This window comes from Ictidomys tridecemlineatus, chromosome 13, assembly GCF_052094955.1.
Source record: "Ictidomys tridecemlineatus isolate mIctTri1 chromosome 13, mIctTri1.hap1, whole genome shotgun sequence".
Classification (NCBI taxonomy): domain Eukaryota; kingdom Metazoa; phylum Chordata; class Mammalia; order Rodentia; family Sciuridae; genus Ictidomys; species Ictidomys tridecemlineatus.
Genome location: NC_135489.1, coordinates 89,329,822 through 89,386,645, shown reverse-complemented (window position 1 = coordinate 89,386,645; position 56,824 = coordinate 89,329,822). Strand labels below are relative to the sequence as shown.

The following is a 56,824-nucleotide window of genomic DNA, read 5'->3' as shown; positions in this document are numbered from 1 at the left end:
CAAATTCCATCCTTTTGAAAAATGTTTCTATTTGTTTTTGGTTTCCATAGTGCTGCAGCATGAGCCTAGAAAACTTTCAGAATGTTTTAGTGATGTCCAATCTCCTTCCCCTTTTATTTCTTTAACTCTTTTTTTTTTTAAGAATCAAAGACAAACTTCAAACGCTTTGCATGTCAACTTCATCCAGTTCAACGCTTTTATATGTGTTGCCACAAAATTCCCAGAAGCAGTCATGTCAAAGCAGTCTTTGCAAAAGGAGGGGGAAAACTTTGTTTCAAATGTCATTCATCAGCTCTTGAAATATAATACTCACCTTTGGAAATCACGCTTCTCTAAATTAATCGCCTCCAGATCACAGTGGGGCTTTTCTTTCACAGAGCTTTCAAACAACCTCAAATGTCATGTCAACTGGCAATTTCCCCCCTAAGAATGAAACCAAATCTCCTTAGTAGTGAATTAGTGGGTTATGGGTGGGGCTGGGGATCAAACCCAGGCAAGTGCTTTGACACTGACCTCACCCTCTACCCTGAACTGGCTCTTATAGATGAATAAAAATGGACGACAGCTGAGGGCCTGGGCAGGACCGCAGGCACCCAGCCAAGCAGGCGTGTCTTCAGGAGTTTCAGCTCCTCCGGGGGCATCTGCCCGGCTGACTCTGCTCTCCTCACCCCCAGGGAAAACACACTGGCCGGCCTTGTGGGGGGACCTTCCAGGAGAGACTGAGGGGGACTGGGCTCATCCTAAAGTCAGCATGGAGAAGGTTTCATAAATACAAGTCCGGGTCTTTTAAAAACTGCACCACTGGATCTTCATTCCTGCTCCCAGTGTGGGGTGACAACCCACTGTGAGTCTCATCCAGAAAGGTTGGAGGGAGGCCTGGGGGAGCAGGGGCCCCACGTTTCCCACTCCCGGAAGCAGCATTTCTTGGTGAGTCCTGGAATAGTTTCAAAGCAATGGCTTAATAAATCAGGGGTTGGGGTGTATGTGTGTGTGTGTGTGTGTGTGTGTGTGTGTGTGTGTGTGTGTGTGTGTGTGTGTGTGGTGTTGGGGGTGAACCCGAAGCTTCGTGGATGCTAGACAAGTGCTCTATCACCAAGCTACATCCCCAGTCCCCATAGATCAGGTGTATTGGAGCAGGACAGCTCTTCTCAACTGATGGCTAAAAGAGGTCAGTGTTTTTACTTCGATTTTTAAAAAAAATAATGCAGCAATTACTTCTTTAAATTTTCAGCCTTAAACAGATTGTTTACAAGCCACTAAATGGTTATTCAAGGATCAGATCAGATGAATCAGCTCATGTGTTAGTCACTGGGGAATTTATCACTCAGCAGATGCAACTGGCTAGTTGGGTGGTATTAGCTTTCTGTTACTATTACATAATACTTGTAATAATCAACTTAGAAAGAGAGAAAGCTAAGGGGGAAAGTGAATTGAAATGTGTTTAACGTGCATTTCAAATCTAATCTCAACCCATACCAATCCTTCCTTAAATGAATTACCAGAATAATCTTACCAAAAATCAACCTAATCATTTCATTGAGAGAAAGAAAGAGGGAGAGAGAGCGAGGAAAGGCTTATTCTGACTCATGGTTCCGGAGGCCTCAGGCCATGATATCATAATATGTTGGCCCCTTGCTTTGGACCTCTGGTGAGGCAGCATGTCATGGTGGAGCATGGGGTGGGGCAGAGCCTCTCACCTCATGACCAGGAAGGAGAAGGAAGGGGCCAGGTTTCTCTGTCGCCTTCAAGGGCATGCCCCCCAGTGACCTGGACACCTCCTGCTAGGTTCCACCTTGTGAGAGCTCCGCCACCTCCCAATGACACTGTGGGCCTCTGACAAGTGGCTGTTGGGGACCAGTCCAGACCCACACTGTATGGCAGGGGGCTGGCATACTGAGCAGTTTTCGTTCTTTAACCCTCATACATTCAGTCTAATTTACTGCATATAAAACTACTGCTCAAGGTGGGGAAGCAGAGGGAATGGAATGAGAGAAAATATTTGCAAGTCAATTATCTGCTAAAAGTTGAGCCTCCAGAGTACATGAGAAGGCCTGCAGCCCTACCACATGCAAGAGCAAGCCCCCCAGTGAGGGAAGGGCACAGGGCTCACACAGGAGGTACTCCTCCAAAAAAGATTCAAAACAGCCTAGGGAGATGCTAAACATCGCTCATCACCAAGGAAGTGCAAATCAAAGCCACAATGAGGCACCATGTCACACTAATCAGGATGTTTATTACAGAATAACAAAATTATAAGCATTGATGAGGGTGGCAAATTGGAACACTGAAAAAACTAGACTTATCATTAAAAAAAAACATTAAAAAACATAGACTAATCATAATGAACCAGCAGTTCTACTTCTGGCCCTTTCCCCAAAAGTCAAAAGCAAGGACTCAAACAAATATTTAAATATATCTATACCAATGTTCACAGCAGTATTATTCACAGTAGTCAAAAGGTAGAAATATCCAAAATGTCCAAGGGCAAACACACACCTCAGCAAAGCATGGTGTAGACACACAAGGAATGGCAAACCCGTCTGTGGGCACAGGGCTGATCCCCAAGGCCTCACTGAGACACAAAAAGACTGGGACAGCACCCTTCCACCCCAGAGTGGGTGCAGGTCAGAGGCCCAGGGGCTCAAATGGCCTCTGGAGCCAGCCTCAGCAACTCAGGGAGACCCTGCCTCTAAATAAAACACACAACAGGGCTGGGGATGTGGCTCAGTGGTCCAGTGCTCCTGGGTTCAATCCCTGGTGACAAAAAAAAAAAAAAAGCAACCTTTTTTTCTTTTCTTTTTAAAGAAAGGGTGCATATTTTGCTATTCTGGGTGGAGTTTTCTACATATAGCCAATATTTCAAGTTTGTTTTGATTTCTTGTTATTTTTGCATTATTTTGGGGGTTCCCACTTTCAAATGTATGGCATGATTTTTAACTTGTATTTCCCTACCCTTTTACCATTGCCCTTTACCATAATGGAATATCCCTCATCATCTCTAGTAATGTTCCTACTCTAAATTTGGCTGTTATGTCTGTTTCCAACTTGTTTTGTTCTTCAGTGCTAGTGATGGAACCCAGGGCCTGACACATGCTAGGGAGTGCTCTACTACTGAGCCACACCCCAGCCCTCATTCCCTTAGGTAGGAGTCCAGGGGCACCAAGATGGCGGAGGCAGGGCCTGAGAAGCCTGCCTGCCAGGAAGGGGGCCCAGGCCTGTAGTCCCAGCAGCTCAGGAGGCTGAGTCAAGAGGATGGTGAGTTCAAAGCCAACCTCAGCAACTTAGTGAGGACCTGAGCAACTCGGTGACACCCTGTCTCTAAATAAAATGTAAAAAAAGGGGATGTAGCTTGGTGGTTAAGTGCCCCTGGGTTCAAGCCCTGGTACTGGTTCCTTGCCCCCACCCCAAAAAAGGGAAAATTCTAGGCTACATGTATTTTATTGAAGTTAAAAAAGGAAGACGACTAAGGAAGACGTGGTTCACTTAGGTAGTTACTTTGTAAGAGTTAACGAGGAGAATTTTTAAAAATCATGTTTTAAGTTCCTGTCAAGACATTTTCCTCTAGATCCATACCCTGTGATCACGATTCTCACACAGCACATCAAACTGTCATTGGTTCTCTAAAAACGAATAATTGAAGAGAAAACAGAATTTTAAACAATCAGTCTGGTTTTTCACCTCTACTCACAATGTGTGATTTCTGAACAAAGGCAATGAAGAGCGGTTGAAATCTTCCCCATCTCTTCATTTAGAAACAAAAGAGAAATTTTATAAAAATAAACTGGGTCTTTTGTAGCCCCAAATTGCAAGCATTGGAAACAGCTGCTTGGTCTATTTTTGATGGCATAATGCAAGATACGCCTCCATTTAATTTTTTTTTCTCATTTCAACTAATTTTTAGCACTATGATACATGTGACTTGCTTTTTAAACACTCTGAACTGAGCAGACTTGGGATGACGAAAGCCCACTTAGGCTGCCTCCCCCACCCCCAGGCCTGCTCCCTGAGGCCGGCCTTCTCCTGCACTTCACTCCTGCGGATCCTCCATGAATCCACAGACGCAGTTAGGTGGCACTACTTTCCTTTGTCCCCATTTTGGTTGGTGCCTTGTAGTTGTATATCATGGTGGGGTTTGTTGTTATGCAAACGCACATGCACACAATCTAACCACACCACTGGGCCAGTGCGCTCCCCAGCCTTCTCCCCCCACACCACTCCTTTCCTCTACTCATCTCCCTTGGATTTTTCATGAGATCACCCTTCTTTCCCTTTTTCCTTCTCTAGCTTCCACATTTGAGAGAAAACATACAACCCCTGACCTTCTGATTTTGGCTTATTTCACTTAAAATAATAATGTTCTCCAGTTCCTTCCCTTTTCCTACAAATGACCTAATTTCAATTGTCTTTATGGCGAAATACGTCTCCATTGTGTATCTCTACCACTTTTCTTTGTCCGTCCATCTGTGGAAGGAAGCCCAGGCTGGCTCCATAGTTTGGCTGTTGTGAATTGTGCCACTACTTTTAGACTAAATAAATACCATCTAACAACGACTTGCTCAAAAAGATGACAATGTAAACCACATGATTGCCCTTGATTTTTATAGCTAATTTAGTTTTACTTATTCTATTTGTTAGTCTTTGTAACTTGAAATAGTGCAACTTTGGTTCCTGTACTGAATGCTTTGTAGGTTGTAGGGAATCAAACCTGGGGCCTGGTGCATAAGGACTGATTCTAAAATTTATTTGAAATGAAAGCATCTAGAATATCCAAAAGTATCTCGAAAAAGAGCAAAACATAAGCGGTTATAATAATGACTTAAAGAGCACTATTATGTTGTCGTCATGATTAGGGCACTGGTAGAACAGTAGATGAATTGGTTCAACAGAACAGAGAGCCTAGAATCACACAGGCGTTTGGTCAGTTGGTTTTGATTTCTATATTTGTGGTGCTGAGGACAGATCCCAGGACCTCCTATGGGCCAGGCAAACCCTGCCACTGAGCTGTATCTCCAGCTCAGTCATTTAATTTTGGGAGGATTACTATGGACTGAACCCAAAGGTGCTTAACCACCGAACCACATCTCCATCTCTTTTTATTTTTTATTTTGAGACAGAGCCTCACTAAGTTGCTAAAGCTGGCTTTGAACTTATAGTCCTCCTACCTCAGCCTCCCAGGTTGCTGGGATTACAGGCCTTAGCCACCACGTCTGGCTGAGTCATTTAATTTTTGATCACAACTTTCCAATGAGACGTTGGGCTGTAGCTCAGTGGTAGAGTGCTTACGTAGCACATGTGAGGCACTGGGTTCCATCTTCAGCACCACATGAAAAAAGAATAGACTAATAAAATTATTGTGTCCACCTACAAACTAAAAAAAATTTTTTTTTAAAAAGCTCTCTAATGAGGAAAAGAAAAGCTTTCATAAATGGTACTAGAATGACTAGAATGTTTATAAAGGAAAAAAAAAAAACAACTTTGATCTGTACATCATCCTTACCTAAGAAATAATTTGAAATGTATCAGAGACCTAGACTGAAAAACCAAAACCATAATCTTTAGGGGAATATCTTCATAATGGGGTAGCACCCAAACCTATGACCACTATATGTTTTTTCTCTGTGCATACATACCTGTGATAAAAGTTTAACTTATAAGTTGGGCACAGTAAGAGATTAACAAATATAACTAACAATAAAATAGAATAAGTACTACAACACACAGTAATCAAAGTTATGTTCATGTAGCTTCTCTCTCCCTCTCTCTCACCTACCCCTTCCACCCTGCTCTCTTCATTTTCAAAATATTTTACTGTGATGCACTTGCCCTTCTTGTTGACTTCAGGTAACTAAAACCTCAGAGAGTAAAACCACAGAGAAGGAGGAAGTTCTGTAAAATCTTGGAGAAAGATACGTATACAAATCCCAATGAGGTTAGAGATATTTTACTGTGAACAGAGCTTGTTAATGAAGATAAGATTGGAAAAATATAACTCAAGGCCAAGTTTGAACAGTCTTTTCAGTAACCATAAATGAGCTATTAATCCAGAGATTTCTCTCAGAAAGGAGAGATTGAGAAAGGGGAGATAGGAATGAAAGATGATGGCAAGAGCCAGGTGCAGTGTGCACACCTCTCATCCCAGCTACCGGGGAGGCTCAGGCAGGAGGATTCCAAGTTCAAGGCCAACTTCAGGACCTTAGCCAGACCCTGTCTCAAAATAAAATTAGTGAACAAAACAGCTGGCAGCATAGCTCAGTGATGGAGCATATGCCTAGCATTTATGGGGTCCTGGGTTTGTTTCTAGCTTGGTATTAATGAAATATTTTAAAATGTGTCTATTTGCTACATAAAATCAATAAAAGGAAGATATCTTTTAAAATTATGATAGACAAGTGTACACGTTACTTTATGCATACAAATAATTCCCTAAATCCATCAAAATTCCAATAAGTCAAAAACGTGTTTTTAAATTGTGACTGTATTGCATATGACAATTCTGTGAGCTCAGAAATTCAACTTAGGACTCTGTTGCATTACATGTTTTTCATGTTGTATGTCTTTCTGAATTTATGACATGATTCTGGCAACTTCTAGAATGCTTTTAATATTGACACAGACTGTTACATTATTTCCCTGGAAACATATAAGTTACTTTGTATCACAGTTCTTGCCTTCGAAGCCCTGTTTTGGCTAAGGCCCTTTTTTTGCTTCAACTTCAGTGAGGAGATAGACTGACTCCCTGACACTTGAAAACTAGAAATTCATTTGTTAAAGGAGCGTGTCCCATGCATGGTGGAATCCAGCAGGACTGAAATCTCCAGTGCTGGCTACCAAGGGAAAGAGGTGGGGACAGACAGGAAGGAAAGAGACGCAGACAGGGCCGCAGCCCAAGGTCTGCCTCATGACATACAACGTTGACTGAGCAACACCACTCAGCGCTTCCGAAAGCCTGGGAGGTGAGGTGGGGGTTTTCAGGTGAGTCCCCGTGGTGTGTCAAGATGGACAGAATACCTTTATTTGATTTGTTTATTTTTATGTGATGCTAAGGACAGAACCCAGTGCCTCACACATGCTAGGCAAGTGCTTCACCAATGAGCTGCAGCCCTAGCCCTATAATTTATTCCATGACACAAATTTTAACTTTATTCCCCCAGAAATGACTGAACAAATCATTGTCTTCATGACTTTTGGTGGAAACTTAAAATAACTATGCTGAGCTGGATGAATGGAAGTAAGTTTTCCAAGGAATCTCCATACTTTTCCATATTGGTGGCACCAATTTGCAGTTCCTAAAGTGTAATCTCGCTTCATAGTTTACTTACTCTTGGAAAGTCTTTAGGACTTGGATGGAACCAGATAAGGTGGTGTTCACTTATTTTCTTTTTGTATTTTATTCTATTTTTTAATTAAATTATTTATTTATTATAATTAATTATACACGATGGAAGAATGCAATTCATTTCATATTACACACATAGAGCACAATTTTTCAAGTTACTGATTGTACACAAAGTATTTTCACGCCATTTGTGTCTTCATACATGTACTTTGTGTAATGATGCTAACTATTCCACCATCAATCCTACCCCCTTCTCCCCTTCCTTCCCCTCCCTCCCCTTTGCCCTATCTAAAGTTCCTCCATTCCTCCCATGCTCCCCACATTGCCATTATGAGTCAGCAACCTCATATCAAAGAAAACATTTGGCTTTTGGTTTTGGGGGATTGGCTTGCTTCATTCAACATTATGTTTTCCAACTCCATCGATTTACCTGCAAATTCCATGATTTTATTCCCTTTAATCCATTGTGTATATGTACCACAGTTTCTTTATCCACTCATCTACTGAAGGGCATCTGCATTGGTTCTACAGTTTAGCTCTTGTGAATTGTGCTATAAACATTGATGTGGCTGTGTCCCTGAAGTATGCTGTTTTTAAGTCCTTTGGGTATAGACCGAGGAGAGGGATAGCTGGGTCACATGGTGGTTCCATTCCCAGTTTTCCAAGGAATCACATACTTTCCATATTGGCTGCACCAATTTGCAGTCCCTCCATCAATGTATGAGTGTGCCTTTTCCCCCACATCCTCACTAACACTTACTGTTGTTTGTATTCTTCATAGCTGCCATTCTGACTAGAGTGATATAAAATCTTAGTTTTGATTTGCATTTCTCTAATTGCTAGAGATTTGAACATTTTTTCATATGTTTGTTGATTGATTGTAGATCCTCTTATGAGAAGTGTCTGTTCAGTTCTTTGGCCAATTTATTGATTGGATTATTTGTTTTTTTTAAGGTTTTTGAGTATTTTATATATCCTAGAGATTAGTGCTCTATCTGATGTGCTTGAGGTAAAGATTTGCTCCCATTCTGTAGGCTCTCTATTCACTTCACTGATTGTTTCTTTTACAGAGAAAAAGCCTTTTAGTTTGTATCCATCCCATTTATTGGTTCTTAGTTTTAATTCTTGTGCTATAGGAGTCTTATTAAGGAAGTTGGGGCCTAATCCCACATGATGGAGATTAGGGCCTACTTTTTCTTCCATTAGGCTCAGGGTCTCTGGTTTAATTCCTAGGTCCTTGATCCAACATTATGTTTGGGTTGAGGGTGTTCACTTATTTTCAACAATCAGCCAACATGATGGCCAGCCTGTGTTGTCTTCTCCATCTGGTCTATAATGAAGCAGAGGGGGAAAGTCTACAAATAGAACAAGCTCTGCTGTTTTCTTTTGAGGAGGAGGAATTAACAATCTATCAGAAACTCAGAAGGAAAGGAGGAATTTAAAAGTAATTTGATCTTGACCTCCGCAGGGAATGAGAAAGAGGAACTTAGCAGAGATGTACAGGTATAAAGTGAAGCGTTTCCATGACCCATTCCCCCGTGCCAGATTTCAAGTCACATCATTAGTGTACCTTCACTGTTAATCTCAAGGACTGCAGGGAACATTCAAACACAGTCATAGTCAAATACAAGAATAACTGTCTTCAGCTCAGCATGCTCAGGAGGCTCAGACAGGAAAATCTCGAGTTCTAAACCAGCCTCAGCAATGGCCAGGCACTAAGCAACTTAGTGAGACCCTGTCTCTAAATAAAAAAATACAAAATAGGACTGAGGATGTGGCTCAGTGGTCGAGTGCCCCTGAGTTTAATCCCCCACACCTAAAAAAAAAAAAAAAAGAATAACTTCCCTCTATAGTGTTAGCTAGAAAGCACTCAGTGTGATCTAGGACTTTCAGAGATGGAGGGTTAAACCCAGACAGACTGGCTCCCAAGTTCATGCTCTCAGTCACTGTGTTGTCACATGTGTTAACTTACATGTAGTTCTTGACCCAGTGGTTCTGTGCGTGGCAGATGTTGGCATCATAAACAGAGGAAGAAGACATTCATAGTACCTGAGAACACATGCTTTGGTGGGCAGTGTCACTTTGTGCCTAACACCAAAAAGGGGAAAGCCCGAGGAGGAGGGCAAGTCCTGACCAGGCGCAGAAGCCCTACACCCAGCTGTGGCTAGGACTAGGCTTCCTGGTTTCGTGTATCAGGAGACCCTCCTTCTTGGTTTTAGGTTGAATGTGATTTCTGTCACTTCCTACCAAGAGTTCTAGTGGCTGTGTTGCACAAAAATGGATTAATCACCTACTGCATGCCAGGTGCTCTACCAGTCATTAGAATCAGGCTGAGGAGTGGCCGAAAAGACAGCTGGTTCATCCGCAGCTTTCATTTGAAATGATGGGTAGAGCCTGGAGGGGCATAACACATTATTTCAGAAATCAAGGAGGTTCTTGCAAATAAATGGCTAAAAATTATTTTTGGGGCCTCTTATCTAGGGGCAGAGTCTGTTTTTCCATTCCTGGCATCTGGGACTTGGCATGTGACTTGCTTTGTGGAGGACATCTTCTCACAATGGGCCTCACACTATGATCTGGTGAGATCGAGACCCTGTGCAGAGCAAGGCAGAGAAAGACCTCCAGGGTCATGTCCCTGTAAGATTAGACTTGACCCTGAGAAGCTTCTCGAAAGCTCTTTAGGCAAACAAGAAGTAGAACAGACACCCCTTCAAGAAGCTTTGATGGGGGCCGGGACTGTAGCTCAGCGGTAGAGCACTTGTGAGGCCCTGGTTAGATCCTTAGCACCACATATAAATAAATAAAATAAAGTTATCGTGTCCAACTACAACTAATAAATAAATAAATAATGAAAAATTTTTAAAAAATTTAAAAAAGAAGAAGCTTTGAATCAACTGATGAGACAATTGCAAAGAAAAGACCCAAATGCTTTCTTTTAATTTCTATTGCTACTGGCTATTCCACGAGCATTAAACACCCCTTGGATTTCAGTACCATGAAAGAAAAGATCAAGAACAGAGATTTCAGTCCATGGAAGAACTAAAGGATAACTTCCAACTAATGTGCAACAATGCTGTGATTCATAACAAGCCAGAGACCATTTACTGTAAAGTTGCAAAGAAGCTTTTGCACTCAGGAATGAAAATTCTTAGCTAGGAAAGAATCCAGAGCTGAAGGAGAGCATAGACTTCACGGCAGACTTGCAGAAAACTCAAAAGCAGAAAGAACAGCTGCCTGGCAGAGTAGGGAGGACAGAGGCTACCAGCCATGGCAGGGGGGGGGCGGGCTCTGCAGACGCCAAAACCCAAGCCTTCAAAAGTCCCAATAAGGACCATACAAAGAAAGACTCAGATGTGCTTAAGATAGTGGAGAAGCAGCGCCTCCAAAAGGGAAGAGGAGCAGACTGACCGGTCTGTCCAAGACTCAGGTGGGAGCTGACCCAGCGGCCAGCCAACTGTTAGTGCCAATTTGAAAGAAGAAAACCAGGTGGAACAGGAGCCCTGGGACTTCTCCACCATGTGGCTCTCCTTGTAGGAGAACCAGGCGACTGCCCTGTGAGACTGGGAAGGCTAGCGGGAGGCTTCCCTCTGCAGTGAATGCCTTGCAGCTGTTCCAAGGGCATGAACGGAACAAAGTGACCCCAGTGTTATACTCAATTGTGGACCCCACGGTTCTCATGCCCCACATTACGACTCCACATTGGCAAACATCCCTCAGGATGAGCCTGATTTAATCTACTCAACCCCTGGGAAGACTCTGACCTTCCAAGTGATTTCAGCAGCCGTGAATCTTTGGCCACATGCCAAGATAATCCATCTGTGAAGGCAGATAGTTTACTGGATGTTTCAACAGAAGGAGGGCAGGAGTCGAGACATCACTGCCTCAAGAAGAAGGCCAGGTTAGGACCCTGGATTACATAAGTAGAGCCAGCAGGCATTTTGCGCTCATGACAGGCTTGCAGCACTGCAAGCAGGAACACCCTGGTGCTCCAGGTGAAGTGCGGTCCTGAAGAGGCCGAAGTGTTTCCGAGAAACACCAGGAGATTGCTGAGGGAGCTCCAGGAAGCTTAGAACAAGCGACCAAGTACCAGACCCCCTCCCAGTATAACCTGTCCCTTGGGTCTATGATACAGAGAAATGCACCTCGCCAAACAGGTGACTAATAATCTTGAAGAACTTGCCCAGCAAGTAACTCCAGGTGCCTTGTAAGCATGCATGGAGTTGAAAAAGCAATGGGGATTTCCATTCCTTCCCCATTGTAGAGAACAATTGCGCAGATCACACGGAAGGTTATGAAGGAGCAGGGACCTGAAGCCACTGGTATTTGATTATATATTATGTACATTTTTTTTTCATTCTGAACTTGGAAATGCTTTTGAAAATATCTTAACTATTTGTAGATTGTGCTTTTAATTAAACTTTGCAACAGTTAATTTTAATGCTCCAGATATTGAACTTCTATGAGGTAACAAAATTTGAACCTGGGAGAGGGCTGTGCATACTAGCAAAGTTAGCCCTTGGCCTTTCCCCAGGGTGTGTCGGAGGATGTGACAGAGAACCTTGGAACATGCCTTTTTCACGGTCATCCCTTAAAAAGAAAGTCCTCAAAATAACTGAAATCCTTAATGTTCCACATTTTCCACAATTCCCCACTAAAGAAATTAAAACCAAATTGTTCCTGAAAATAAGTTAAATAAATAAATGATATTGTAAATGGGGGAATAAACAATGCTTGTGTATAGGGAATGGGGGCAAATCTAGTGTGGAGAGACCATTGCAGAGAGACTGTTAGCCATGGTATTGCCCCAGCTAAACCCACTGCCAATTGTGAGTGACCACAAGCAAGACCAGAGTAGTTGTTTACAGCAGCAAGGAATGAGGGGAACCCTTACAAAAAGGAAAGGCAGAGTCCTGTGGTTCTGGTGTTGTTTTTCTAATGCGTTCCAAAGGTCTTATCTTTTAAACACAGCACACCAAAAAAAAAAAAAAAAAGGAAATTTCTGCCAGATTATATGCCTATAATCCCAGTGATGTGGGAGGTTGAGGCAGGAGGATTTCAAGTTCCAGGTGAGCCTGGGCTGCTTAGCAAGCCCCTGTCTCAAAATAAAAAGTAAAAAGTAAAAAGTAGGCCTGGTGTGGTGGTGCACACCTGCCTGTACTCCCAGTGGCTTGGGAGGCTGAAGCAGGAGGATCACAGGTTCAAAGCCAGCCTCAGCAACTTAGTGTGGCCCTGAGCAACTCAGCGAACCCCTGTCTGTAAATAAAAAAATATAAAAAGGGGTGGAGATATGACTTAGTGATTAAGCTCTCCTGAGTTCAATTCCTGGTACCAATAATAATAATAATAATAATAATAATAATAATAATTTAAAAAATAAATAAATAAAAAGAGCTGGGATGTATCAAAAAAGAAGTCCTATAACTTCATTTAAAAAATAAAAAATAGCATTTCTGAGACGTAATTCAAGTGTCAGAAAATTGACCCTGTTAGAATGTATGATTCATGGAGGTTATTGGTCTGCATTTCTGTTTTGTGCTGATGTCCATGGCTATTACCAAGGTCATACAGGCCTCATAAAATGAGCTGGGAAATGTTCCTTATTCCTCTATTTTCTAAAAGAGCTTTAATAGATTATGTAATTTTTTTCTTAACTATCTTACAGAATACACTAGTGAAGATAACTGGACCCGAGTTTTTCTTTGTGGAAAGAATTGTATTTTTTAATTTAATTTTTCAAAACTCAAAATGTGTCTGTTAAGTTTTTCTAAGTGGAATGCAGGGTGCACGCCTGTCATCCCAGAGACTCAGGAGTCTGAGGCAGGAGGATCGAAAGCTCAAGGCCAGTCTGGGCAACTTTTAGTAAGACCCTGTCTCAAAATGAAAAATAAAAAGGGCTGGGATGTGGGCTTGGTGGTAGAGTACTTGCCCAGCTTGTACAAAGCCATCCCCAGAACCACCAGGTGGGAAAAAAGGATTTTCTGAAGTCAGCTTTAGTCATTCCTTCTCCCTAAGAATTCCTCCATTTTCATCTAAATTTTTTTTTAATTATTGTAATTTTGATTTTCATATTTCTTTCTAATGCTCATCATTTCCGTTAAGTCTGTAGTGTTCTCCCTCTTTTTATACATATTTTTTGTAATTAAATATTTTATTTGAAAATAAAATAAAAGCCAAGGGGTGGAAAGCCGCATTCCATCTACTGATTCCTGGTGCATATTTTTGCTCCACACTGATTTCCTATTATTAAGAGTAATTAGACTACCACCACTGTGTTACACAACAACATTTGCTTTGGTCTTTCAGAATCACTATGCAAGGCAAACTATGCATATCATAAAGCAAATTTTCACAAATGTCAGAAATACATGAATGGATTCAAGGCTTACAGAGGAAACATGTGCCCCAAATCATAACTTCAGGGACCTGCTGGCTGAATGTATGCAAACTCGTGAAATCAGAGCTACTTTTGCTAGATATCTCAATGCTGCCAGTGCAACCCCAGCCACCCTTGCTACTCTCAAGATTGCAAATTCAGACAATCCCTCTCTTTTCATTTCTATTTTGGTAATTTATGTCTTCTTTCTTTTCCTTAGCCCAGCTAAAAGTTTATCAATTCATTCTCTTTTTTTTTTCTTTTTATACTGGGAATAGAACTGAGGGGCACTTAACCACTGAGCCACATTCCTAGCCCCCTCCTCCCTTTTAAATAATATTTTATCTCTTAGTTGTAGTTGGACATAATACATTTATTTTTATGTGGTGCTCACACGTGCTAGGCAAGCACTCTACCACTGAGCCACAACCCCAACCCCTTCCCAGCCCTCTTTTATATTTTATTTAGAGGCAGGGTCTTTCTAAATTGCTTAGGGCTGACTCTGAACTTGCAATCCTCCTTCCTCAGCCTCCCAAGTCTCTGGGATTACACGTGTGCACCACTGCACCTAGCCTAATTTGTTTTTTTCAAAGAACAAGTTTTTGGGTCATTTTTCTATTTTCTTCTGTTCCTAACTCATTAATTTGTGTTTTCTTCATCATTTCATTTCCTTGCTTCTATTCAATTTAATTTATACTCCTTCTACCTTCTGAGCACCTTGGTTCTAAGATAAGTGTGGCATGTCACCGACTTTCCTCCCAAGTGTAGCTATAGGTCCCTCCCTTCACGTGGAAGTGTAGCTATAGGTCCCTCCCTTCACGTGGAGGTGTAGCCAGGTGCTGTAGTACATACTTATAATACCAGAAGCTCGGGAGGCTGAGGCAGGAGGACCACAAATTCAAAGCCAGCCTCAGCAACTTAGCAAGGCCCTAAGCAACTCAGTGAGACCCTGTCTCAAAATAAAAAGTAAAAAGGGCTGGGGATGTGGCTTAGTGGTTAAGTGCCCTGGGTTCAATTCCTGGTACCAAAAAGATAATTTTTTAAAAATAACATGTATATTTTGTTATTCTAGGTGGAGTTTCCTACATATGACTAGTATTTCAGTTTGTTTTCATTTCTTATGATTTTTGCATTATTTTAGGGGGGGTTCCTATTTTCAGATGCATGGTTGTGTTTCCCTACCCCTTTGCCATAGTCCTTACCCTTTCCCATAATAAAACATCCCTCTTTGTCTCTAGCAATATTGTCATTTAAGTCTACTTTTACATCTGGCCGTGCCTCCTAATGACTGCTTACATGCTATGTATGTTTCCAACTTATTTGATTTTCAGCACTAGAGAAGGAACCCTGGGCCTGACACAAGCTAGGCAAGTGCTCTACTACTGAGCCACACCCCCAGCCCTCATTCCTTTAGGGACTCCAAGATGGTGGAGGCAGGGCCTGAGAAGGCTGTCCCAGGCAGGGGGCCAAGGCCTGTAGTCCAAGCAGCTCAGGAGGCTGAGTCAGGAGGATCGTGAGTTCAAAGCCAACCTCAGCAACTTAGCGAGGACCTGAGTAACTGAGACTCTGTCTCTAAATAAAATGTAAAAAGAGGGCTGGGGATGTGGTTCATGGTTAAGTGCCCCTGGGTTAAAAATCCCTGGTACCAAAAAAAAAAAAAAAAAAAAAAGGAACCTGTGTTAGTCAGGACCTTTCACATAAAAGATATATAACCAAATCGGTTATAACTCTTACAATTTTAATACCAACTGTCTTAGATGACACAGGAAGTTGATGGCTCAGGACTCTTAAGAGGGTGCACAGTATAAAATGGCGAGGTTTGATATTGCAGTGCTCATGATGCCACCACACAATGTTTCTCATTTACTTCATCCTCAGGCCCTGCTGGTGTCCTCCCCTAAATTCTCATCCCTCTCTGGCCACTGCTTTTCCGGACCTCAGATGCTCATATTACATACAAGAGCATGGAGGCTGCAGTGCTTTAGAATCCCCAACCCAGGGGATTGTGTGCTCTTTGGTTCTGGTTGGGTTACATGATGACTACTGAAATTCTTGGTTGCCAGAAGGCATGGCCATGCTGCTGCCTCCGCTGAGAAGGCCGTCCACACCTCTCAGTAGTGACAGAGGGCGGACTGCATGTGCTGGCTCGCCCCCTGGCTCAGGGGCTCACATGCTTAAGGAGGGACACAAACCATGAGTGAAATCACAAACCTCACTCTGCCAGCGTTTTTTCTGTCGTCCGCCCCAGCTCGTTTGGCCTCAAGCATAACCTGACCTCAGCAACTACCTCTCCCTCCCCACTTGTTTCCGTTCAGGCCAGGGATCCATAATGCCCAGCTTGGGTCAGTGTCTATCCCTCGGCCCATCAGTGTCGCCAGAGGCAGAGAGTACGGTAAGTGGCACGTTCCCAGGGCCATCCCAGTGGTCACAGAGAGCCCGAAGGAAATGCACAGCAGAAGCAACGGCTTCGTGGCCAGAAGTGGGAGCGCTGAGCCTAGTCTCGCAGCTCTGAAGACTGGCTCGCAGGAACGGCGGGGGCTGCAGGGACATCCGCCCCAAGCCCGCGGTCTTCGACGAACTACACAACCTCAGAACGCGAGTCCCACAAGGTCATGGCCAAATCCCGGCGAGGGCTGGCGGCGCCCCTACACCCCCGGAGCTCTCCCCGCATCGCCCACGGGCGGGCACCGCCTCTCCAAACGGGAGCCAGCGTCCCGCCCACGCCCTCTCGAGGACGGGAGGACCCCTGAGGCTGGCGAGATGGGCTGGCGCGGTTGAGCCGCCGACGAGGCAGGTAGGAACTGGCCGGCCAAAGCGCGAGAAGCAAGCGCCTCTTCAAAGCCACAGCGCCACGATTGGCCGAGGGCTGCGTAGGGCCGGAATGCCCCGGGCTAGCACTGCGCAGGCTCCAGGGTGCACCAGCGCTCTCGCGTCCTCTCGCGCGACCCCGGTCTCCTCGACGAGCCCGGGGAAAGGCGCGGTGCATTCTGGATGCTATAGTTCTATTCCGGGACAAGCGCCCTCAGACGCGGGGGAACGGAGACTCCAAGGACTACAACTCCCGGCGTGCCGCTCGCGGGGATTCGGGGGTTCGCCCAGGGCGGCCTCAGCCGTCAGAGCGGAGGGAGGCGGGCCGCGAAGACTGCCGCGGCGGGAGGAGGGCGTGCGCGTGCGCGCGCGCTGGGCTGGCCCGTCCTGTTCCGTCCCAATCCTTGTAAACAGGCGGAGGCCGGGCGGGGTGGGAATGGGGCGCCCGAGGCTGGCCCGGGGCGCGGCGCAGAAGGCGGCGGCCGCGGCCGCGGTGGCAGCGGCGGGGCGGGCGGTTGCGCGGCGGCCGGCGCAGGTCAGTCGCGGGGGACAGTAGCACGGGGTCGCGGGTTGCCCTCGCGTGTCACTGGGCTCGGGCGGGGGGCGTGGCCGGCGCGGTGCTCCTCCGGAGCAGACTCCTCTTCTTTGCCCCCGGGCTCGGCCCTCCGCCCGCGGGGCGGCCGCCTGGCTCACCGCTCCCGTGCGGGGCCTTCGGGCGGGACGCTGGCCAACACCGAGCTGCGGGAGGCGCGGGGCACCGTGCGCAGAGGAGGCTGTGGGGGGCACCAGGCACCGGGCGCGAGGAGGCTGCGGGGGGCACCGGACACCGCTCGCAGAGGAGGCTGCGAGGGCACCCGGCAACGTGAGCGGAGGTGGCTTTCGAGGGGCACCGAGCGCAAGGAGGCTTGTCTGGGGGCACCAGGCACCGAGGGCGAGAAGGCTGTCGGGGGCACCGAGCGCGAGGAGGCTGCGGGGGCACCTGGCACCGTGAGCGGAGGAGGCTGCGGGGACATTTGGCATCTTGAGCGGAGGTGGCTGCGAGGGGCACCTAGGGCAGCGCGCAGGGGAGGCTGCGGGCCTGGCACCTGCGGGCAGGGTCCTCTGCAGGTCTCGGCGGGAGTGGACTGCTCGTCTGCGTTGGAGTTGAGACTTCCCCTCCCAGATCACTCCCAGGGTGTTGGTGCGCAGGCCAGCTTGCCCTCGCCTCTTCTGCATTCAGCATTGCGAAACAGGTTTACAGAACAGCCCCCACCTCCGTCTTCCAGAAGTGGTCACGCTAGTTTAAGTTTTGGCGTTAGGTACTGCAGGTGGCCACTCCTTGAGCAAGCGGCGCGCGCGTTGGCTGGAGGCCTAGCAGCATGCTTGAGGGTCAGGAGAACCTTAGCTCCTGTTATCTTGAACGTGCAGCCATGTGGACACTGAGTGAGCGTCGCGCCCTGCCCAGCCTCGGTGGGGAGATTTCCACTAAGTTTCTGCCTCTTGGAGTGGAAGCATCCTGCTGCAATCCTTCAGGCAGTGCTCTGTCGCACTTGGCAGTCATTCCCCAAATACTGAAGGGTGATAAGGTGTAGGCCCATTTGGGTTTGGTGTTCAGGGAGGCAGCACTTCTAATGAAATGAGACTCAATGAGAAAGAAAACCTCACTTCTCTCTTCAGAATTGTCTGCGTCATTTGACAGTTTTTTGGATTGTCTTCTGAAAGGGATTAATTACTATGGACTGTATGGGCAGGAGTAGGCAGTGGGTCCCAATTTTCCTTTGATGCTCTATAGGTCCAAGTGGGATATGCTGGTTTTAACAGTAACTGCTGATAAGTAAATTTTTAAAAAGTAACAAGAAGCAGTGTAAGATGACCTAATTTTCTCACTCTTCAAAAGCATTATTTACTGTAGATCTTGCAGGGACCATTTTCTCTAAAATAAAAAGACGGAAGTGGTATCAGAAGGCTTACATCAAGTTCATGCAGTTATGGTTTGTGCAGCTATATTTGCAGAGTTTTTGCTTGGCAAGGAGAGATCAGGTTCAGATAACCCAAAAGTATGTTTGTTCTTTTTAAAATGCAAAATCCATGATAGAAGCTTATGTTAGCATTTGTAAGAAGGAACAAGGAAAAGTGCTGATTATTTAGAATACAAGAATTATTGTGTGGTAGGTTCTGTGCCAAATAAAGATGGTTTGAATATGGATTAGACCACACGGCCCCTTTAGAAGGTCAGACTTGATCTTTTACTTGAATCATCAGTGAGTGCTATATAAATATATTTGTTTGGGCCTCATGCATGCTAGGCAAGTGCTCTACCACTGGGCTATACTACCAGTCCACAGATGCCTTATGTTTTTAATATTGCTTTGATTGGAGAAAGCATGGGTGTTCAGTGATGTACAGAGGGGTAGTGGTTGATTTGTGGAGTGGGTGTGTGTGTAGGTGTGTATTGGGATTTAACCCAGGGGCATGTTACTACTGAGTCACATTTTCAGCCCTTTTTTATTTTGTATTTTGAGATAGGGTCTCACTAAATTGCTGAGGGCCTAAGTTGCTGAGGCTGGCCTCAAACTTACAATCTTCCTGCCTCAGCCTCCTGAGTCTCTGGGATTACAGGCATGTACCACCATGCCTGGCTAGTGGTCAGTTTCTTAAGGGAAGCCATCTGTTTGTGTTCTAAGTGGTGGCTCAAGTCTTTGATTTAGGGGAGCACCACTTGGGAAGAGTTTACGGATAACAAGTTATTCTGGAAACAGTCCTTGGAGAACAGAGACACTTAAAGCCAGAAAGAGGAAGAATTGGAAAAGGAAATTCCTAGGAGTTCAGAGATACAGAGGAATCATGAGAAGGAATGTCATCAAAAAGGAAGCTGTACTTGACAACAGTTAGTGGTTTGGACATGAGGTGCCCCCAAAGTTTCTGTTGGTGCAGGACTGTTCAGAGGTGAAATGATTGGATTGTGAGAGCTGCAACCTAACCAGCCCAACCTAGTTTGAGAGGGCTGACTGGGTGTTAACTAGGCAGGTGGAGCAGGACTGGAGGAGGTGGGCCCCTGGGGACTACCCTGGAGGGTGTATCTTCCCTGTGACCTCTGCCCCCTCTCCTGATCTCTGCTTCCCAGCTGCCTGAGTGCAGTAGTGCTCCACCCGCCCTTCAGCCATGTTGTGCTGCCTCATCTGGGACCCACAATAGTGGACTGACACCCTGGAGTGAACCTCTGGAACCAGAACTAAATATAAATAAGCCTTCCCTCCTCCAGGTTGTCCCTGGCAGGTATTTTGGTCATAGAGACACAAAGCTAACACAACAACCAATTCTTTGGAGAAAAGAATTTTTTTTTTTTTAAACGGAAAGTGTTCCTTTAAATTCTTTAAGTAGTTGAGTAAAACAGAATTATATTAGGAGTCTATCAAATTTGATAACTATGAGTTATTGAGTTTAATAACTAAATGATTTTGATGGAGTGGTTGGGGAAGGAGCGCAGCAGCAGCCATTAAGCGAGGCAGGGTCCTGCAGAAGTGCAGTGAGGACTTGGGGAGTAACTGTATCAGCTGTGAAGGGAGGGGGCCAGGTGAGCAGAAGGTGACCAAGCCTTGTGGGAGCGGTCTTTAACACGGCAAGGACTCAAACCTTTCACACAACATCTTTTACTTTAAACAGTGTCTTCATTGAAATATAATTCACAGACCCATGATATTAAAACCCTTTTAAAGTGCAAGTTCAGTGGTGGCTAGTGTATTTAGAGTTGTGCATCCATCTCTCAGTAAGTTTTAGAACATTTACATTAAGCCCCAAAAGAAACCTTTTACCAGCCTCTCCCAAGCCGGGGGTTGAGGGAACCTGGAATCTGTGACTGTTTGGTCAGTGCAGGTGGCACCGTGGGCTTGTGACCTGCAGCTGAAGCATGTGCCAAACACTGGGTTCTGTGGACTAATCAGAGTGCGCCCAGTTGGTGTCGGGAGGTTGGAGAACTGGTGTGAGAAGAGTCAGGAAGCACTCCTGTGGGGCTCTCACGCTTAGCGTTTGAGCAGCTGCTGGCCGTGTCCAGAGCAGCACCCCCACTTCACAGTCCAACTCTCTACATCTTTGCCAGCATTTGCTATTCCCTTGGGTTTTTGGGCTGTCCTACAGTGTGCCATGGTGTCCTGGTGGGTTTGCTCCCATTTCCGTGTTGGGTGATGGTGTGTCTATGTGCTTGGCAGTTGCTTGTGTCTTGTCTTTGGAGAAATACCTATTCAGGTCTCTGCCCATGTTTTATGGGGCTGTTTCTTTCGGGACGGAGTGCTCAGAGCTCTTGATATATTGTGGATACCGGGCCCTTGCCAGATGCGTGGTTTATGAATACTTCTCTCACTCTTGGTCGGCTTTTATCTTTCTTTCTTTCTTTTTTTTTTTTTTTTTTTTAGGAGAGAGAGAGAGGCAGAGAGAGAGAATTTTAATATTTATTTATTTTTTTAGTTTTCGGCAGACACAACATCTTTGTTGGTACGTGGTGCTGAGGATCGAACCCGGGTCGCACGCATGCCAGGCGAGCGTGCTACCGCTTGAGCCACATCCCCAGCCCCCTTGGTTGGCTTTTAACTGTCTTGATCGGTATCCTCTGATGTCCACAAGTTTTCAGTTTTGAAGTACAGTTTATGTTTTTGTTTGTTGCTCATGCTTTTGCCATCATACCTAAGAATCTATCGCCAAATCCAAGGATGTGAAGATTACCCTCCTCTGTACATGATGGCCAATTTCAGCAACTTAGTGAGACCCTGTATCAAAATAAAAGTAGAAAGGGCTGGGGGATGTGGCTTAGTGGTAAAGTACAAAAAAAAAAAATTACTCTCCTCTTTCTTCTAAGAGGTCTTTGGTTTTAGTTCTTATATTTAGGTGTTGATCCACATTGAGCTACTTTTGTTTATGGTGAGAGGGTTTATTTTATTGGTTGTGGTAAGCCAGTTACCACAGTTGTCACAGCTGCCCCATCTGATGAGATCATTCTCTCCTGACTTCCTTGGTGAAAATCAATTGACCACAGATATCTGGGTTTATTTCTGGACTCTCAGTTCATCTGCATTGGTCAGCATATTTGTCCTGCTGGTATCACATACTCTTTTAATTACTGTAGCTCTGTAGTATGTTTTGGAATCAAGAAGTGTGACTCTCAGCTTTGTTCGTTTTTCTCTTTTGGCTCTTCAGGGCCCCTCGCAAATGGGCATGGCAGAGGGAGCCGTCAGCTCAAGGCCCCCAAGAAGCAGAGGGAGGAGAGAGGGAAGGATAGGTCCTCCCAGGGCACTCAGCAGTGACTTCTCTCCAAGTGGGACCACCCCGTGCTAGTCTTTTCAGCCAGGATCAGTGGAGTAATCCACTGAGGAGGTCAGAGCCCTTATGATCCAGTGCTTTCCCAGAATTCTACCTCTGGATACAGGAGGCTCTGGGGACATTGCAGAGCCATGCCATAACACCCATTGTAAATCTAAAAAATATTTTAATTTGAAAATGCAGCTGTTGCCCTGATAAATTCGTTGTAAATCAAAAAATCCTGAGTTGAACCACAGGAAGTCCAGGTGCTCCCCAGTACAATGCACTTGCGTCCTGGTAAAGCCACACGAAGTGAGGGGATCTTTAGCTGACGCATCCTAAGTTGGGACCATCTGTGTTAAGTTCTTTGGCTGTCAATCTGAGTGTCTTTCCGTTTATTTAGATTTCTTTCAGCATAAGTTTTCATTTTGTAAGTCTTTCATTTCCTTTTTGTCATGTTCATTGCGTATTTTCTGTCTTCATTGTGTGTCTTGTAACTTTGCTGCATTCCTTTACCCAGTCGTTTTCTAGTGTATTTGTTTGGGGTTTCTATATAAGATCCTGCCATCCACTGAGAGCAGCAGGTCCACCTTTTCCTCTTGCGGAGAGATCTTTTCATTCTGTCTTCCCTGGTCCCCAGGAGAGCTGAGCTGAGTGGAAGGGCACTCTTCCTCATCTTCTTCCTACTCTTAGAGAGCTTCTGGCCTTTCACCTTGGCTATGATGTCAGCCGTGGGTTCCACTGTGACCTTTTCAGTGTGAGGGATTCCCTTATATTCCTAGTTTGTTGAACGTGTTGCCTAATTTCTACGTACTTTTTTACTTTGCGGCATTTTTGTCTGTTATTGATTTCCAGTTTTATTTTGTTATGATCAGAGAACATAATATGCTTGATTTTCATTCTTGTGTTTTCCCGAGTCTTGTTTGAATGATCTGTACTGGAGAAGGTCCACGTCCCCTTGAGGTCGTGTGGCAGAGTGGCTTTTCATCTTTGCTGGGTGTCATTGGTTTATATATTTTTCCAGTCTCTCTGTCTGTTACTGAAAGGGATCATTGAGCCCTCCTGTTGTTGAACTGTTTCTTTTGTCAGTTCTCTCATTTTTTGGTTTGTGTCTTTTGTGGGCTTTGTTATTAAAGGCACATATGTTCATGATTTTAATATTTCATTGATGGGTTTACCATTGTCGTTACATAATACTCAAGAGGCAGACCATTTTGTGTAGGGTTGGCCTAGCCAGTCTAGTCTCTTGGTTACTCTTCATATGGAATATTTTTTCTGTCCTTTTACTTTCAGCCTGTTTGTACCTTTCAATTTAAAGTGAGTCAGTGGACAGCATATAGTTGGGTAATTTATTTAATCCATTGCCAATGTCTGTCTTTTGTTGTTGTTGTACTGGGGAGTAAACCCAGGGGCACATAACTGCTGAACTGCACCCCTAGCCTGTCTTATTTTTTCTTTTGAGACAGGGTCTCAATACGTTGCTTAGGTCCTGGCTAAGTTGCTGAGGCTAGCTTTGAATTTGTGATCCTCCTGCCTCAGCCTCCCACACTGCTGGGATTAAATTATAGGTGTGTACCAACATGTCCAGTAATACCTGCCTTTTAATTGAGGAGTTTAATTTGTTTACATTTAAAGTAATTACTAATAAAAAAGAACTTCTTCCATACTGCTATTTCATTTTATTTTGTTTCTTTTGCAAGACAGAGTCTCAGTGTATTGCCTAAACTCAGTAGTCTTGAGGGATCCTCCTGCTTCAGTGTCCCTCATAGCTAGGACAACAGTTTTATAAAAGATTAAGGTATAGATTAATACCTTCTTAATTTCAATAGTATAAAAAACTAGTCCTACATAACCCCACCCCCTTTATGCTGTTATTGTCATAAAATACATCTTTACATATTGTATGTTTAACACTGATTATAATTATTGCTTTATGCAATTGTCATTTAAATCAAGAGAAAGAAAAGAGATACAGACAAGTCTACATTTGTACCGGTTTTTGTATTTACCTGTGTAGTGACCTTTGCCATTATTCTCTTGTAGATTTGAGTTACTGTCTAGTGTCCTTTCATTTTAGTGTGGATGCTGTTGAGTATCTTGTAGGGTAGGTGAGTCTTCTAAGTGTTGAGATCTCCATGTTTCTTAATCTGGGAATGTCTTAATTTTCCTTGTATTTCTGAAGATAAGGTGCCAGATAAAGACTTCTGCTTGATGGGTTTTTCCCAGTTCTCTGGTTACATTGTGCCTCTGCCTTCTAGTCTCTGGCATCTGGTAAGTAACCTCTTGCTTTTTTCCAGATTCTTTGTCTTTCAGCTGTCTAGGCTTGTTGTGGTGGCATCTCTTCCAGTTTATCCTCCTTGAGTTTGTTAAGTTTCTTCCTTACGTTGGGAAGTTTGCTTCATGCTGTCCTCGGGTTTTCTTTTTGCTCCTTCCTCTCTTCTTTGGGGACTCCTGTGATGAATATTTGCAGTTTTTTGTTGTCACAGATACTTTTTAGGCTCTGTTATATTCTCCTAATTCTTTTTTCATTGTGATCCTTGGACTGATCTATCTCAGTTGACTCTCTTTAAGTTCATGATTCTTTGTTCTGCCTGATTGAATCAGCTTTTGAGCCCTTCCAGCAAATTTTTCATTTCTGTTATTGTCCTTTTCAACTTCAGGATTTGTTTGATTCATTGTTTAATAATCTCTGCCTTCAGACTTCTCTTTTTAGTGAGACAGAATCCTCTAGCTTTCCTTTGTTTATTTAGATAGGGTTTCCATATATATAAACATATGTATATATATATATATTAGTTTTAGGTGGACACAATATCTTTATTCTACATTTATGTGGTGCTGAGGATGGAACCCAGTGCCTTGTGTATGCTAGGTGAGCACTCTACCACTGAGCCACAATCCCTGCCCTGAGATATGGTTTTCTTTGGTGCTTGAATATGCTTAAAATATCTGACAAAGTTTTTATGTAATAAGTCCAGTGACGCCTTCTTGGAAGCAGTTTCTGTGATTCTGTTGTCTCCTGTGCATGGACTGTTTCTTCTTGTTTCTTTGCATGCCCACAAATTTTGTTTAAGCTGAACATTTGTGAATATCCTAATATGACAACTGAAAGTCAGATTCCCCTTCTCCAGGCTGTTGTTGCTGGTCGTTGTAGTTGTCCTTAGTTGGCTTTTCTGGACTAATTGTTGTAACTTCTGTGGGGTTTGTCATGTGTGCTAGTGGAAGGCTCTGTTCTATTCACTTGGCAATGATTGGAAGAGATTTTCTTAAACTCTTGGAAGCAAAAGCATCTCCATCTTTGCAGAGGTGTGCTGTCCCCTGTTGGGGACACCTAAAGCACTTAGCCAGTATGGTTTCCTGTTTGTGCAGAGCCTCAGGGTCTTTGACAGGTCAGAGTATAGAACCTTCTCAACTCTTTGCTGAGCACCTACGTGTACACAGGCTGCCTCTGGATTCCTAAAAGGAAGCTGGCACTGTCCCAAGCCCATCTTCCCATCCGTGGCGTTCTGTGGCCTTTCTTCTTAGGACAGTTGCTCATCATTGCTTGCCTGTTACCCACTGCTTCAGTTGCAGTAGCTGAGCCACGTGTCTGTCAGTGCTTCTGGCAGCACTCCTCGCGCACCACGGTGACTTCTGCTCTGGGAGAGTTCCAGGTCAGTTGCACTGGGTCAAATAAAACCGGTCTTCTGAGCAGGTGTTTCACGGGCCCACAGATAGGCCAAACGCTGTGTTTGCTGAGGAGGTTTATTCCGCTGACCGTTACTAAAAATATAGGCTGTGATTTTCAAGGCTGTCACTGATCTGGGGACCCCAGGATGTGACCAGAGAGTGTGTTAAAACATCACAAAACTCGTTTCTTACCAAGATTCAGGAGTTTTTCCTGAGTAAGCTCTGTCTGGGTTATTGTAAGCTTTTGGGTAGTTTTTAGGGTTCTGAAAAAGATGTTTATGGCAGTTTTTGCCAATTTTTCTTTCTGTCACGGAGGGTGGACTTTGGTTTCCTTATTCTGCCCCTTTCATCACTGTTGTTCGTCCAGCCAGCTCTCCAGCCAGCCGTCTCTCCAGCTATTTCTTTGCCAGTTAAGCTGCCTGTATCACGATAGTTCAGTGATTTTTTTGTAGCACTTTTTTCTTTTCTTTCTTCTCTGCTATATTTCTTTCTTTTTTTTGAGAGAGAAGAGAGAGAGAGAATTTTTTAATATTTATTTTCTAGTTTTCGGTGGACACATATCTTTATTTTATTTTCATGTGGTGCTGAGGATTGAACCCAGTGCCCTGTGCATAACAGGCAAGCGCGTTACCGCTTGAGCCACATCCCCAGCCCCTCTGCTATATTTCTAAAGATACAAGGTAATGAAGATTTTTTTGGCTGTCAGACATAGTGCTGAGGTAAATATTGTTTTATTTACATCCTGTTCATTGTTTTGTATTTAGGGGCTGTGGTTCTGACCCTGGAATTGCTGGACCACTCATTCATTTGTTAGCTTTTTAAAGATGTCTCTGACGTATGTCACTTTATGCTTCCGCCAACAGTAAGAGACTGTTTCTTCACCCCTTCCTTGCAGAGGTGTGCTGTCCCCTAGTGTTGCCACCTTCCGTAGTCCTGGGTGTGGAACTTGTTTGCCTTTAGAAAATTGGTAGGTGCAAAAGGGCATTTCTCATTGCTGTTCTTTCATTTTAAGAACATCTTTTATATGTGCATTTTGTTCCTATCCTTTACTTATTTTTGTTTTATTAAAAGTGACTATTTATCATGTCCGGTGCCGTATTTTTTTTCAAGTTTCTTGTCTTCTTGAGTATATAGTATTTTAAAAAGGTAACTGAAATTTTCTGAAGGGCTTTTCAATTAGAAAATTAAGGAAATGAAAAGTGGTAAACTCTTCCAGACTTTTATGTGGGGCATATATTTTTTAGTTACTTTTGTTCTTTTCCCTTGTAGCACAGAGATTGCGGCAGTTAGTGAAAGGTCAAGCCCATGTTCCAGACAGCTTAGAGTTGAGTCCAGGTGACCTGTTGGACCCCAAAGCCCATTACTTTCCTGCACTGCCTCTCCATCTTTGTATTTCCAGTTCTCTTGTAGGGCGATGTTAGAAGAGAAGAAAATAATATTGTTGCACTTTTAATTAAAACCATTTAAAACATTTTTTTTAAAGGTCATGCTCACAGTTCGCAAGGGTGAAAGCATGTCTCTTCTCTACCCATTTTCCTCAGCCATCCAAGATCCCTCCCAAGGGGTGGCTCCTTATATTTCCTTGCATGTCCTTCCAGAGGCATGTCATAACATAACTAAAGGTGTGTGTAAATGTGCGGATGTCCATTATGAACAGTGGTGATGTGATGCGGAGAAGAAGGGACTCAATGTTTGCTGAGCACCTGTGGTGTGTTAGAGCCATGGGTCCTTTATATTTGGATCAAATTCTTCAAACAGATCATCCTGAAAGGTTGTTTAAATGTGAATGTTTTACATAAAAGATTATTGAAATCAAAAATACTGATACAATTGTTTTTGGAGCTTGACACTTATGAAATGTGGTAATTCATTATGAAGTGAAGGTTAAATTAATTCAGGAGCACAAAATTAAGAGCCAGTCATTGTTGATAGGTTGAGAATAAAATTGCATATCACTTCCATTCTTAAAAATGAAGTGATTTGTCAGTCCTAAAATGGTATTTTTGTGTGCTGTTAATCTCATTTATAGCTAGTGACCTTTCATAATGTGCACGTTAGGTGCCTTTAGGTGAGTGTGTCCACAGGTCCCACATCTGTGGATTCAACCAAATGGGGATCAAACACAAACAAAAAACACTTGCCAAAATTGTACCTGTACTGAACATGTACAGTTTTTTTTTCTTGTCATTGTTCTCTAAACAGAACAGCATAACAGCTATTTACATAGCCTCTACATGTCATTAGGTGTTATAACCAATTGAGTGATAAAGAATAAGGGAGGGTTGTAGGTTATATGTAAACACTGTACCATTTTATACAAACCACTTGGGCCTCTTCAGATTTTGGTATCCACAGGGTTCCTGGAACCACATCACCCATGAACACCTGGGGATGACTGTTTCTCTCTTCGCTCACTCTTCCCTCCCATGCCCTGCCTCTTTGTTTCCTGAACATGGAACCAGGGCTGTTCTACTACTGAGCTACATCCCCAGCCCTTTGTGAAATAGTCTGGCTAAGTTGCTGAGACTGGCCTCAAACTTGAATCTTCCTGCCTCAGCCTCCCAAGTCACTGGGATTACAGGCGTGCTCCACCATGCTCAGCTAGGCATATTGCTTTAATTATATATAATTAAAGTGTACAATATTGGGAGGCTGTGTGGAAAACCTGAAGTCACCATGTGGTTAAGTGAATTTCTCTGAGTCACATCTGGGCTCTAACTAAAAGTGTGTGGATGAGCACCTAAGTCTGATGACATTTAAGAAGGGTATAGAAAAAAGCACTAACTCCAGAGTATAGTCTGTTCAGTGCACCCTGACAGTGTTGCTAGAGTGAAGGGTGAGTTATATAACAGCTGAGCTGGATGGGGGTCCTCCTGTGGGGTGTGCGGGAAGAGGATGGGCACGCCTGAGTGAATGCTGGTTGGTGTTTACTGGAGACTGTCATGGAGAGCATTTCACTCCTGGTGAGACTCGGCCTCCTGCCTGTTCTGCATAGTCTGAAAGGTCACTCCTGTCCCATTTCAGCTCATAAATGTAAAAAAATGTAAGAATAGTAATGTTCATATCTTAAGAGAAAATCCCTTGTATTTTGAAAGATTTCTAGTCTTCCTTTTTGTGGAATGTGGATTTTTAAAAATATTTTAGAGTCTAATCAGAGAAACTCCTCAGGCTGGCATAGGAAGTGAGATTGTGTTGGAGAGAGCTGGCACAGCAGGCTGGCCTCTGGGGCCCGAGGTAAGCAGATCCCTAGTGATGCACAAGTAAGATATGGCTGAGCACCTGCTTTTTTTTTGCCGAGAGTCTGAAATTTGGGTCCATGTCAGGCAGCCTTTGGGAGAGCCTTAAGAGAAGCTCAGAGCTGATGGCTGTGGTGCCCGGCAACTATACACGGTCTCTTACTGAGGATGCAGTCACATCCAGCATGACCCACGGCCCTGGAAGCTTGCCCTGATGTCCTGTGGGCTTCGCACCCCTGCCTTCCCTTTGCGGCTTTGCACGGTGTTCCTCTCCATAGTAAATCCCAGTGGTGAGCATGGCCGTGTGCTACGCATGCCATGGGTCCTTCTGGAGAACCCCTGAGCCTGGCTGTCGCCCTGGGGACCCAGACAGCACTCGGACCTGAGGTGGAAACTGCTCCAGCTTGTTTGCACCCCTCACGGTTGGAATTCTTCTCTGTTAGGTGTTTCTTTTGGTATTTCCTTATTTTGAAGTCATATAATCCAGCTGCTTATTCTTGAGATCCTGGTGGCTGACATTATCCATCATAAGATAGCATGATGGAGGAGGATTTGGTACTCTTCTGCCCCAGTTCCACTCTTCCAGTCTCCAGTGTGCATTTCTCCTGCCCTTGGGGACTCCTCTCTGGTCTCCCTGTGGACTGGTTGGGCACAAGTGGCTTTTCCTGATCCTTCCCGCTGGGGCTCTCCAGGGTGGAATCTCAGGTCTCCCTATTGCTTCATCTACTGCCTTGTTTTTGTAGGGTCTTGAAGACATGAGATGCATGTCTCATAAAATATAACTGCCTTTATTTTATGGTTATTAAAACCTGGAATGATTTTTGGGGACCCATTAGTTTTGAAACTACTCCCTTGCACCCTAAAGCTTCCAGTGTCCTTGTTGGATGCTCCCACCCTGTGTGTCAGCTGTTTCCGGCTCCCTCACCAGCAGGAAACCTTCATACCATCTTTGTCATCCCTCTTCCCTGACGTGTCAGGGCATCTTTTGCCGTTCTCTCCTTTCAGTGTGGGGCGCTGAAGGTTTGGGGCAGATTCTTTCTACTTCACTGGAAGAGCTATGTATAGAGACTGCTTGGGGGAGTCCAGCATTCCCGGGCAGGAGGTCCCACTGTGCCACGCTCAGTGTTCAGGCCATGCTAGGCCAACATCCCCTTGTTGGCCGCAAGTTGGAGATGAGACTTGCTGCTTGTTTTTAAGAACCATAAGAAAAAACTGCTGTTAAATTTAAGCCTGTTATTTACTAATAAAGAGCACTTGCAAAATATTGGATCTGAACTTGTGAGCTAGTCCAGCAGGCTCTTGGCTTTCTGGCTTTTGTTTTTAATGTTTAGATGATATTAAGTTCAGTACACCAGGAGATTTATTCTCAAGTCATTCCAGGAGGTTTTAACTTAGCCATCTTGATTACTTTCTTCTCTATGCTGCTTTGTCCCATTGCACAGGTGAGTGATTCTTTTTATATGTGCTAATTAATACTGGTGCTTGAGCAGAAAAACTATTTTAAGAACCATGTATATCCTCTTCTTTTGGAGAAATTGAAACAGTTGTTTAGTTCAGTTTGAGTTTTCTTTTTTTTTTTTTTTTGCTTCATCTCAATTTTATGCCTGTTCTTTGAACTTGAAATATCATTCAGTTTCAGAGGTAGAAATGTTTTTGTTCTAACGAGTAATTCCAGATTTGTGGCTTTATGCTTTCCACTTCTAACTTATACTCTCTGTTGGTTATGTAGAAGTGACTTTCTTAACCTTCTGTTCTCTCTGGAGGGAAGTTGTTTTTTTTCCCCAGGTGTCAGCCACATGCTTTTATGTTGGTGTGATTTGGAGATAATATTCCTGTGGTAGTGTTTTGAGTGTGTGCATGTGTGTGGGGTGGCAGACTGACACACAAGTGGAGCAGCAACGCCTGAAGAGCTAATGGCTCATAAAGCATCCATGGCCTTTTTAGTTTCCTACTCAGAGTTTTTATTGAGATACAGTTTGTATTCGGTGAAACACCATGTGAAATTTTACCCACTGTGCTGGCCGCACTTGGCCTGCTTGTCCAGAGGGGAACGCAGCCATGGGCGGACCCTGAGGGTTTTCTCTTGCTACTTGTTTCTTGCTCGCTGCCTCTTCTCCCCTCCCCCCAGTTCTCAGCTCCTTTGACACCTAGATGAAGCCATGTTCTAGAACTTTGTGAGTAGAGGCTGAGTTTGCTTAGTTGGAGTGCTGGGGCTAGAAGTGTCTTGAACTTCTCTGCAGCTTTGGAATACGTGCACAAAGGCAGTGTGATGTCTTGGGCCGTGACCAAGTCTAAACATGAAATTTGCATTCTTGTGCACACACAGCCTGCTTTTGGAGCATCTGTGTTCTGACTGGGACCCATCCCAGGTCAGGTGTGGAGCTTCCTCCTCCTGTTCTGTTGGTGCTCAGGAGGTTTGGGGTGTTTCTAGTTTTTAGTGGTTTGGTGTTAGCCCAGTGTCCACACTGTGGGCAGAGTTGATCTGATCGGAATTCTTTTTGTTTCCGTTTCTCTTGGGTAGATGTTCAGGAGTGGAGTTGCTGGGTCTTGCCAAGGTGTGTTTACCAGGACACTCGAGCAGTTTTCCAGAGCGCTCAAACTGTGTGCCCCTTCGATGTGTAAGACTGGTCGCCCCAGGTCCTTGCCAGGGTCAGGACTGTCCTTTTCCCGTTGCTGTTGGTAGCTCAGTGTGATTTCGGTTTCATGTATTGGATAGTTAGTGATGTGGGGCTTTCATTGTGTACTTACTGGCCATTGGAATATTTCCATTTTAAACTGCACACTTCTGCAGTTTGTGTGTTAGGTTGTTCTGTAGTTTGAACTGGAATGTTCCCAGAGACTCATCTGTGAGGGGTTTAGAACCCGGTGTGGTGCCCGTGGGAGGTGGCCTTTTCTTGGATCACTGGAGGTGGCTCCTCAGAGGGAACAATGACACCAGTCCCCCTCCTCTCTCTCCATCCCAGCCGCGAGGTGAATGGCTTGCTCCACACATTCCCTGCAGTGATGTACCGCCTCGTGGCGTCCAGAGGAGCAGGGCCCTGGATCATGACCAAGTCCTCCAAAACCACCAACCCAAATAAGCCTTTTCTCTAAGGTTGATTCTTTTTATATACATATATACATATATTTTTTTCTTAGCTGTAGGTGGACACAATACCTTTATTTTGTTTATTTATGTTTACGTGATGCTGAGGATCGAACCCAGTGCCTCACATATGCAAGGCAAGTGCTCTACCACTGAGCTACAACTCCAGCCCCACTAAGGTTGATTCTTCTCGATGTTTGTTATAGTGATGGAAAGCTAACACAAAATGTCTCTTTCTTTTTTGAGTAGAAGGACATCTTACTGTAATTTAAAATAGTATCCTTTGATACACACCCATAAACAGAGCTGTCCCTCATTATCCACAGGGGATTGCTTCCCTTGGATGTTTTGTCCAAGACCCCTGTGGGTACCAAAACCCACAGATACTCCAGTCCCTTATAAAAGAAATGGCATATTATTGCATACAACTTATACACATCCTTCCATGTAATGTAAATCCTCTCCAGACTGCTCAGAGCATCTGATATGTGCAGACACCATGTGAATGCCTGTGTGGCCTGGGACCTGATGGCAGGGAGGGTCTGCACATGCTCGGTACACATGGGTTTCCTTCCACAGGTTTTTAATGTGTGGTTGGCTCTCCAGGGATGCAGAGCCCCTGGACTTGGAGAGCTGACTGTACGTGTATCTAGACGTCTTGGCCTGGCCATTCATTTTCATAGTAGCGTCTTGACGAGAAGTCCAGTTTTTATTGATAATATCATTATGGTGTTCTGGTACTCTCCAGGAAATTTTTACCTGCTGAAAGGTCTCAAAAATGTGTTTTAGAAGTTTTATAGTTGTTAGTCTTTACATTTTAGGTCTGTGATTTGTCATGAATTGTATTGTGTGTGACTTGATGCAAGGAATTGAGTCACATTATTATCTGTGTGTGTCCAGCACCACGTGTCCAGAGGGCTTCCCCTCCCCATCCAGCATGGAGGAGTCTTTTTTTTTTTTTTAGAGAGAGAGAGAGAGAATTTTTAATGTTTATTTATTTATTTTTTTTAGTTCTCGGCGGACACAATATCTTTGTTGGTATGTGGTGCTGAGGATCGAACCTGGGCCGCACACATGCCAGGCGAGCGCGCTACCGCTTGAGCCACATCCCCAGCCCCCAATGGAGGAGTCTTATTGAAAACCAGTTAGCTCTACACCTGGAGTGTTTCTTGGGTTCCCCATTTTGTTTCCAGGATGCATCTGTGTGTCATGTGGGCTTTGACACCACACAGAGTCCTCGTAGCTTTAGCGTTTCCAGCATCATTGCTCCACCTCTGTGATGTGAGGCCAGAGGACCTTAGGGCCCAGGGACAGAGCTCCTTGACAGAGCACTTGCCTGGCCCATAGGAGCCCAGAGGTCCATCCCCAGCACTGCTAAATCCACACAAGACCCTGAGAGGTGGGAGAGGTGCCTCGGGAGATGCTGAGTTCCCAGTGGTTTTTCCTGGTGCTGTGATTGAACCCAGGCCTTCACACATGCTAGGCAAGCACTGTACATTGAGCTGCATCCTCAGCCTCCTTTCAAATTTCTTTTTAAAGTTTTTTGAGACAGGGTCTTGCTAAGTTGCCCAGGCTGGCCTTGAACTTCCAACATCGTGCTCAGCCTCCTGAGTAGCTAGCTGTGTGTTACACGGGCTTGGTGTTACAGGTGTCTGCCACCACACCTGGCATCTTCTTTTAAAAAATCTGATACCTAGGGTTTTTAGTTATATTTATCAGGAGGAATAGGGATAAATATGGTTTATTTAAATTTTTAAAAATGTATACCAAATTATCTCTTGCCACAAAAATAGGAATTTCTGGGTTTTGGTATTTCCTTACCTCTGGATGTTTATACTCGAATTTTCCATTGGCCATTTGAAGTCTTTTGCTTCCATGGCGTTCAGGCTTGTTGTGTCCCTACCCCTCAGGTTACCCTGCACCCTTGTCCTCATGTGAACACGCTGCTTTTCCCTTCCTGCTTGATCACCTGCCTGCTGGCCCTGGCCCTCAGGGCTGCTGCAGCTGCCCCAGCTCTGTGGTGATCAGGTCCTCTCAGTCCCTTCAGACTCCTGGAACAGCACCGAGGGCGGCATTGCCATACTCTAGAGGCTGGGAAGGCCAGCTCTCTGCTCCATAGGTGGTGGTGCTCCTGCGTCCCCAGGGGTGGAAGCAGCAAGCCCTGGTCTCTTCAGCCCCTGCCCAGGACACAAATGTGTTCATGAGGGCCCCACCCTCGTGACTAGTCACCTCCAAGAGGCCCTGCCTCTAATACATTACCCTTGGGATTACGTTTTAACTTGGGGTTGGGGGAGACAGTCCATAGCACATAGCAACTACTGATTCTGAGTAGTTCTTACAACATAGTCTGTTAAATGCTTTATGATCAAAATGTTCTTTGTCCATCTAGTAAGGGAGACGCATAAGGAGGGCAGTGTACCAGGAGGACTTGCCGGTGTGCCCCAGGAGCAGGAGTGAACAGCAGCTGTCTGGTGCTGCTGCCAGCACCCCGCCCTCCTCCTCACAGTGGCCTCATCACTTGCCTGCTCTGCAGGTGGTGACAACCCCCACCATAGCTCCTTGTCCTGCCCAGCCCCCCTTGTCTCCCGAGGCCCTTCCCAGGGTGCCTTGGCAGTGCTGCTGCTGTTAAGCTGGTCTCCTGCCTTTCCCTAGGGCCCACACCCACAGGGCTACGCACAATATCTAACACCCCGCCCCACACTCTTCCCTGCTGTGTCCTCCTGAGGGCAGTGTGGTGGGAAGAGGTTTTTTGAGTCAAGTGGCTCCCAGCCGTACCTCTTGCTTGCTCTGTGATTTTTTTTAGGTACGCTACTTAAGCTTTCTGAGCCTTGAATTCTGTGGAAAGGGGGAAAAGTACTACTTTTCTTACAAGCTGTACTAAGGTTAATTTAGGAAAGTTCTGGAAACTTTAAGAACTCCTATAAAATTTGGATCTGTATCCTGAATTGAAATTTAAGGCCAACCGTGAGACTCATTCTTTCTGATCTTTGTCTTGGTAGAACATTTGTTGAGAACAGAGGAAGTTCTGTTAGTTTATTAAACAAGCCCTCAAGCATTGCCATGGGTTGGGTTAAGTGTGGGACACAGATGGACCCAGTGGGCGTGTGTTCAGATGAAGATGAGGTGCAGTCAGTGCCATGGTACAGGTCTGCTGAGAGGGTCCTGGCCCCACAGGGGGCAGCCCCTGTGACCTGTGCTGAATGGGTCAAATCACAGGAAGGGCTCCTGGGGCCAGGGTTGCTGGTGCTTGATCTTTTATTTTTAAGCACCTTTGTTGGGTTACAGTTTATATCCCAAGAAATCCATCTACTTGAAGTGAAGAGTTGCGTGGATTTTAGTAAATGTACAAGTTATGTAGCCATTGACAAAGCCACGAGTGTTCTCCACCATCCAGAAGGTTCCTGCCTGTCTCAGGCCTGATGTGGAGCACGGAGTGACTTAGCAGTGCAGCACAATTGAGAGCATGGCCGGGTGCAGCAGGGCTGTGTGTCTGACAGGAAGCTGTGCTCTTTCCCACAAGCTGTGTGTCAGCCTCCATGGATGCTGGGACTGTTTCCTTATCCGTGAGATGTAATCACTTGTCTGATTGAACTGTACCTCCCTCTGAATTCTTGAGTCCTATGTTTGCCTAAATTTAAGGTACCTTGGATTAGTGGAAAGATAGGGTGCACTTTCAAAAGTGATATCCAGCTGAGTGCATGGTACACGCCTGTAATCCCAGGAGCTCAAGCCTAAGATAGGAGGATCGCGAGGTTAAAGCCAACCTCAGTAAAAAGGCGCTAAGCAACTCGGTGAGAACCTATCTGAACATAAAATACAAAAAAATAGGGCTGGGGATGTGGCTCAATGGCCGAGTTCCCCTGAATTCCATCCCCGGTACTCCCTGCCAAAAAAGTGATAGCCAAAAGACAGGGCCCATTAAGGAGAACACAAGGATTGAGCCAGGCACTGTGGTGCTTGCCCCTGCTCGACTCAGGAGGCTGGTCGCAGCAGGGTTGCAAGTTGGAGAGTAGCCTGGGCAACTTAGTGAGACCCTGCCTCAAACATTGCCAGTCTAATAATAGAAAAGTAGCTATTGTTCTTAAAATTATCATTGAAGTTTAACATTGTTTTCATTGTATATTTGTGAAATGTGAATAAGTTTTTGATGACTTGCCTATTCACATTGTCTAGTTCTCTTGGTTTATTTCTATTTTCATTCATTTGTAAGAACTCTTTGCTTTTTTTTTTTTAATATTTTTTTTTTTAGTATTCGACGGACACAACATCTTTTTTGGTATGTGGTGCTGAGGATCGAACCCGGGCCGCACGCATGCCAGGCGAGCGCGCTACCGCTTGAGCCACATCCCCAGCCCCGAACTCTTTGCTTTTTAAAGAAATTTCCTATCTCAGTTGACAGACGTTTTTGATATTTGCTTGTCTTTTAACTTTAAGGTCTTTTTGACTACAGGGTCAGATCTACCAGATATTTCACTTTTGGCTTATGGAGTTTTAAAACTGCAAAGTAACCTCAGCTTAGTATCATAATAATGTTAAAGAGGAGGAAGAACTAATTAATCTACTTAAGTAGCTTTTAAACTTGGCACTTTGACTACTCTGTGTCTAAAGAAAAAAACAAAGCAACCAAATTTTGAACTCTTCTTATTTGTCCTTTGGTGGTGTCTGCTGTAGTAAAACTTTTGTGTGTTTTAGGGTCGATCAGTGAGGACTCCTTTGCTTAAGTGTAACTGCCGCACAAAATACAACGGCTCTAGAAACGCAGGCTTGTCTAATCGCATGCAGCGGGCAGTCACAGTGACCTGTGATTGTGTGACTCCTTCAGTCTGTCATTGAAGCATTGTAAATTTTAATGATGTGAGCTGTTCATATGTGGTTACGTAAGTAGCCTAATATATTATTCAGTGAGGTTTTATGGTGCGTAGCAGTCAAAACGAGACCCTTTACATTAGCTAGTTCTTTCTCAAGGAACTGTGGGTTCTGCCTGGAGAACCCCAACTCTGATTTCCATTTGGTTTACTTTACTGATACTTGAAGGTCCTAGCATGCTCAGCTGTGAGAAGGGAACTTGAGATAATAAAATGAAGGCGTTTTTAAAGGGGAGTTGTGGGGGAACTGCTTTTGGTTGTTGGCCAAGACTGATGGCATGCTGCTGGGGGCGATCTTGTGCTCCTTGGCTGGTGGATGGTCAGACTGATGCCTCTGTTCTCTGCACAGGTGTGATGGGCAGGTGAGGAGAAGCCATCTCCCTGTCTGGTCTCAGCATGACCGAGTGCTTCCTGCCCCCCACCAGCAGCCCCAGCGAGCACCGCAGGGCCGAGCATGGCAGCGGGCTGACCCGGACGCCCAGCTCCGAGGAGATCAGCCCCACAAAATTCCCTGGACTGTACCGCACGGGCGAGCCCTCGCCCCCCCATGACGCCCTGCACGAGCCCGCCGATGCGGCGTCGGAGGATGAGAAGGACCATGGCAAGAAGAAAGGAAAGTTCAAGAAGAAGGAAAAGAGGAGTGAGTGCCCTCTGCCCACAGTCAGGCGGGTGTGGCCCACGTTCTTGCTTTCAGGGTCTCGGTTTTCACCTATTGAAGTTGTATTTTGGGGTCTTAATTTGACACACAAATTACCAAATTTCCAAATACGATAAAAGTTTTCTAGAGGACATCTTTTAAAATATATAAAAAGAGGGCTGGATTGTGGCTCAGTGGCAGAGCTCTTGTCTCACACATGTGAGGCACTGGGTTCAATCCTCAGCACCGCATAAAAATAAATAAACAAAGATATTGTGTCCATGTATAACTAAAAAAATATTTTTAAAAAATAGACACTGGAATTTTGGCTGAGAGAGCCTTGCGTTCTCAGTAGTTTTTGTGGGCATTTGAGGCACACTTTGGTTGGAACTGAAAAAGGTAGTTACTCCTTGTCATAGGCCAGTGCCACAACCTTCTGAGGCTCCCATTCACTGGGAGGATGCAGCCCTCTTGGGTGTTTTAAAGGCAAGTGAGGTGAGTTGGTTTAAGTTCAGTATTTATTTTGGATCTCATGGTGTTGGTTGTCCTGTGGAGCAGGCATAGCGCACGGCTCAGTGCTGCAGACTGGGGAGCAGGTCAGCTCCTAGCCCCAGGGCCTCAAGAGATAACCGGCTGATGTCACACCTGGCTCGGTGAGGGCCTGCCCCCTTTTTGGCTGTCTCTTCCGCCCAGTCCTATTCCTTGCTCCCAGCAGTGACTGTGCACCTCTGTGGCCCGACAGTGTTTCACTGTGTTCACACACTAGGATGGATGTACCCGCTTTGCTGCGTTATCATTAGCTGCTTTCATTTTTCAACTGTTGTGAGGAGCACTTCCCTGCAGTCCTACCTTTTTTTCCCTTATTATTTATTTATTGATGTTGTAGGTGGACGGAATGCCTTTATTTTATGTGGTGCTGAGGATGGAACCCAGTGCCTCATGCATGCTAGGTAATCGCTCTGCCACTGAGCCCCAGCCCTAGCCCCAGCCCCTCATGCCTGTCTTTTGGTGAGTGGGTTTATGCATTTCTGCTGTGTGCCTGGGCGTGGAAATGCACACTCTAGGCCCTGAGTCTCGCAGCTCCAGGAGATCCCGCAGAACAGCTTTCCAGGTGGTCAAACCAGTTCACATTCCCGACAGCAGTGCGTGACAATTCTTCTTGCTTGACGTCATGGTATTTGTCCTTAAGATTTTTGCTGGTTAGTGTAGGATTCATGGTATTTTAGTTAGAAGGTAGCTTATGAAATACCTTTGATTTTATTATAAAGTAGCTTATAGCTAGCTAAGAAAAGGAATGGGAGAGTTAGAGACATTAAAAACAGAAGCCACGGGCTGTGAGGCTGAGGTGCAATGTCACTAAGCCGAGGAGTTTGGGGCTAGCCTAGCAGCAGAGCAGGCCCTGTTTCAAAAACAGTCAAAACACAAAAGCTGATTGTGACCTGGTATTAAGGCCATGGGGCTCTAGGTCAGTGTGAGAGAGCAGAGCTACTCTGCCAGCAAAGGGGTGACACATTGGCCACCATCCAAGAGGGGGAGAAACTCTTGGAGCAGTCCTCCCAAGAGGTGGCTGTGGTCCCTGCCCCAGTCAGCAGAAAGCCCAGTAGCTGGTGACAGGAGAGCCAAGCCTGTCAGGAACCATCACAGCGGTTTCTGTGGTGCCTTGAGACTGCATTGAAAGCCCAGCTGAGGAGCCTGGGTGGAGGGCAGGGTCACCGGGAGAGAGGACACTCTGCTGCAGGGCCCATCGTGTTTGTCCTCAGTGTGGACCTCCAGCACCCCACTCACACGCCTGCACTGTAGGGCCAAGGCCTGTGCTCTGCCTGTTGCCCTCGTGTGGCTGGCAGGGGCACTGCCATCCCTTGCAGCTAGCTGAGCACAAAGCCTGCATTTGCAGGGCTGAGGAGGAAAGCCAGAGAGCTGGCGCCCGGGCACCTCTGCAGCTGTGCTGTTTTCAGAAAGCAGATGGCCACTTTGACACTGAGCACACGCGTAACTCACACTCCTTGCGTTTCTTTGGCAGCTGAAGGCTATGCTGCCTTTCAGGAAGATAGTTCTGGAGATGAAGCCGAAAGCCCTTCCAAAATGAAGAGGTCCAAGGGAATCCATGTTTTCAAGAAGCCCAGCTTTTCTAAAAAGAAGGAGAAGGATTTTAAAATAAAAGAGAAACCCAAAGAAGAAAAGCATAAAGAAGAAAAGCACAAAGAAGAAAAGCATAAGGAGAAGAAGTCAAAGGACTTGACGGCAGCTGATGTTGTCAAACAGTGGAAGGAAAAGAAGAAAAAGAAGAAGCCCATCCAGGAGCCGGAGGTGCCTCAGGTGGACACACCCAGCCTCAGGCCTGTCTTTGGGATCCCTCTGGCTGCTGCCGTGGAGAGGACCATGATGTGCGATGGCATCCGCCTGCCGGCCGTGTTCCGCGAGTGTGTGGACCACGTGGAGAAGCATGGCATGAAGTGCGAGGGAATCTACAGAGTGTCAGGTATGGGGTGTGCCTCGCTGCTGGGCTGTGGACCTGAGCTGCTGTCTCCAGCCTGTAGGGAGCGCTGTGGCCTGGGCCGCAGCCCGAGCGTCTCCCTGGCCCTTGCAGTTGCAGCCGCCACCACCTCTTTGTCTGACAGTCTGTTTTTGTAAGCATTTGCACCTGAGTTGTTCATAGCTCACAGCAGCAGGGACAGGATGGAGGGAAGCATTTGGGGAGCATCTTCCAGCAGGGCTGTGCTCAGAGCCCGCTTGCTCTCCTTTCTGCCCTCTGGGCTACGTAAAGCTCAGTGGTGGGAGGGCCTGCAGTGAGGTGGTGGGCAGTGAAGGAAGCTCTGACAGCCTTGCACTGTGGCTTCTGAGCTTGACTGAATGCTTAGGCCCCAGGTGCAAATGCTGCCGCTAGCCCCCTGCAGCTAGTACGTGGATCACTGAAGAGGGTTTTCCATTTATCTACATCCAGTGTGTATGAAAACTTGTTTCATAGTTGGCACAAATTTATTTTATATTTGGTGTCTAAAATCAAGCAAATGGTATCTTATTTAAAAGTAAACAGGTTTCTTTTTTCCAAAATAGACACCATGCTGCTCTGGGTGAGGTTCTGAGCTGGAGGCATCTGCGTCCCTCAGCTCCATGACTCACCTCCAGCATTACCCACTTCTGTTCAGAGAGTTATTTTATGAAATCAGTTGTTGGTCACATGTTTTTGTGAGTTAAGTCATGTGCACTGGGGACATCTGCAGAGCTTAAGAAGCTTTCCACTTACTGGGTTCTGACACGTTTGCAGCAGGTAGATTTAATACTTAAGTTTGTTGAGAAGGGGCAGATATTTTTGATACTTAGGAAAATCTTTACACAATCTAATAGATAACTTGTCCTTGAATATTTAACACGTTAAGAGTAGTTGGTCTATGAGGCTGCAGCTGTAGCTCAGTGGTAGGGTACTTGGGGCAGGTTCCATCTTCAGCACCACACAAAAATAAAATAAATAAAATAAGGGTATTGTGTTCATCTACAACTAAAAAAAAAATTTAAAAGAGTAGTTGAGCTACTATTTTATAGAAAATAAAGTTAATCAAGAAATGAATTTGAATGATACTTCCTTAATATTATCTAGAATTAACACTTAAACATATTTGCAATTTTGATTTTTTTTTTTTTTTGCAATTTTGAGTTTTTAAATAATAGTGTATGGGGCTGGGGCTGGGGCTCAGTGGCAGAGTGCTTGCCTTGCATATGTGAGGCACTGGGTTTTGATCCTCAGCAACACATAAAAATAAAAAAAAATAAAGATCTTGTGTGCATGTATAACTAAAGAAAAAATTTTAAAAACCCCAAGAATAATATATGACGAATTGTGTTTTTAAATATTTAAGCAGTAATAATACAAGCTGCTTTCCTTATATCACCTTGATAGGCATGAAAAATTTTGGTATTAGGTGAAAGTTTCTCTGAAGAGTTTCTGGGATTTGTTCAAAGGACTCTTTTTTTCTCTGACCTGTTTTTGATGTGCGCGTTCACCTGGGGAGTCAGAGTGGCAGGTTCTCTCTCTTCTGAAAGTATTCAAACTGAGCTGTCTCCCTGGTCTCCTCCTGGGCCGAGCGCTCAGTACCGTCAGCATAGCCTGCTGTGGTGTGGTGGGTGCTAGAGACTTTCCTTTTTCAATGCCATTAATAATTTTTGCTGGGGATTTTTTGGTCCTCACTCATATATCGTTCCCAACTTTAAAACCAATGTGAAAGACAATTGAAGCAATTTTATGTTTTTAATTTACTCATCTACATTTTACTGTATCTGTGTAATCTTTCTCTCCCAGGTGCTCTTTATTTGAATGTCCCGTTTTTAAAGGGAAAACATTTTGCCCGTATTTTTATTGGTGCATTATGCTCGTACCTGATGGTGGGGGTGTGTGGTCATTTTTCTTTATGTAAATAAAACTCCATTGTGTATATATACCACATTTTCTTTATCCATTCATCCATTGACAGACATATAGACTGGTTCCACAGTTGAGCTGTTTGTGAACTGGGCTGCTGTGAACATGGGTGTGCATGTATCTCTACAGTAAGGTGACTTTAGCCGGGCATGGTGGCACACACCTGTAACCCCAGCAGCTCGGGAGGCTGAGGCAGGAGGTTCATGAGTTCAGACCAGCCTCAGCCATAGCAAGGTGCTAAGCAACTCAGTGAGACTCTGTCTCTAAATAAAAATACAAACTAAGGCTGGAGATACAGCTCATTTAGTGCCCCTGAGTTCAATCTCTGGTACCAAAAGAAAGGATGATTTTATTTCTTCAGCATAAATACTAAGGAGTGGCATAGCTAGGTCCTGTGGTGGTCCATGCCTGGTCTACTGAGGATTTCCATGGTAGTTGTCCTAGTGTATAGTCCACCAGCAGTGTGGAGTGTTCCCGTTTCTCCACAGCATTTATTATTGTTTGTATTCTTGACAATTGCCATTCTGTCTAGAGTGAGATGAAATGTTGGTGTAGTTTTGATTTGCATTTCCCTGATTACTAATAATGTGGAACATTTTTTAACTCTTTTTGTTGGCCATTTGTATTTCTTTTTCTGAGTTGTGTCTGCTTCATTTGCCCATTTATTAATTAAGTTATAATTTTTGAAGTGAAGTTTTTTGGGGCTCTGTATATATTCTAGATTTTAATCCTTTGTCCAAAGAGCAGCTAGCAAAGATTTTCTCTCATTCTGTAGGTCCTCTCTTCACATTGCTAATTGTTTTGTTGTTGTTGTTGTTGTGCAGGAGCTTTTTAACTTGATGGTATCTTATTTATTAGTTCTCAACATCATTTCCTGAGATTTAGGGGTTCTATCGAGAAAGTCCTTCCTGTGCCTGTGTGCCGGACTGTCTTGGTATTTGACGGGGGGTTGCTTTGAATCTTACAGCACATTTGGTAGTATGATCATTTTAACAGTATGGACTCTGCCTATCCAGAATAGGGAGGTCTTCCTTTCTAAGGGTACCTAGGTGGTTTGCGGGGTCAGTACTGTTGGGGGTTTTATATATACACATACATATCACATAAGAGGAGAGAGGAGGTCTTTGACAGAACTCACAGTTGCTCATCCTGTTTTACTCATATTGTCATCAAAGTAAGAAAATAGGAATTATTTTCTAACTTTTTGTCTCAAAGATTATGCAAAAATAAGATCCACATTGCTATTTTTATATATGGTGCCATTGTGATTCTGGATAAGTTACAGATGTATTTTAATGCCATTAAAAGTTTTTACAAAAGTTAAGAAGTGCCAGAGCACAAATGCAAGCACTGTGTGGGTTATAGATGCTTTCAGATTAGATGGCTCGTTTGAACCATTGGCCTAAAATTTAAGTATTGAAAACAGCACAATATGTATAACTAACTAGAACAGCACAACAAAAAAAACAGTACAAACTGGGGCTGGGGTTGTGGCTCAGTGGTAGAGCACTTGCTTAGCATATGTGAGGCACTGGATTCAATTCTCAGCACCATGTAAAAATAAAAAATAAAGGTCCGTCAAAACTAAAAAACAAACAAAAAAACCAGCACAAACCTACTTTGTGCTCTTTGGGATCAGTGTTGTTACTGGATCATGTCACGGTACAGGTGGATTTCATAAAGACTGAAAAGCTGATATAATGTTTGAAAAATATTTAGTTTATGTAGTTTCTTTCTGTTCAATAAGAAAAGCAAATGATTTGATTTTTAGAAGCCCAAAGTTCATTTTATTTTGAGTTCCAGCTCTGTTTAGGTTATATAAACACTAGTAGAAAAGTGTAGCTAGTAGAAAAGTGTCTCCAGGTTCACTGGTACTGCAAAAATGTAGGAAGCGGGGAAACTTAAGAATTTACACTTTAAGCTGAACGCAGTAGCACACACCTGTAATCCCAGTGGCTCGGGAGGCTGAGGATTGCAAGTTCAAAGCCAGCCTCAGCAAAAAAGCATCTCAGTGAGACCCTGTCTCTAAATAAAATACAAAATAGGGCTGGCGATGTGACTCAGTGGTCAAGTGCCCCTGAGTTCAATCCTTGATACACCCGCACCCCCCCCAAAAACAAAAAGAAAAAGAATTTATACTTTAAAGTAGAAACTATACAGGAATTAGGGGATTACTTAATAGAGAATAGTTTTCAAAGAGATAACAGTTAATAGTAAAATTTTTACTTTTAAAAGAGTAAGCCTACCTACAACTATTGGACATTTAGGTAAACAAAGTTACATTTTATGTTTCAGTCTTATGACTGAAGAGAAAACATTTGGCTGTGAGGGTAAGACTTACACTTGGGTTGTAGTTTAATTCTTCCAAAATTTCTTTTTCTTCTTGAATCCATTAGCATATTTACTTAACATATTTGCAGTTGCTCTAAATGTTAAAATTTTCAGTTATCACTTAGGTTGTGATTAAGTTCACCCTTGAAGGGTAATCTTCTATTTAATTAGTTTAATTCTAGGAATTGAACCTAGGGGCACTCAGCCATTGGACTACATCTTCAGTGCTTTTTATTTTTTCAACACAAGGTCTGGCCCAGTTGCTGAGACTGGCCTCAAAGTCATGACCCCCATGCCTCAGCTTCCAGTAACTGGGTTCCAGGTGTGTCAGCACATGGCTGAAGTGCAGTCTTTCTTGCGATTGTGTCCACAGGGGAACTGTGTGGCCCTTGGGCAGGTATGTTGTTCATGTCAAGAGTTCTGCTAGTGGCCAGTGGCTGCTCTTGATCTGCCCAGCAAGGTGGGGGAGGGATGTCCTAGAGAAGAAAGCCTGTGTGTTTGATTTTTTCCCTCAGTATTCTTTCTTCTGAATTTGAATGGTTTAAGGAATTAAATCAAAGGTGGATGAACTAAAAGCAGCCTACGACCGAGAGGAGTCTCCAAATTTGGAAGAATACGAGCCCAACACTGTCGCCAGCTTGCTGAAGCAGTACCTGCGAGACCTGCCAGAAAATTTGCTTACCAAAGAGCTGATGCCCCGATTTGAAGAGGCCTGCGGGAGGGCCACAGAGAGCGAGAAAGTGCAGGAGTTCCAGCGCTTGCTCCAGGAACTGCCGGAATGTAACTACCTTCTCATTTCCTGGCTTATTGTGCACATGGACCACGTCATTGCCAAGGAACTGGAAACGAAGATGAACATACAGAACATCTCCATCGTGCTCAGCCCCACTGTGCAGGTACCCGTGGCCAGCGGCCCTGGGAGTTGGGGCATGTTTGCTGTTTCAGATGCACGTGAAGCTGGGAGCCTGAGGTGGTGGAGGATGGGTTGGCTTGACTACGTCTTCTTTCATAATGTGGATGTTGTAACAGATGAAAGATGATCAATATGTTTGCCCTTTTGCTTGTAGCTGTGAAATTTGAATGTCATACAGTCTTTGTGGAGTTATAAAGCAGTTCTTGGTGACAGTGATCTGTTATTGGAGTAGATAGAGCCCATGTGCCTGCAGTTATAGACTTCATCTATAAACTTGTAAAGGTTTCTGCTGTTTCATCAAATAGCATCATTGCCTAATTATATCACGTACACATCAAACTCAGGCACAGAGGACCGAACGTTCATTTGATTTAACCAGGCTTTCACTTGTAAAAGTGGGTCCCAGAGAGACCTATCTGTAGGCTTGTAGCGTGAGAAGGCACCACAGGGCATCAGGGGTGGTGTGTCCATTGGTGTCTTTCTGTACCTGTGATTGGCTTGCCTTTACTGCTGCTCAGGTGAGCCTGCGTCAGGGGATGTTCTCCTCTCAAGTTACTGATATAATCTTTTTTTAATATCTATTTTATTATTTTTTAATACCTTTATTTTATTTATTTATTTTTATGTGGTGCTGAGGATTGAACCCAGCGCCTCACATGTGCGACTCGAGTGCTCTACCACTGAGCCCCAGCCCCAGCCCCAGCCCCAGCCCCAGCCCCAGCCCCAGCCCCAGCCCTATACTGATATTTTACTCAGAAAATAGTGGTGAATTTTTATTTTCAGTCCTCTTTTTGGCAAGCATACAGGCCACTGACCATAAATCATTATCACTGTTATAAGAGTATGTTTTATTTCACTAAAGATTCTTTTCCTGCATGTTGATTTTATATATATATATATATATATTTTTTTTTTCTTTCTTTCTTTTTTTGGTACCAGGGATTGGACTTGGGCACTTGGCCACTGAGCCACATCCCCAGCCCTATTTTGTATTTTATTTACTGACAGGGTCTCACTGAGTTGCTTAGTGCTGTGCTTTTGCTGAGGCTGGCTTTGAACTCGATCCTCCTGCCTCAGCCTCCTGAGCTGCTGGGATGACAGGCGTGTGCCACTGTGCCCGGATATTTATTATATTTTGGGAGAAAAATATTTTCAAGTTTCTCAAAATATAATGTCATTTCTACTAGTTGGGAGTTTAGTGAATGTTACATTGTTACTTAATGTTACCCTGCTGTGGACCCTTGTTGCTGCAGATTCCAGTGAGTTGTAGGAATAAGTATGGGAAAGAGCTTCTCACAGCATTTCAGCTGGCCCCGTCCTGTCCTCAGTGCAGGGTGGCCGCCACCTTTGAATGCTGGCCATGCAGGTGTACCTGGAGGCCCTGCTCTAGAGCCACGCTGGGTCCCGGCCAGCCCTACCCCTGTGGGTGCTCTAGCATTTGCCTGGTCCACGGGAGGAGCTGCTGGTATGGGGTGGACGTTGGACGTGGTGTCTCTACATGTTGGAAATGAAGAGCATCTGTTTTTTAAATCAGCTAATATCATAGTCATCAAAAACAATAACAGAGTCGTCAGCTTTGTGTCCCTTTTCTGGCCTATTTTTTGCTTCCATCCTCATGGTGTTTGAGCATATGATTTAACTCAGATTTTGTGATTTTCTTCTTAAATTGGCCATTGATGAGCACAGCCTGCCTTGTACTTCTGTGTCTAAGGTTAAAGGTTGAACGACCTGGAGATGCAAATGAAACAAAATGACAGTTTTAACTATCTCCTTGCAATCTCATCCCCAGATCAGCAATCGTGTGCTGTATGTGCTCTTCACACATGTGCAAGAGCTCTTTGGAAACGTGGTACTAAAGCAAGTGACGAGACCTCTGCGGTGGTCGAACATGGCCACCATGCCCACGCTGCCAGAGACCCAGGCGGGTATCAAGGAGGAGATCCGGAGACAGGTGCGTGCCTCATGCTGCACCACGCCTGCCACTCCGTGGCCCAGCATGGTGGAACCAGGACAGTCTCTGCTTCCTGCACTTCCAAGTGTGAGCCCTCACACTTGTCCCCCTGTGTGGGAAGCCAGGCCTCTCCAGCTGGCGTTGGGTGCCACATAGGTCAGCATGTTCCGGTGGGAGAGCTTTGGTCTTGAGAACTGGAGACCTGGTGGGAACTCCTGTTCTGCTTCTTGTTAATGTGCTGATTTCAGGTAAATCGCCAACCTCCTGAGGCGCTGGTGTCTTATTTTTTAAATAGATACCCATATGGGGCTGATGTCAGGAGTTCCCAGTGAGATAATGTGAGAAGTCTCAGCCCAGGACAGTCACTGTCTCTAAGAAACCTCTGTTGTATGGACAGAGTTGCTGAAATTGCCACCTGGAAGTTCTTATCTTACTGATAAGCACCCTTGAATTTAGGGAAGTTAATAATTTATGTCATAAGACTACTAGGCTGTGCAACCAGAGTGAGGTCAATTCCTGGCTTTTCACTGTGCTACCTTGATGCAAGGGCTGCTCTGGGTATATAGGTGAGAAAAACATTCAGGACTTTTAAGGAAATTTACATATATTTGACGATTTATGCATTTGCTTATTTTACATGCACATTATCAAATCCTTGCTTCTCTTCCCTTATCTCTTCAAGTCCCCATTACTCATCAGTTGATGGTGTGAGGGAAGGGCGTGGGGAGTGAGCGAGCTGCATCAGTGAGGGGGAACCCCACTCAGGCGGGCCAGGCGGGACTCGGAGGCCCCCTGGAAGGCAGCACTACTGTTCATGCCACCGCTGGATGGAGGAGGAGCTAATTTGCACATTATTTTTATGTCGTGAGACATGGAGTACTATTTGGTATGTACTGTTGTTTTCTAGGAGTTTCTTTTGAATTGTTTACATCGAGATCTGCAGGGTGGGATAAAGGATTTATTTAAAGAAGAAAGATTATGGGAAGTACAAAGAATTTTGACAGCCCTCAAAAGAAAACTGAGAGAAGCTAAAAGACAGGTGAGTGGATTTATTATTTTGGCATGTCATGTTTATACTAAAATAAAATAAGTAAAACTGTGGTTAGAGCCTTCTGCAGACGGCAGGCAGGCGGGTGACTTGTCTTCAGGCCCTGCTGGGGTAGCAGAAACCCAGGGGAAGAGTTGGCTCTTTGGAAAGTGTTATGATGAGGGCTGCCTAGAAGGTCTTGGAGATGGGGGACGCTGTCACCTAATTCTAGGAAGAGTCCACAGCTGGACTCTGATTTTCTGGCCTCACCTGTAGTGTTCAGCTGGGACTGGAGCTTCCCAGTGGCACCAGAACAAGACGCCCCCCACTTCTGTACCATCTTAGGCCCATCCTGAGACCCAGCGGCGGGTCCTGAGAACACTAGCTGGTGCTCGCCAGGCTGAGAGAGCAGAAGGGGCACTGTGGGGTTGTGTGGGCAGACTGAGTGTTGCCCTAAGGGCGTCTCGACTGCTGTGCTTCACAGTAGCCCAGAGGACAGGCCCACAAAAGCCGCCACAGATGGGCCCCCTCCTCCTCTCCAGCCCCCAGCTTTTCTCCCATTCCCGTGCCTAGTTTTCATAGTCAAACTCTTCCCTTGGTGTATCAGCCTGGAATTGGAGCTAGTGACCTCTGCCCAGGCCTCACGAGGAGGCTGAAGCTCATCTCATCTGCTGTGATGCAAGCCTAATAGGAGTCTTAAAGCAGTGTGTGATAAAGCAGCTAGAGGAAGCTGGGCGTGGTACCCACACTGAGATCCAGTGATACTGGAGGCTGAGACGTGAGGGTCACAAGATCAAGGCCAGCCTCAGTACCTTAGTGAGACTTGTCAGAAAAATTACAGAGGGCTGGGGGTATAGCTCAGAGCCCCCCGGTTTCTATCCCTAGAAGAAAAAAAAAAAAAAACGAGAGAAAGATGAGTGATAGGTTTAGTTTATAGGAGACTTGAGAAGCAAGAACCATACATAGTAGTGGGAGGAGGTGGGTGGCTGCTGGGAGCCATCAGGTATTGGCGCAACCACGGGGCTCTGTGATGGTGGATTGTTCCGTAGCATGATGATGGTCATTGTGGATGGTGGTCATCGTGGTCATTTGACTTTGTAGTTGTCACAACTAGTTAAATCATACACTAAAAATGGACATGCTAGCAGCCCTTCAGAGCCCCACAGAGGGTCGTTTATGCAGAAGGGTTCCAGAGCTGGAAGGCACACCCACTGGAAGGTGCGTCTGCATAGTGCAGGCCGACTGGGCCCTGTATCCTGTTCCGGGCCAGTTAGCAGCTGCCCGCCCGTGTACGTGGTTCCTATGACTCCTTCCAGTCCTATGAAGTGAGAGGGAGGATCCTGGATTGTGGTGGTGTGGATTCGCTAAGGATGTGTTCCCTATAGACTGATGGGTTCTCTCACTCGTCTTGCTCCACAGGAGTGTGAAACCAAGATTGCACAAGAGATAGCCTCAAAGGAGGACATTTCCAAAGAAGAAATGAATGAAAATGAAGAAGTCATAAACATTCTCCTTGCCCAGGTAAGCTAACTCTTTGTCTCCATTTTGTCAGTCTCTGAACCGTCAGTTTTAACTTACAGTATAAGAAACTCAACTATAGGCTCTTTTCACCAAAATCACAGAAGGGGTCCGAGGGCCGAGCCTGTGGCTTTGGCACTGCCTCGTGTGTGCTGCAGGTTCAGCTGCAGGAGGGGTGGCCTTGTGCTGATTCTCCTTACAGGGTGCTACCTAAAGGTCCTGCTTAATCCCCTGAGTCTACCCCAAGTCTGAGGTGTATCTACATGTTAGTGGCATTTGTTCCACATTAATGAGACCAGACTTGAGTATCTTAGAATGTGTTCCTACTGTCTAAAAATGTGAGATGCGTGAAGTGTAAGGTTAAGTTTTAAATGATGGCTGTTGCTGACAACATGTGGATGGTCCCATGTCTGCTGTGCAGGTGAAATCAGTTGTCAGAGGCAGGTTTTTATCTTTCTTTCTTTTTTTTTTTTCTTTTTTAAGGAGAGAGAGAGAGAGAGAGAGAGAGAGAATTTTTAATATATTTTTTTTTTAGTTCTCGGCAGACACAACATCTTTGTTGGTATGTGGTGCTGAGGATCGAACCTGGGCCGCACGCATGCCAGGCCAGCTCGCTACCGCTTGAGCCACATCCCCAGCCCGGTTTTTATCTTTCATTGGTTCAGGTACAGAGCAGGCCTGAGCTCATGTCTTTCTGAATTCTCAGGTCAGGTACTCTGTTCTGGAAGTTTCCAGAATCCAACCAGAAAGGAATGGCATCGAGGCTCTGCCTGCCTGGTCTGTGTGGCTTTTGAGAAGCTCAGTGTGGGTCCCGGTCCTGCAGATTTGGTGTTTCTGGCCCTTGCCTGGTCCAGTGGGGGCACATAACTGCCCAGGAGTAGAGTCCTGGACCAGGCCTTCACCCCAGGGTTTTCAGCCTGACTCTTTTTTTTCCCACCAATATGGTTTTATTTTTGTTATTGTAACATGTACAGCATTGAAATTGTATCATTTTATTTCTTAAATATTACTGGAGTATGCATTAAAAAAAAAAACTAATACATTTGAAGCCAGCAGCAGTGACACACACCTAATCCCAGCTATCTGGTAGGCTGAAGCAAGAAGATCACAAGTTCAAGGCCAGCCTGAACAATATCACCAGACCCAGTCTCAAATAAATATATATATTTTTTATTTATATAATAAATAAATTATACTATAATTTATATAATAAATTGGGTTGGGTATGTGATATAGTGGAACGTACCAGGGTTCAATCCCCAGTATCATCAAAAAACATCTAAGAAATATGACACATTAAGAAGGCCTCTATAAACATCATCCTTTCTCAATATATTTTCCTATTTTGCTTCATACGTAAATAACCTATAAAATCATATATAAAACTATCAACTCTTACAGCCTAGAACTTCATACACATTTGAGAGTTTGAGAATAAATATTCTCTTTGATTTATAAATAACATGCAATATTTACAGTGTTTAGTTTCATTCAAATGCTTATCACAAATTCTTATTGTCTCCCAACTTGTTCTTCTAATAGACCTTTTCAGTTTGCTGGTAAAGATGCCATGAATTAAAAGTCATAATGGTCAAGTAAATATTAAAAACAAAAAAGAAAGTGGCTACATAAATATCACTAAATCTTATTAAAACGACTTTAGCTTATATGAGTCAGCCTCGGTGGGTTGGCCAAAGCAGGAGCACCCGGGCTTCCTCCTGCTCACTCCTCCCTGCTCACTCCTCCCCCTCTCTCCTCCCCGCTCACTCCTCCCCCTCACTCCTCCCCCTCACTCCTCCCTGCTCACTCCTCCCTGCTCACTCCTCTGGTTCCTGTTTGCTAGGAAGGTCCACAGCCAGCTGCTCCTCCCACAGGCAGGGTCTGTGGCGTCCTGGGTTTCACCAGCACTGCTGCTTTCCTCTAGGTTGGACTCTCTGGATCATGGGCAGAGAGTGATTTTTCCATTCTCTTTTCCCGAAGCTGTTTTATAACTGGAAATTCTGCCAAAGCAGACAGTTCACCGTCTCCTCACAGGGTGGGGGGACAGCATGGCCTGCTAGGGCGCCTTCCATGCCCTCCTCTCCTCCTCTTGAGCTGCCCGCTCTCGGCTCCCTCCCTGCGGTGGTAGAAGGCCTGCGGGGACTCTGCCTCCTGGGAAGCCACTGTTGGGCCAACCACACCTGGCCTTGCAGGGCCCGGCCTTGCAGCCTTGGCTGCAGGGGAGCAGGGAGAGAAGAGTCCTTCCTTCCAGAGGCTCTGTGTGTGGCCCAGGAACTCCTTCTTCTGGTCACACATTTTGTACCTTGGGCTCAACACAGAACGGGGCTGAAGAGACCTCAGAGCAGTGACGTCCCCTAGGCTGGGAGCTGCGAGGGCTCACAGTGCTCTTCCTTTAGGAAAACGAGATCCTGACGGAGCAGGAAGAGCTCCTGGCCATGGAGCAGTTCCTGCGCCGGCAGATCGCCGCCGAGAAGGAGGAGATCGAGCGCCTCAGAGCCGAGATTGCCGAGATCCAGAGGTAGGGCAGGGGTGCCCAGGGCTCGGTGCTGCCCGGTGTCTCCTGCCCCCAGGCCCCCCTGAGTAGCAGCCTCTGGCTCCTGCAGATTCAGGAGCGGGGCTGGGTCTGAGGAAGCGGGGGACAGGCGCACCCCGAAAAGTGCCTCTGGGTCTGAGGGTGGGGAACTTGTACATCTCCTAAAGTACTCCTGGGTCTGGGGGGGGGGACAGGCTGCACCCTGTAAAGTGCCCCCAGGTCTTAGGAGGGAGGGTATTGGCGCACCCTGTAAAGTGCCCCTGGGTCTGATGGGGGAGTGACAAGTGCACCCCATAAAGTGCCCCTAGGTCTAAGGAGAGGAAGACAGGTGTACCCCGAAAAGTGCCCCTGGGTCTGAGGAGGTGGGGGACAGACGCACCCCATAAAGTGCCCCTGGGTATGAGGAGATGGGGGACAGGCACACCCCGTAAGGTGCCCCTGGGTCTGGGGCAGGGCAGAGTACCTCATAAAGCACCCTGGCCTCTCCCCACAGTCGCCAGCAGCATGGCCGGAGCGAGACAGAGGAGTACTCCTCGGAGAGCGAGAGCGAGAGTGAGGATGAGGAGGAGCTGCAGCTCATCCTGGAGGACTTGCAGAGGCAGAACGAGGAGCTGGAGGTGCATGTGGGTGGCTGGGCAGGGGATTCTGGAAAGGGGTTTCTGGAAGGGTGCACCCTGCCTCTGGGCTTTCCTGGGCCACTGGCTCAGAGGATCTTAGGGGGCATCACACCCCAGAGTTGGTGGGCCTGGGCTGCTGGCAGGGTGTCCTCAGGCGGGTGTGACCCCAGTGATGGAGCGCCTCCTGGACCCACCCGCAGAGGTCAGTGCACCTGGCCGCCTTCCCATGGGGCCAACATCTGCCACTCTGGGCCCAGGGGAGAGGCCACTTGCCTGGCAGGGAGACGGTCTCTGTTCCCAGTCAGGAGCAGCACAGTCAGGCTAGTGGAGGGAGCAGGCCCAGGTCTCCCTGAGGGCCGAGTGGTGACTGCTTCCCTGGCCTTCAGCCCACAAAGCGGCGGTGAGCCGTGGCTCTCGGGAACTGGGGCCAGGGCACAGTTAGCGGGCGGCAGGCCGGGTGCTCAGGCCCTCCCTCCTCCCTGAGTGAAGCAGCTCCACTCCCCTCGGTGGCTTGCTCGGTGGCTGGGGCCAAGCGTGCCACGCCTGCCCGAGGACAGAAGAAGGCCGGGCAGGAACGTGGCAGGTTCCGGGCTGCTCGGCCACGGGGCAGGCCCCTGTCTTGGCACATGTTACAGTGAAACAGACCCGGGGGCAGCCGGGGATGATGGGCCTGGGGTTCCGTCCCCAGTACAGATACGTGGTGGTCTACGATGATGTGTGAGCCGAGACAGGACCGCAGAGTCCTCCAGCAGCGCGGGGCAGAGTGCCAAGCGGCTGCCCTGGAGGCCCAAAGTTGGGATAGTCACCACCGCAGGGGGAGGCCTTGGGAAGGCCTCGCGGGGGCCCTTAGTCTGCTTCCCTTCCGTGTCACGGGGCGTGTTGCAGTCCTGAAGCACAGAAGCAAAATCCCAAACGAGTCCTTAGGGTGGAGGCAGGGGTGAGCTGTGGGTCCCAAGTGCCATCTCCCTTCCAGGCAGGTGGCCTCTCCACTGGGCCGAGTGGCGCTGCCTTCCCTTTCGGGTGAGAGGGAGGATTCAGCCAGGTGCCGCGGGAGCCCGCCGTGCCCACCCTCAGGAGGCCGACACCCTCAGCCCCACTGCTCGGAGCTGGGCACACCCAGGAGGAAGGGGGCAGGCAGTGTGGGTCTGCTGCCGCCCAGCACCCCCGACTCTGCGGAGTGGGTGCTGCTATCCAGGGTGAATGGTGGCTTTCTGTAGGCCAAGTGGCCCCGTTCACAGGAGGGACAGCCCTGTCATAGAGGGATCCGCTCCCACCCTGCCTAACTCCTCCCTCTCTATTGCTAATGTCCCTTCTCTTTTGTCCTTAAAGCTTTGGGAAGCTAGGCTGTCCTTCTGTTCCTAGCACTAGGGTGCTCATTCAGGCCACCATGTCCTCTCTGCATGGTGATGCTTTGCAGCTGGGGTGACGCTTTGAAGATGGGGTCGTGCCCTGGAGTCAGGTCCTGGGCTGGCGTGGGGCAGAGTCCTTCTGCTGCCCTGCTGGCCGCCCTCTGACCTCCTCTCTCTGACACTCTCAAGATAAAGAACAACCACCTGAACCAGGCTGTCCACGAGGAGCGCGAGGCCATCATCGAGCTGCGGGTGCAGCTGCGCCTGCTCCAGACACAGCGTGCCAGGGCCGAGCAGCCCGAGGACGAGGAGCCCCGCGACGGCGCGCCCGAGGCGAAGGCGGCTAAGGAGCCCGCAAAGCCGTCGCCCAGCAGAGACCGCCGGGAGACGCCTCTCTGAGTGCCCGGCAGTGGCGCTGGAAGGCGCCTGTGGCCCAGAGTGTCCAGCGTGGCCGGCGCTGTCCCTTCTGTGAAGACGCCTTCTCTCCTCAGACTCCTCGTCACGTTGGCTCAGGGTCAGGGTCCCGGGGACGGAGCAGCGGACGCTTTCCAGATAGTGTCAGCTTATGGGGAATTAATTTTCTTTGTTAACTTAAAGTAACTATTTTAACCCTTGAGTGGCTTCTTTTTAAACCAAAAAAATCGTGTTTCTTTGCTTTTCTATCACAGCAGAATCAGGATCTCATTAAGGTGGGGACACCAAGCCAGGTCTCTGCGCCGCCTGTGGCTGCGGCCCGGGCTCCTGCTTGTGCCTTTCACACCTCCTCGGTGCAGACCATTCGGGGAGCTGCCTCCCGTGTGCCCGCCGGCCGGTGGCTCTCGGGTCCCTTTGCCCACTGTAGCCCTCCCACAGTTCTGAACCACAGTCCGCAGCCCGACACCAGGTGGCCTCGGTGGCAGGCGGAGGCTGCGTGGAGCCTGCCCGCCCTGCCCGCAGGCTCCGGCTACTCACTGCCAGTGATCAGCAGAGGCCTTTGCACTGGGGCGGCCGGAGGCGGCCCCCTCGCCCCGAGGCATCCACCCACCAATGTTTCTCAAACCCGAAACCTTCCACGTGACAGACCCTCCCGTCAGCAGTGACCTGGATTGCTTGCTTGGGCTAGAATGTACCCGTCTCTGCCTGAATAAGCCATATGTATGCTCCTACACCAAGGTAGGTCGTCCCTGCCCTCAGTGAGCCCGCTGAGGGACCCCCGACGACAGGATCGAGCAATAGGAAGAGACGCCTCCTGGGGGTAACTGGGACGCCCCTTTTGCTTCTGGCCCGTCAGATCAGATGGCTGCCGGGAGGCTCCTGGGAGGCCAGGTTCCTGAGGCAGCTGCTTGCCGGCCGGCCCCATAGGCCGCCTGCAGCTCTGCAGACAGACCCCATGCACCCCGAGGCCCTGTCCTCCTCCTGGTTAGTATTTATTTCCAGCACCTGTCTGATGCGGTTTTTTATCCTCTACCTATTGCACTGTTGTGACTTGTCGGCCATTATTTGATTTTTGTACGAAAAAAAGCTTTGTTATAGAAATCAGCATACTATTTTTTTAAATCTGGAGAGAAGATATTATGGTGACTGAAATATGGTCAGGTGTCAAATATAAATGTATAAACGCCTTCTTGCTGTTCTGTCCGACATCTTACGTTCATTTTGTATTTGCTGGCAATACTGAAGGTTTCTTCTGTTGGTGTGAACTCTGATTTCTTCAACGGTATCATGGGTTTTTAAAATCAGTGTCTCGTTACAACTGTCTCAGCGTTGGTGAACTAATTTTTGCCAGGACCATTATTGATTGAGCAAATAAATTCAACAGCCATTGGGGAAACACCGCCTGCTGTGACCTCGTGCACCTTTTTCTCTGGAACAGCCGAGCAGGCTGCAGCTGAGGGGTGGGTCTGGGCACTTCCTCACGGGCAGGAGTGCCTTGCCTCGCGTGTCCCCCCTGTGCGCCTCTAATGGCCACCCCAGTCCTGCACCCCTCTTCCCCGCCTGGCCAAGAGGAACCTAGGAAGCAGCACAGGGAGCCTGAGGCAGGTGTCCCCCCCCAGCAGGGTAGGAAGCGGCACGGAGCCTGAGGCAGGTGTCCCCCCAGCAGGGAGGGCTCCCCACCAGCACTGTGGTGGGGGTCCCGGGCTGGCGTCCGTTCACATGTTTCCCTCACTTCCGGTGGAGATGTACAGAGTGGCCTGTCCCAGTGATTAACCCAGCCTGGGTTTGCAAACCCCGCCGTGGGCTGCCAGTGGTCTGCAGGGGAGGCTAGGGCTCCTCTCACCTGCCACCGGCCCAGCAAGGCCCAGGTGACGCTTTCACAGAAGTGGGTGTTTCAGACCAGAGGTCGATATGTGTGTGTGTGGTCAGCTTTTCCACTGCTGTGGCCAGACTAGCCGGCAGAATAACCTAGAGGAGGAAATGTGTTTCGGAGGTCTGTCCATGGTCAGCTGACACCGTATGCCTGGACTCAGGGTGATGCAGAGCGTCATGGCACAGGAAGCAGACAGTGCCCTGCTCACCAGGTATAAAAGACCTGCCACGGCAGGACCTGCTCTGGCCAGCACACCTTACCTAAGCGATATGGCCACCTGGTTAATCCATGTCAGTGAATTCATCCACTCGTTAGGTCACATCCCTCGTTATCTAATTTCACCTCTGAAACTTCTTGAGTTGCTGCACACATGAACTTTTGGGGGACATCTCATGTCTAAGCCATAACCCTTCAACCCTAACCCTCCAAAGCTCTTGCCCGTCTCACAGTGCAGAACCCACGCATGCAGTGCGTTGCCGAGAGGTTCCCCATATGCTGTTTTTTTTTTTAATTTTTATTTTTTTAGTTGTGGTGGACACAATACCTTTATTTATTTACCTATATGTGGTGCTGAGGAGCGAATCCAGGGCCACATGTGCTAGGCAAG

General features: G+C 46.3%; 1 protein-coding gene and 1 pseudogene across 3 annotated transcripts; both read left to right on the top strand.

Annotated features, from left to right (window-relative positions):
* Positions 1-8,233: 8,233 nt before the first annotated feature.
* LOC101973562 (bromodomain-containing protein 7 pseudogene) lies at positions 8,234-11,768 on the top strand (annotated as a pseudogene).
* Positions 11,769-16,899: 5,131 nt separating this feature from the next.
* Positions 16,900-55,740, top strand: Ralbp1 (ralA binding protein 1). Of its 3 annotated transcripts, none has more exons than XM_078030462.1 (10): positions 16,900-16,923; positions 36,990-37,280; positions 39,298-39,756; positions 44,569-44,918; positions 46,725-46,886; positions 47,794-47,925; positions 49,333-49,434; positions 51,828-51,949; positions 52,458-52,581; positions 54,120-55,740. In XM_078030462.1, the coding sequence occupies exons 2-10, from the start codon at positions 37,037-37,039 to the stop codon at positions 54,327-54,329; spliced, it is 1,905 nt and encodes a 634-aa protein (XP_077886588.1). In that variant the 5' UTR covers positions 16,900-16,923; positions 36,990-37,036; the 3' UTR covers positions 54,330-55,740. The 3 variants fall into 3 exon arrangements, with proteins under 3 accessions (XP_077886588.1, XP_077886586.1, XP_077886587.1); XM_078030460.1 differs by lacking the exon at positions 16,900-16,923 and adding an exon at positions 16,938-17,052; XM_078030461.1 differs by lacking the exon at positions 16,900-16,923 and adding an exon at positions 17,528-17,548.
* The last annotated feature ends 1,084 nt before the right edge of the window (positions 55,741-56,824 follow it).

Excerpts from the sequence above, each read along its gene's own strand:
- Ralbp1 (XM_078030462.1), top strand. The coding sequence starts at position 37,037 with ATGACCGAGTGCTTCCTGCCCCCCACCAGCAGCCCCAGCGAGCACCGC. Across the intron at positions 46,887-47,793 it reads AGGAGGAGATCCGGAGACAG|GAGTTTCTTTTGAATTGTTT; the intron begins GTGCGTGCCTCA and ends GTTGTTTTCTAG. Across the intron at positions 49,435-51,827 it reads TAAACATTCTCCTTGCCCAG|GAAAACGAGATCCTGACGGA; the intron begins GTAAGCTAACTC and ends CTCTTCCTTTAG.